This window comes from Canis lupus, chromosome 11, assembly GCF_011100685.1.
Source record: "Canis lupus familiaris isolate Mischka breed German Shepherd chromosome 11, alternate assembly UU_Cfam_GSD_1.0, whole genome shotgun sequence".
Lineage (NCBI taxonomy): Eukaryota > Metazoa > Chordata > Mammalia > Carnivora > Canidae > Canis > Canis lupus.
Window position 1 is genome coordinate 52742541 of NC_049232.1, and position 72089 is coordinate 52814629.

General features: G+C 41.7%; 5 protein-coding genes and 1 pseudogene across 5 annotated transcripts; all 6 read right to left on the reverse strand.

The window, feature by feature from the left end:
* Positions 1-2033: 2033 nt before the first annotated feature.
* OR13C11C (olfactory receptor family 13 subfamily C member 11C) lies at positions 2034-2993 on the reverse strand. The gene is given in 1 exon segment (NM_001388872.1): positions 2034-2993. A coding segment is annotated over 1 exon segment (960 nt).
* Positions 2994-19650: 16657 nt separating this feature from the next.
* LOC119876770 (olfactory receptor 2S2-like) lies at positions 19651-20610 on the reverse strand. The gene has a single exon (XM_038551634.1). It carries the CDS (start codon positions 20608-20610, stop codon positions 19651-19653), a length of 960 nt encoding a protein of 319 aa, XP_038407562.1.
* Positions 20611-37507: 16897 nt separating this feature from the next.
* Positions 37508-37890, reverse strand: cOR2S3P (cOR2S3P olfactory receptor family 2 subfamily S pseudogene; annotated as a pseudogene).
* A 1791-nt stretch (positions 37891-39681) lies between these two features.
* OR13C11B (olfactory receptor family 13 subfamily C member 11B) lies at positions 39682-40641 on the reverse strand. The gene is given in 1 exon segment (NM_001388917.1): positions 39682-40641. A coding segment is annotated over 1 exon segment (960 nt).
* An 11307-nt stretch (positions 40642-51948) lies between these two features.
* On the reverse strand, positions 51949-52908 carry OR13C7F (olfactory receptor family 13 subfamily C member 7F). Its single transcript, NM_001388527.1, has one exon. The coding sequence runs from the start codon at positions 52906-52908 to the stop codon at positions 51949-51951; it is 960 nt and encodes a 319-aa protein (NP_001375456.1).
* Positions 52909-60869: 7961 nt separating this feature from the next.
* On the reverse strand, positions 60870-61829 carry LOC481603 (olfactory receptor 13C7). Its single transcript, XM_038551635.1, has one exon. It carries the CDS (start codon positions 61827-61829, stop codon positions 60870-60872), a length of 960 nt encoding a protein of 319 aa, XP_038407563.1.
* Between the last annotated feature and the right edge of the window lie 10260 nt (positions 61830-72089).

Here is a 72089-nt window from a genome sequence, read left to right on the forward strand (position 1 = left end):
TACCAGTCTGATCTCAGTTATTCTGGGGAAATAGAGTTAGCAGCATCATTATTGTTCCCAAGTGTTTTCAGAATTATCATGAATTCTTGCCATTGTTGATGATGCTCTAGAAACAGTTCTGCACCTGACAGTTGGATAAAGTTGGGTGATTTTTGGCACAGGAGGAAGGAGTGGGGCTGTTTGTGCTTGAGGGGATTCAGGGGACTAGAAGAACCAGAAGAACTATCTTCATATATTAGAAGGAAAGAGATTGGGTGCATCTCATGTAAAGACACTAAGCCCACTCTTCACTAAGAGTGAAGGTAGAAGCTAAGAGGGTATAGTTAAGCATACTGAAGAGGAAATTGCTAGGGCTGAATGAAAAAGTTAGAATCTAGAAGTACTGAATTCTTTGTCATTGGAGGTTCCAAACACATGCCTGTTGACTACAATCAGGGACATTGGAAAGGAACTGCATGCCATAGGGTTGAACAAGAAAACCCCCTGAAGCCTCTTCAGGGCATGGCTCCACTAAGGGTCTGAAGTTTGCTTAAATGGCCGCTAGATGTCATTTGTGTATTTGCAATGGCAAGATTATTCTCTACTGGTGCAAGTGGAAATCAGGAACAGAATGAACAGAAGGATATGAAATGTTATTAACAAAATATGTATCCTTACGCAACTCGGTTTTAGTAAGTATAAGAAAATGTAAATATCATTTGAAGCAGAAACTTCCCACTGCCAACGTCTAGTCTCAAAATTGGATCAACTTTCTAAATTCTCTTTTTAAATAAGTCTGCCATATTCAAAGAATTTCCTCGAAGTTGCTGTCAAAATGTTGCTTTTTAACTGCTACCATCTTTGAAATCCTCATTCATCTTGGGTGTGTATCGTCTAGCTAGGGACCATGTCTTGTTCTTATCCACACGGCACACAGGACTGTGCAGCATTCAAGATACAACAACTACTACTATCTTCTAGTTCCATTGTGCTTAACATTTACAAGGCACTTATCTATAATTTCCTATCGAATTCATGCGAAATCTAGGGGTTAGGTGTTAAAGTATGAAGAAATAGACTGGGAAAGTTTAAACAACCCTCCCAAGGTCATAGGTATGAAAATGCTTTCCAACTTTTATCCTGCTGAGCTATGGATGCTCAGAAAATGCTACAGAGTTTACGTGTCTTGGACATTCACAGTGTACTGTAGCATACTGAACACTTTAGAAGTCCTGGTACAAAGAAACGTGTCAAAGTCCTGGAACAAAGAAAGGTGTCAAATGTTAGCTCCCCCAACCCAAGGTCTTCAAATATATTTAGCTGCTGTCTGTCTCTCCATCTGTCGTATCTATACCATCTTTCTTTTATTCAGAATATGGGTGAAAATCGAACTGAATACTAGCATTCTACTGGAAATTGCTGTATGTGATGAATAGCAAATTCAAACTCTATACTCCTTCTTACATTTGATTAATTAGCAGTGTTTCATGATATGAGGTACCTTGAGAAAAAATAGCTTCAATGTTCTCATACCTAAAAAGAAATTCAGTAAATCAGAATAGATTGTTCCCACCCAAAAGCTCTCTATGTGGAGAACTTGTCTTTGTCTCTTCTTAGAAATTCAGGCAATTTGAGTATCATAAAAAAAAGGTCCAAAATGAAAATTCTCACTTCCTCCTTGTTGCTCTGACTCTCCTGGGGAATCCAAGAGGAATGGCAACATTGCTGGGAGAGCCCTCTCTCCTCCAACTGTGTTGCTTAGACACAGTACAGGTCATTCGACTCACTCTAATGGTTCCAGTCTGCTCGGTTTTAATATGTGTTCAGAGTGTCTTTGTATATGCAATTAGAGCTTCAATGTCTGGCATGTGTTGAAACTCTCAGATAAATGGCTAAAACTCAGAAGATACATCTGAGAAGTTAATCATTCCCTGTAAATGGACTGAAGGGCAAGCAACCATTCTGGATAACTTGACTTGTCTTTTGAATGGCAGCTGTAATGCTCAAAAGTCCTCTGTCCCATAGGGTGAGAACCACAGTGGAGCCCTTCTACATCACCTGGTGAAGTACTTCTGAGACATCAGGTTCCTCACAGCAGACTTCACGTCCTTGTTCCTGAGGCTATAGATGATGGGGTTGAGCATGGGGGTCACCACTCCATAAAAGAGAGGAATGAGCTTATCTGAAAGGTCCTCTTTGTTTTGTCCCAGGGAATCCTTAGATTTGGGCTTTCTATACATGAAAAATAAGGTCCCGTAGAAGATGACCACCACAGTGAAGTGGGCAGAGCAGGTGGAGAAAGCCTTTCTCCTCCCCTCAGCTGAGGGGATCCTCAGGATGGTAGCAATGATGAACACATAAGAGATAGAGATGAACAGAACTGGGACCCCCAGCAAGATCACATTGGCCACCCGCATGCTGATGACATTGATGGAGATGTCAACACAGGCCAATCTCAGGACAGCCAGGATCTCACAGGCAAGGTGATTGATGACATTGTTTCCACAGAAAGGCAACTGAATTGTCAAGGATGTGTGTACCACAGAAGCAGTACCACCAATAGCCCAGGAGCTGACAGCCATGGGCACATAGGCAGCCTTGCTCATGACCACAGGGTACCTCAGCGGGTTACAGATGGCCACATAGCGATCAAATGCCATCATGCCCAGAAGCACACACTCTGTGGCTCCCATGGTAAAAGAGAGAAACATCTGCACAGCACAGGCTGAGAAGGAGATGATTTTCCTGGGGGTCAGGAAGCCATCCAGGACTAGAGGGACTGAGGAGGTTGTGTAGCAGATGTCCAGGAAGGAGAGGTTCCCCAGGAAGAAGTACATGGGTGTGTGCAGGCGGGAGTCAAGGATGGTCACCAGGATGAGGACCCCGTTGCCCAGCAGGATCACCAGGTACATCAGGAGGATGAGCACAAAAAACATTTTCTCCAACCCTGGGTGGTCTGAGAGTCCCAGGATAATGAACCCCGCCACAGGGGAGGACCAGTTGGCTTTTTCCATGTGTTCCCCCTTCTGTCTTCACCAAAGCACAAAAGCAGCATTTGAGGCTTTCTTGTGAAGCGTCTCAGGCATCTAGTAAGCCGTCAAGTCCCAGCTACGTAGTAGGAGAGCGTACGCGTATAAGAGATAAAAGAGATAATAGGTAGGTGTGCTTACCCCTCAGATGAGAGAAGGTCCAGGCTGGAACAGAGTTTAGCAATATTGTACGCAGCTGTTTGCGAGGGAGTTTTTCTCTCATTGCCTGTAAAAGCAACTGAGGCCCAGAGGGGGAAGTGATCTGCCCAAGTTTGAGTAAAGTGGTAATATACAGAGGACCTGAGTTCAGCAGAGCTAATCCCCAGTCAGAAGGGACTTTTCCTCTGCTTTATGGTGAGCATTAGAAAATGCTATAAATTACTTCTTTTTGATATACATGCATAGATATTTCATGTAATCTCAGCTTTCTTATATTCTCGGGTACGAGAATCCCCAAGCTGATCTAATTCTTACAACTACCAAGGTTTCGAGCCTTTTTAACATCGATTCCATTTGGAAGGAACTTGTTTAAAAGTGTACATCTAAATCCAGCCAGGATAAAGCCGAGGTAAACGTTCAGCCACATGAGGATGACTTCTTGACTCTGCCCACCCTCCGCAACACAGACGTGACCATTGTCAGTACTGAGATCTGCCTGTTTTAATACACATTAATGGCAATATGTGGGGATGTGCCCTCATGGGGAAGAGCTTTATGAAGTCCACGGAAGCAGTAACCCGGGCGAGTGACCCACACTATGGGATGAGAGCCATGAGCTTACTGACCAGTTAACTCCATTCTTTTTTTTTTTTTTTTTTTGGATTAACTCCATTCTTAATGACCACGCTGGCGACAGTTATCACATAGCAGGATATATGGCATTCACTTCTAATCCCACCTCATTAGACTATTGGTGAAATTCTAAACTAACGGTGACTAAGGAATGTTTTCCTTTGTCCCCTCATGTTTATACTTTATTCTTGGGTAATGTCTGACTCTGCCTCCATTGTGGTGTTTCATGCAAGCAGCTAGCTTACAGGAAGACTTGTATGCTTTTGTGTAGAGGATTTCCCGTCTCTCAGCTACAGTTGCTCAGATTCTGTATTCAGAAACCCCACTTGTAATATGTCTATAGCTCTTTCTTAATGGGGGTGGTGTATGAATATGAAAAATAGTGAAAGGGAATAAAGGGGAAAGGAGAGAAAATGAATAGGAAATATCAGAGAGGGAGACAGAACATGAGAAACTCCTAACTCTGGGAAATGAACAAGGGGTGGTGGAAGGGGAGGTGGGCGGGGTGTGGGGGTGACTGGGTGACAGGCACTGAGGGGGGCACTTGATGGGATGAGCACTGGGTGTTATTCTATATGTTGGAAAATTGAACTCCAATAAAAAAAATTAATTGAGGTGGTGTGTGTGCCTGCGTGCTGTGAGTGTGGGTGCACGTGTGTGTGTGTGTGTGTGTGTGTGTGTGTGGGTGGAGAGTAGAAGTTAAGTGGTTAATATTAATGACCATCTAATCTGCACCACTTCTTTGCAAAGCTCCACAGAGAAGATGTTATCATTCAAGTTTTATGGGTAAAAGTAACCAAAGCTCAGAGGAGCCAAAGATTCGGTTCTTAAGTTTGAGTGACAGAGCTGGGGCTGGATCCCAGGCGCCAAACCTGGGTTCTTTCCACCAAATAGCTACACAGATATTTAAGAGAGTCTGTCTCTCCAATTCAGCCCTGTGTATTCTCTGATCTGTCTCATTGTCCACACGCTCTTGCTTCAGTCATGGTAGGACTTTATGTCAGATATATTCTCAGGCAGAGTAGCTCATGCCCTGAACCTAGACTTTGTCAGCCTCGGCACTAGTGACATTTGGGGCTGGGGAATTCTTTGCCGTGTGGGCTGTCCTGTGCATCATAGGATGTTTAGCACCATCCCTGACCTCTGCCCACCTGTTGCCAGTAGCACCTGCTCCTTGAGATGTAACAAGTAGAAATGTCTCCACACATTGCCAAATGTTTCTGGGAGGAGAAGGAGGTACCAATCGTGCCCGGCAGAGGAGCACCGATCTAAATGAGGAAGGGTTGCCCCCATTATGCAACCATGGGTTTCATTGTGTTTTCCATGCAAGCCTAGGACCTTGCCCCATTCCTCATTCAGCACGTGAGGGTGCTCCCGAGTGCTCAGTGCAGGCCCATTGTGGGTGCTTCACCATGAAATTCTGCCCCAGCCTGTCTCCCATTCCTCCCAGTGGCTCTCCCAGCCCCAGAAAAGGAAAAGTCAATGCCACAAGCAGGATTCAAGAGTGACTAGGATATGCTGTGGTTGGAGACCAGGGACGGTGGTTCTGTGAGAGAGGCCATCCTGTCCACTCTTTCAGACAGAACTGTGTACACAGAAGCTGATTCCCATGGACAATGTGCTGTGGACATGAGCGATGCACAAGATTTGACCCATGTGAGAGCTGCTGCCATGGAAGTCCTTCATGCCTGCCATGCTGAATGAAAGCTGGTTCAATTGGAATGAACTGGATGGCTAGGAAGATCTTGCACACTGAGCCCAGGGCTGTGGGGCCTGCCCCTGTCTGTGACATGGATATCTGTGTAGCTTGAGCCAGTCGTAGGCCTCAGTTTGCCCCTGTGCATCGTGAATGGGCTGAACAGGTGCTTCCCAGGGCCTCCAAACTCTGTCGTGAGCTGTCCAGCACTGTCCTCACCAGACAGGGAGCAGACTTTGATGAAGGAGACAGCCCACTCTTTTCGATGTGTGGCACGCCCATGTGTGTGTGTGTGTGTGTGTGTGTGTGTGTGTGTTTGTGTGTGTCTGTGAAGGAGAGCTCTGAGTACTTGGTTTCCCCTCAAGACATGGCCAGTTGGAAATAATGCTGTGCCAGGCTTTGGAGGAGATTCAGGATGGAAGAGAACAAAGAGCTCTGACACCTACAGCCCCAGGTGGCCATGTGTCAGCCTGTGAGAGCCAGGAAAGGAAGGGAAGTCTTTACCTTTGTGGCTGCATCCTACAGGTATGACACCTCAGCTTGTCCCAGGGACAGAGCCTTGCTTGTGGGCTGGTCACTACTGATCTCTGGAGTTAGCAGGCAGCTGAGAAGAGGACAGGAACACAAGGTGGTCCAGAGCCCCATGCACACGTACAGCCTCTCTGGAGCAGTTTGCATAGGAAACAGAATACATGAAAGGCCCACGGAACTCAGGAACTCCAGCTTTGGGAAGAAATTCCAAAGGATCAATGAGAGCAGTAGGCCAGTATCTCTCAATAAAGGCATTCATCACAGCCATATTTATGAATGAATATGGGAAACAAAATACCTACTAATAAATGGCTGACGATGCCATTTCATATAATGAAATATTAGACTTTAAGTTATGTTTATAATTGTATACCGTTACACTACAATAAAGGAGGAAGAATACTTGTGTACACACTCTTATACTCAAATTAGATGGTCTTGACTGAGCCACCCAGACACCCCAATATTATCAAATTATCTAATACAATGGGCAAAAATTACTTTGTGTTCAGGGGGGGAGATTCTCAGTATAGTAATTTCTCATTAGAAGCATTTTGCTTGGGATGCCTGGGTAGCTCAGCGGTTGGGTGTATGCCTTTGGCTCAGGGTGAGTACCCAGTTCAAGGATCGAGTCCCACATCAGGCTCCCTGATGGGGAGGAGCCTGCTTCTCTCTCTGTCTATGTCTCTGCCTCTCTGTGTCTTTCATGAGTAAATAAATAAAATCTTAAAAAAAAAAAAAAGAAGCATTTTGCTTGGCAAAGGTTCGGTTCCTGCCCTGCCAACACCTCCAACTGTGGTTTGCAGCCGAAGATGGCCTTTCTGACATATGGTCACAAGGTCAATAGCAGGCTCAGCTATATCACGATGCCTAGGTCACTCACCTCACTTCAGCTCATCGTGTGGCCATTTTCTCATCTTGTTTCTTCAAAGAAGAAGGGAGGGTGCAGTACAATAAGATACTTAGGGAGTCACATGCACATAACTGTCATTACAGTATATTGTCATAACTCATCTATATATTGGTTGTTGATCTCTCACTGTGTCAGATTTAGATATTAAACTTGATCCTAGGTATGTATGTATAGGAAGAAACAGGATACACAGAGTTCAGGATTCTCTGTGGTTTCAGGCATCTATTGGGAGTCTTGGACTGTTTCCCCCATGAAAGAGGGGTAGGAAGAAAGTGAGGGAAATAGAACTAGCCACAGACTGGGAGTCACAGACAATGATAGGTCCCAACTTGCTGTCTGCTCACCCTCTGACCCTGAGCAAGGCTCAGTCTTCTGGGAAATCTCAGCAAGAAATCAGGCTGCTTTCCTCCCAAGGGTCTGGGCTCCTCCCAGGGAGGATGGAACAGCAGTGTCAGGGCAGGGGCTTGGTCACTAGTGAGCTCTGTAGAGCATGAGGGACTGCTTGGGTTTACCTTAGCTGTTCCTCTCTGCTCCAGCAAGCTGCTCACGGTCAGTTGCAGCTGGAAGGTTCTTGGAGCAGAGGCAGGGTGAGGAGGCAAGTCTATCTTTGGAAAATGCTCTTCAGAAGTCATGGCCACCATCCCTGTCCCCACCACAGCCCAGAGCTCCCTACCTGCATCCTGCTTGCAGCCACTTCTCTGGGTCTTCTGATACCGGACACAATTCTCAGCTTCTCACTGTGCCCTGGGCCAGGCCCCGGATGCCACAGAAAGACCCCGGACACTCCCCTGCTGGACTTCCTTTGCCCCTGAGATCCTCTTTCTTCTTCTCTGCTGACATCCTTGTGGGAACTTTAGCCTCTGCTGCTGTTTCCTTCGCATCCTTCCTCCTAGCTGTGCAGGCTGACTAGGTGCCTCAGCTACAGACTCTTCCTGGACAGGACCTGTCATCCTGATCTGAAGCCCAGCGATCCCAAGGGTACCTTTTCCCCAGCAGTGAAAGGATTCCCCAAGCAGCAGCTGTGATCTCTTACAGGGACTCTGTTAGTCCCAGAAGCAATCTAAAGTTTGGAATGTCAAACGTGCATAGGGTACAGGCCTTAAGCATACCTGGGGCCTCCAATTAAAGGTAACAACTGGGACACAGTCAACTGGGAGAAGGTCAACTGGAGAAGAGCATACAGCAGATGCCACTGTCTTCTGAGCTTTCCCTTTGGTCCCAGACCAGCCAGTGCTCCATTCAGAGACAAAATACATTGTCCCATGTGAGTCCTAGGCATCCAGAACGGGGAGACAGGAGAAATATCTAACTACAGCAGCAGCAGAATTGACTATGTTCATTGAGGCCCTCCCATGTGCCTGTCACTGGGACAAACACTTTGTAACCATTAATTTAACATTTTCTCTACTTCCTCACCAGTATATGTTATTTCTTGTCTTTTTTAATGTAGGCATTCTGACCATTGTGAGGTGCAGAATGTCATATCCAGAAAAACGTTGTTGAGGCCAATGTGCAAGAATTTGTTGCCTATGTTGTCTTTTAGGAGTTTTATGGTCGAGTCTTTCCTTTCAATCTTTAATCCATTTTTATTTCACTTTTGTGTATGATATAAAAATTAGTCCAATTTCATTCTTTTGCATATAGCTCTCCAGCTTTCTCCACACCATTTATTGAAGAGACTATCTTTTCCAGATTGGTTTATTCAAATTCAATTAACTAACATATAATGAATGTATTATTGGTTTCAAAAGTAGAGGTCAGTGATCCATCAGTCTTTTATAACACCCTGTGTTCATTATATCACATGCCCTCCTTAATGTCCATCACCCAGGTACCCCGTCTCCACACCTCTCTCCCCTGCACCGACCCTTAGTTTGTTTTCTATGATTAAGAGTCTCTTATGGTTTGTCTCCCTCTCTGATTTTGTCCTGTTTCATTTTTTCTTCTCTTCCCCTATGATCCTCTGTCTTGTTTCTTAAATTCCACCTGTAAGTGAGATCATATGATACTTGTCTTTCTCTGATTAACTTATTTTGATTAGTATGATATCCTCTAGTCCCATCCGCATTGCTGAAAATGGTAAGATTTCATTTTTCGATGGCCAATTAGTATTCCGCTGTATATACATACCACTTTCTTTATCCATTATTTGTTGATGGACATCTGTGCTGTTTCCATAGTTTGGCTATTGTGGATATTGTTGCTATGAACAGCGGGTATAGTTGCTCCTTTGGATTGCTACATTTGATTCTTTGAGGTAAATCCCTAGTAGTGCATATGCTGGGTCATAGAGTAGCCCTAGTTTTAACTTTCTGAGGAACCTCCATATTGTTTTCCAAAGTAGCAGCACCAGTTTGTCTTCTGGCCAAAATGAGATAGTTCCGTTTGCTCTGCCTCTCGCCAACCTCTGTTGTTTCCTGAATTGTTAATTTAGCCATTCTGACTGCAGTGAGGGGGTATCTCATTAGGGTTTTGATCTCTATTTGCCAGATGCCGAGTGATGTGGAGCATTTTCTCATGTGTCCGTTGGCCATTTGTATGTCTGCTTTGGAGAAATATCTGTTCCTGTCTTCTACTCGTTTCTTGACTGGATTGTTTGTTTTTTGGGTGTTGAGTTTGGTAAATTCTTTGTAGACCTTAGATACTAGCCCGTTATCTGATAAGACATTGACAAACATCATCTCCCCCCAGTGGCAGGTTGTCTTTTGGTTTTGTTTACTGTTTCCTTTGCTGAGCAAAAGCTTTTTATCTTGATGAAGTCCTAGTAGTTCATTTTTGCCTTTGTTTCCCTTGCCTTTGGAGACGTGTCTAGCAAGAAGTAGCTCTACTGAGGTCAAAAGGTTGCTGGCCTTGTTCTTTTCTAGAAATCTGGCCATCTCTAGCCACATCTATCTATGGAACAAGTTTTGTTTGGCCCTCGTAATACTTATCTTGATACGATTAAAGAATTTGGGGAGGACAGTAGCTCAACTCCACAAGCACCAGAGGTAAGCAGTAAACCTGGAGCTGGGACAGCTATTCTTCATCCCCTCCCCCACTCCTACATTTCTTCCTGGCAGCAGTTGTCTGGGGTCCAGGAAGATTACCTGTTGGAAGAGGCAGTCAGCTCCTGCATCACACCTGGTCCTTTCCCTCAGTCCAGCATCTGAAATGTTCTGATTCAACATGTTTGGGTGATTACATTCTTGACTTGTTGTGATCATCTGTGATGTTGATTTGGTCGTGCTAGTAAAAGCTTTCAATGGATACTGTAATATCTTGAAGATTTTAGGGATCATCCTAACTTGAGGTAAATGGTCACTAGTTGTAATGAGGTGGAAAATGATGAACACATACGCAGAGCCCTGAAAGCCTCCTTTGGACAGTGGTCTGTTCTAGACAATTTGGATACCGCAAAAACACGGGCTGAGTTGAAGGCTGGTTTTCTTTGCTTCTGAGACCTTTAGGCCAGGGAGCTCTCATGTTTGCCTCCAAGCTCTGAGTTTGGACCTTCCTTCCCTAGTAACAGAAGGGGCCTGCTCTAAGGTTGGGAAAGTGGATGGAGCATGGCTCATGCCAACCTATTGGCAAGAGGGAAGAAAGGCTTTGAATGAGGGTATTTGGGTGGAGGGTAGTTAAATGTCCTGAGGCTTACTTTCAGGGCTTTTCCTTCTTCAAATTGAACATATCTTATTATTTCTCCTGTTGCTGTATGATCATTATAAGTGGGTAATATTCCTATAGGTCTCTTATAGTTCTTTATATATTTTCCCCTAGGTCGTGTAAAGTGTTTTGTGACTGCTGTGAATTATATAAAATCACTCTAGTGTACTTTCTTACTACTTCTTGTAGTTTTGGCATTCGATTAAAACTTTTTCTAGTCAAACAACATTTGTGAATAGTTTTCTTCTTTTTCTTCATCTCAATATTTATTTTCTTTATCTTCCTGATCTCAATTATTATCTGGACTCTGCAGATGTCATAGACATTGTAAGCGGGTGTCCTAATCCAAGTTGTAGGCATGCTGCTTGCTGATGTTCTGATAGTTTATTGCAAGTCAATGATGGCTTCCTCTATTTACGTCTGCCTCTTTATTATTTTTGTATATTTTTTATTGGAGTTCGATTTTCCAACATATTTACGCAGTCCTTATCCCGTCAAGTGCCCCCCTCAGTCCACATCACCCAGTCACCCCATCCGCCTGCCCTCTTCCCCTTCCACTACCGCTTGTTCATTTCCCAGAGTTAGTAGTCTCTTATATTTTGTCACCCTCTCTGATATTTCCCACGTATTTTCTCTCCTTTTCCCTATCATCCCTTTCACTTTTTTTATATTCCCCAAATTAATGAAACCATATAATGTTTGTCCTTCTCCAATTGACTTACTTCACTCTGCATAATACCTTCCAGTTCAATCCACATTGAAGCAAATGGTGGGTATTCATCATTTCTAAGGTTGAGTAATATTCCATTGTACATATAGACCACATCTTCTTTATCCATTCTTCTTTCAGTGGACACTGATTCTCCTTCCACAGTTTGGCTATTGTGGACATTGCTGCTATTAACATTTAGCGCAGGTGTCTTGGCCTTTCACTGCATCTGTATCTTTGGGGTAAATGCCCAGCATTGCAATTGTTGGGTCGTAGGGCAGCTGTATTTTTAACTCTTTGAGGTACCTCCATACAGTTTTCCAGAGTGGCTGTCCAAGTTCACATTCCCACCAACAGAGCAAGAGGGTTCCCCTTTTTCCACATCCTCTCCATGTTTGTTGTTTCCTGTCTTGTTAATTTTCACCATTCTGACTGGTGTGAGGTGGTATCTCATTGTGGTTTTGATTTGTATTTTCCTGATGGCAAGTGATGTGGAGCATTTCCTCATGTGTTTGTTGGCCATGTGTATGTCTTCTTTGGTGAATTTTCTGTTCATGTCATTTGCACATTTCATGATTGGATTGTTTGTTTCTTTGCTGTTGAGTTTAATAAATCTTTATAGATCTTGGATACTAGCCATTTATCTGATATGTCATTTGCAAATTCTCCCATTCTGTAGGTTGTCTTTGGTTTTGTTGACTGTTTCTTGTGCTGTGCAGAACCTTTTATCTTGATTACGTCCAATAATTCATTTTTGCTTTTGTGTCCCTTGCCTTCATAGATGTATCTTGTAAGAAGTTGCTGTGGCCAAGTTTAAAAAGGGTGTGGCCTGTGTTCTCCTCTAGGATTCTGATGGATTCTTGTCTCACATTTAGGTCTTTCATCCATTTTGAGTGTATCTTTGTGTATGGTGTAAGAGAATGGTCTAGTTTCATTCTTCTGCACGTGGCTGTCCTATTATCCCAGCACCATTTATTGAAGAGACTGTCCTTTTTCCAGTGGATAGTCTTTCCTGCTTTGTCGAAGATTACTTGACCATACAGTTGAGGGCCCATTTCTGGGTTCTCTATTCTGTACCATTGATTTATATGTCTGTTTTTATGCCAGTGCCACACTGGCTTGTTCACAGCTTTGCAGTGCAACTTGAGATCCGGCATTGTGATGCCCCCGGCTCTGGTTTTCTTTTTCATTATTCCCCTGGCTCTTTGGGGTCTTTTCTGATTCCACACAAATCTTAAGATGATTTGTTCCAACTCTCAGATGAAAGTCCATGGTATTTTGATAGGGATAGCACTGAATGTGTAAATTGCCCTGGGTAGCATAGACATTTTCACAATATTAATTCTTCCAATTCATGATCATGGAATGTTTTTCCATCTCTTTGTGTCTTCCTCAATTTCTTTAGAAGTGTTCTGTAGTTTTTAGGGTATAGATCCCTTACCTCTTTGGTTAGGTTTATTCCTAGGTTCTTATCTTATGCTTTTGGGTGCAGTTGTAAATGAGATTGACTCCTTAATTTCACTTTCTTCAGTCTCATTGTTAGTGTATAGAAATGCCACTGATTTCTGGTCATTGATTTTGTATCCTGCCACATGGCCGAATTCCTGTATGAGTTCTCGCAATCTTGGTGTGGAGTCTTTTGGATTTTCTATGTACAGTATCATGTCATCTGCAGAGAGGGAGAGTTTGACTTCTTCTTTGCCAATTTGAATGCCTTTTATTTCTTTTTGTTGTCTGATTGCTGAGGCTACGACTTCTTGTACTATGTTGAATAGCAGTAGTTAGAGAATCCCTGTCGTGTTCCCGTTCTTAGGGGAAAGGTTCTCGGTTTCCCCATTAGGAATGATATTTGCTGTGGGCCTTTCGTAGATGGCTTCTAAGATGCTGAGGAATGTTCCCTCTATCTCTACACTCTGAAGAATTTTGATCATGAACGGATGCTGTATTTTGTCACATGCTTTCTCTGTGTCTATTGAGATGATCATATGGTTCTTGTTCTTTCTATTGTTGATGTGATCTATCATGTTGATTGTTTTACGAGTGTTGAACCAACCTTGCATCCCGGGGATAATTCTCACTTGGTCATGGTGAATAATCTTCTTACTGTACTGTTGGATCCTATTGTCTAGTATCTTGAGAATTTTTATATCTGTGTTCATCAGGCATATTGGTCTATAATTCTCCTTTTTGGTGGGGTCTTTGACTGGTTTTGGAATTAAGGTGATGCTGGCCTCATAAAATGAGTTTGGAAGTATTCCATCCCTTTCTATCTTTCCGAACAGCTTTGGTAGAATAGGTATTGTTTCTTCTTTAAACGTTTGATAGAATTCCCCTGGGAAACCATCTGCCTTGGACTTTTGTGTCTTGGGATGTTTTTGATGACTGCTTCAATTTCCTCCCTGGTTATTGGCCTGTTCAGGTGTTCTATTTCTTCCTGTTCCAGATTTGGTAATTTGTGGTTTTCCAGAAATGCGTCCATTTCTTCTAGATTGCCTAATTTATTGGTGTATAGCTGCTCATAATATGTTTTTAATATAGTTTGTATTTCCTTAGTATTGGTTGTGATCTCTCCTTTTGTATTCATGATTTTATTAATTGGAATCTTTTTCTTCTTTTTAACAAAGCTGGCTAATGGTTTATCTATCTTATTAATTCTTTCAAAGAGCCAACTCTTGGTTTTGTTGATCTGTTCTACAGTTCTTCTGGTCTTTATTTCATTGAGTTCTGCTCGATTTATTAATTCTCTTCTTCTGCCTGGTGTAGGTTTTATTTCCTGTTCTTTCTCCAGTTCCTTTAGGTGCGAGGTGAGCTTGTGTATTTGATTTTTTTCCGATTTTTTGAGGGATGCTGGTATTGCAATGTATTTCCCTCTTAGGACTGCTTTTGCTGTACCCCAAAGATTTTGAATGGTTGTATCTTCATTTTCATTACTTTCCATGAATCTTTTTAATTCTTCTCTAATTTTCTGGTTGACCCATTCATCTTAGAGCAGGATGCTCTTTAACATTCACGTGTTTTGAGTTTTTTCATAATTTCTTCTTGTAATTGAGTTCTAGTTTCAAATAATTGTGGTCTGAAAATATGCAGGGGACAATCCCAGTCTTTTGGTATTGGTTGAGACCTGATTTTTGACCCAGTATGTGGTCTTTCTGGAGAAAGTTCCATGTAAACTTAAGAAGAATGTGTATTCAGTTGCGTTCAGATTCAAAGTTCTGTATATATCTGTGAAATCCATCTGGTCCAGTGTACCATTTAAAGCTCTCGTTTCTTTGGTGATGCTGTGCTTAGAAGATCTGTCATTTGCACAAAGAGCCGTGTTGAAGTCTCCTACTACTAGTGTATTATTATCTAAGTATGTCTTTACTTTGGTTATTAATTTTTTGATGTACTTGGCAGCTCCCACATTAGGGGGATAAATATTCATGATTGCTAGGTCTTCTTGTTGGATAGACCCTTTAAGTATGACATAGTGTCCCTCTTCATCTCTTACTACAGTCTTTGGGATAAATTTTAATTTATCTGATATGAGGATTGCTACCTCAGTTTTCTTTTGAGGACCATTTGAATGGTCAATGGTTCTCCAACCTTTCATTTTCAGGCTGGAGGTGTCCTTAGGTCTAAAATGAGTCTCTTGTAGATAGCAAATAGATGGGTCTTGCTTTTTTATCCAGTCCGAAACCCTGCATCTTTACTATTGAAAGATATGAATTTAGTGTCATCATAATACCTATTCAGTCCCTGTTTTGTGCATTATTTCTTTGGGCTTCTTCCTTCTTTTACAGGGTCCCTCTTAATGTTTCTTGCAGAGCTGGTTTGGTGGTCACATATTCTTTCAGTGTCTGCCTATCTTGGAAGCTCTTTAGCTCTCCTGTTCTGAATGAGAGCCATGCTGGATATAGTATTCTCGGCTGCATGTTCTTCTCATTTAGTACCCTGAATCTCTGTGGAGAGGTCTGCTCCACATATTTCTCCCCATATAAGTTAGGGATCTCTTGTCTCGCTCTTTTAAGGATTTTCTCTTTATCTTTGGAATTTGCAAGTTTCACTATTAAATGTCCAGGTGTTGAATGGTATTTATTGATTTTGGGGCGGACATTTCTATCTCCTGGATCTGAATGCCTGTTTCCCTCCCCAAATTAGGGAAGTTCTCAGCTATGATTTGGTCAAATATACTTTCTGGCCCTCTGGCCCTCTCAGCGCTCTCTGGAACACCAATTATATGTAGATTTTTCCTTCTGAGGCTATGATTTATTTCCCTTAACCTTTCCTCGTGGTCTTTTAATTGTCTTTCTCTTTTTTCCCCAGTTTCCTTCCTTGCCATCAACTTGTCTTCTATGTCACTCACTCTTTCTTCCACCTCATTAACCTTTGTCATTAGGACCTCCAGTTTGGATTGCATCTCATTTAACTGATTTTTAATTTTGGCCTGATTAGATCTAAATTATGCAGTCATGAAGTCTTGAATCCTTATGCTTTTTTCCAGAGCCACCAGTAGCTTTATAATTGTGCTTCTGAATTGCCTTTCTGACTTCGAATTGTAATCCAAATTATGTAACTCTGTGGCAAAGAGTACAGTTTCTGATTCTTTCTTTCTTTTTTTAAAAAAGATTTTGTTTACTCATGAGAGACAGAGAGAGAGAGAGAGAAAGTGGCAGAGACACAGGCAGAGGGAGAAGTAGGCTCTATGCAGGGAGCCCAACGTGGGCTCGATCCCAGGTCTGCAGGATCAGGCCCTGGGCTGAAGGCAGGTGCTAAACCGCTGAGCCCCCCGGGTTGCCCTAATTCTTTCTTTTGGTATTGTGGTGAATTCCTTCCTTCTAGTCATTTTGTTCAGTCCAGAGTAGCTCTATGAGTGGACTGAGTAAAGAATATCAATCACAGCCTAAGTAAATTTCACCCTAGGTGATTCTTGTTAGAACTGAAAACCATTCTCTCTGTAGTGTTTCATCTTTTCTCTCTTTAAACCTCAGGTCAAATTCGTAGGTGTTCAGGATGGTTTGAAAGTTATCTAGCTAAGTTGGTGGGGTCAGGTGAGTTGAGGACCTGTAGGCCTCCACCATCTTGCCCTGCCTCCAAGTCTGCTACTTTAAAAATGTCAGAAATCAATGTTAACTTATCAAGTAACTTCTCCATATTTGTAGTATCACTTTTTCTTTTTGAATCTATTACAAAAATGTTTGCAATATATCTCCTAATTTTTCTGAAGTTAGAAACCTTGAAGCTCTTTAAGAACCTGGATAATGTGTATCATGGATTTAATACACAATTATTTAAATCTACTCAGGTTCAGTAATGATTTTTAATCTGATTAACTTGTGTTTTTTAAATATATATATTTATTTGAGAGAGAGGGAGAGAAAGAGAGAGAGAAAGAGAGAGAGGATGGAGGAGCAGAGAGAGGGAGAATCTTAAGCAGACTCCCTGCTGATTGTAGAGCTCCATTCAGAGCTGGATCTCACCATCTGAAGTTCATAACCTGGGGTAAAATCAAGAGTGGGATGCTTAATTCACTGGGTCACCCAGGTGCACCTGATCAACTCCCTTTGTTCATTCATCATCCTCTAATTCTTATGAAAAGTCTTTATCCTATACTAGTCTACTGGTATTTTCTCTCAAAATTTCAATGAGTATACTAAGACTTTTGTTATTTCGGTATCAATGCAACGAATTATACCCATAAGATTCTCCTTCCCACCACGTTATTCATAAGATGAGACCTACAATGGGTTGTAACTACACTTATCTTTCTTCATTTCTATAATAAAGACCTCTAGAATTGTAACTGGAGTCACAGCATTGCTTTATTGTTACTGTTTACCACGATGCATTTCCTCACCATTCCTTCATATATTTGTCTTGGCACATCTGGTATCAATCGTTTATTCAACTTTATTTGTCTTACATTTGATCATTCTCCACTGTGTCTTACGTATCTGTGGCATTCCTTCTATTATTTATTTGTAACTGTTTCTTGTGTGAACTTTATAAATAAAATTTCTTTTTGAGAAAGAGATTATAGGGATATGTGCTATCTGTGTTTGCATGTGCCAACAATGTCTTTTTAACTCTCATATTTGTTTACTGGTCAGGGCATGCAGAATTTGAGACTCACGGCCCCTTTCCCCAGAACTCTGAAACTCTTTTTGCACTGGCATCTACATTTAGGGTGGCAGAGCAGGAGGCCAATGGCAGCCAGATTCTTGTTCCTTTTTGGGAAATATACTTTTCTTCTGTGGAAAAGTCTATAGAATTATTTTGGCATATATGAAAATCACAACTTATCCTTGGATCGACTGTACATAGGTAAATCATTAGCCATAAATCTTACCTGGTGATTGATAAACCTTTTACGAATAAAATATGTAAAATTTCTGTTCAGCAAAATGTTTTTCTCCTCCTTAATTATTTTCTGTCTTTCATCTGTTCTGTTTTCTTCTCATGAATAAAATTATGGAATGCCTGGTCTACCTTTTATGTCTCTGACATGTTCTCAAATAACCGAATTTTCTTCCTCTTTCTTTTTTTTTTTCCTTTCTAGTCTCAGGAGCCAGAAGAACTATCTTCATATTCCAGAAGGAGAGAGATTGGATGCATCTCATGTAGAAGCACTGAATCTAATTAGGAGTGATGGTACAAGTTACTGGAGAGTATGATTAAGCTTACTGTGGAGGAAATTGCTAGGACTGAATGAAAAAGTTAGAATACAGAAGTATTGAATACTTTGTCATTGCAGGTGTCCAAACAAATGCCTGTTGACTACAATCAGGGACATTGGAAAGGAACTGCATGCCATAGGGTTGAACAAGAAAACCCCCTGAAGCCTCATCAGTGCATGGCTCCACTAAGGGTCTGAAGTTTGTTTAAATGGCCGCTAGATGTCATTTGTGTATTTGCAATGGCAAGTTATTCTCTACTGGTGCAAAGTAGAAATCAGGAACAGAATGAACAGAAGGATGTGAAATGTTATTAACAAAATATGTATCCTTACGCAACTCGGTTTTAGTAAATATAAGAAAATGTAAATATCACTTGAAGCAGAAACTTCCCACTACCAACATCTAGTCTCAAAATTGGATCAACTTTCTAAATTCTCTTTTTAAATAAGTCTGCCATATTCAAAGAATTACCTCGAATTTGCTGTCAAAATGTTGCTTTTCAACTGCTACCATCTTTGAAATTCTCATTCATCTTGGGTGTCTATCGTCTAGCTAGGAACCATGTCTTGCTCCTTTCCACACGGCACACAGGACTGTGCAGCATTCAAGATACAACAACTACTACTATCTTCTAGATCCATTGTGCTTAACATTTACAAGGCACTTATCTATAATTTCCTATCCAGTTCATGTGAAATCTAGGGGTAAGGTATTAAAGTATGAAGAAATAGTCTGGGAAAGTTTAAACAACCCTCCCAAGGTCATAGGTATGAAAATGCTTCCAACTTTTTCCTATTGAGATATGGATGCTCAGAAAATGCTATAGAGTTTACGTGTCTTGGACATTCACAGAGTACTGCAGCACACTAAAGACTGAGAAGTACTGGTACAAATAAACATGTCAAAGTCCTAAAACAAAGAAAGGTGTCAAATGTTACACCCCTCACCCGCAAAGTCTTCAAACATATTTAGCGTCTGTCTGTCCATCTATCGTATCTATACCATCTTTCTTTTTTTTTCAGAATATGGGTGAAAATCGAACTGAATACTAGCATTCTACTGGGAATTGCTGTATGTGATGAATAGCAAATTCAAACTCTATACTCCTTCTTACATTTGATTAATTAGCAGTGTTTCATGATGTGAAGTACCTTGAGAAAAAATAGCCTCAATGTTCTCATGCCTAAAAAGAAATTCAGTAAATCAGAATAGATCGTTCCCACCCAAAAGCTCTCTATGTGGAGATCTTGTCTTTGTCTCTTCTTAGAACTCCAGGCAATTTGAGTGTCATAAAAAAAGGTCCAAAATGAAAATTCTCACTTCCTCCTTGTTGCTCTGACTCTCCTGGGGAATCCAAGAGGAATGGCAACATTGCTGGGAGAGCCCTCTCTCCTCCAACTGTGTTGCTTAGACACAGTACAGGTCATTCGACTCACTCTAATGGTTCCAGTCTGCTCGGTTTTAATATGTGTTCAGAGTGTCTTTGTATATGCAATTAGAGCTTCAATGTCTGGCATGTGTTGAAACTCTCAGATAAATGGCTAAAACTCAGAAGATACATCTGAAAAGTTAATCATTCCCTGTAAATGGACTGAAGGGCAAGCAACCATTCTGGATAACTTGACTTGTCTTTTGAATGGCAGCTGTAATGCTCAAAAGTCCTCTGTCCCATAGGGTGAGAACCACAGTGGAGCCCTTCTACATCACCTGGTGAAGCACTTCTGAGACATCAGGTTCCTCACAGCAGACTTCACGTCCTTGTTCCTGAGGCTATAGATGATGGGGTTGAGCATGGGGGTCACCACTCCATAAAAGAGAGGAATGAGCTTATCTGAAAGGTCCTCTTTGTTTTGTCCCAGGGAATCCTTAGATTTGGGCTTTCTATACATGAAAAATAAGGTCCCGTAGAAGATGACCACCACAGTGAAGTGGGCAGAGCAGGTGGAGAAAGCCTTTCTCCTCCCCTCAGCTGAGGGGATCCTCAGGATGGTAGCAATGATGAACACATAAGAGATAGAGATAAAGAGTACTGGGACCCCCAGGAAGATCACATTTGTCACTCCCATGCTGATGACATTGATGGAGATGTCAACACAGGCCAATCTCAGGACAGCCAGGATCTCACAGGCAAGGTGATTGATGACATTGTTTCCACAGAAAGGCAACTGAATTGTCAAGGATGTGTGTACCACAGAAGCAGTACCACCAATAGCCCAGGAGCTGACAGCCATGGGCACATAGGCAGCCTTGCTCATGACCACAGGGTACCTCAGCGGGTTACAGATGGCCACATAGCGATCAAATGCCATCATGCCCAGAAGCACACACTCTGTGGCTCCCATGGTAAAAGAGAGAAACATCTGCACAGCACAGGCTGAGAAGGAGATGATTTTCCTGGGGGTCAGGAAGCCATCCAGGACTAGAGGGACTGAGGAGGTTGTGTAGCAGATGTCCAGGAAGGAGAGGTTCCCCAGGAAGAAGTACATGGGTGTGTGCAGGCGGGAGTCAAGGATGGTCACCAGGATGAGGACCCCGTTGCCCAGCAGGATCATCAGGTACATCAGGAGGATGAGCACAAAAAATATTTTCTCCAACCCTGGGTGGTCTGAGAGTCCCAGGATAATGAACCCCGCCACAGGGGAGGACCAGTTGGCTTTTTCCATGTGTTCCCCCTTCTGTCTTCACCAAAGCACAAAAGCAGCATTTGAGGCTTTCTTGTGAAGCGTCTCAGGCATCTAGTAAGCCGTCAAGTCCCAGCTACGTAGTAGGAGAGCGTACGCGTATAAGAGATAAAAGAGATAATAGGTAGGTGTGCTTACCCCTCAGATGAGAGAAGGTCCAGGCTGGAACAGAGTTTAGCAATATTGTACGCAGCTGTTTGCGAGGGAGTTTTTCTCTCATTGCCTGTAAAAGCAACTGAGGCCCAGAGGGGGAAGTGATCTGCCCAAGTTTGAGTAAAGTGGTAATATACAGAGGACCTGAGTTCAGCAGAGCTAATCCCCAGTCAGAAGGGACTTTTCCTCTGCTTTATGGTGAGCATTAGAAAATGCTATAAATTACTTCTTTTTGATATACATGCATAGATATTTCATGTAATCTCAGCTTTCTTATATTCTCGGGTACGAGAATCCCCAAGCTGATCTAATTCTTACAACTACCAAGGTTTCGAGCCTTTTTAACATCGATTCCATTTGGAAGGAACTTGTTTAAAAGTGTACATCTAAATCCAGCCAGGATAAAGCCGAGGTAAACGTTCAGCCACATGAGGATGACTTCTTGACTCTGCCCACCCTCCGCAACACAGACGTGACCATTGTCAGTACTGAGATCTGCCTGTTTTAATACACATTAATGGCAATATGTGGGGATGTGCCCTCATGGGGAAGAGCTTTATGAAGTCCACGGAAGCAGTAACCCGGGCGAGTGACCCACACTATGGGATGAGAGCCATGAGCTTACTGACCAGTTAACTCCATTCTTAATGACCACGCTGGCGACAGTTATCACATAGCAGGATATATGGCATTCACTTCTAATCCCACCTCATTAGACTATTGGTGAAATTCTAAACTAACGGTGACTAAGGAATGTTTTCCTTTGTCCCCTCATGTTTATACTTTATTCTTGGGTAATGTCTGACTCTGCCTCCATTGTGGTGTTTCATGCAAGCAGCTAGCTTACAGGAAGACTTGTATGCTTTTGTGTAGAGGATTTCCCGTCTCTCAGCTACAGTTGCCCAGATTCTGTATTCAGAAACCCCACTTGTAATATGTCTATAGCTCTTTCTTAATGGGGGTGGTGTATGAATATAAAAGATAGTGAAAGGGAATAAAGGGGAAAGGAGGGAAAATGAATAGGAAATATCAGAGAGGGAGACAGAACATGAGAAACTCCTAACTCTGGGAAATGAACAAGGGGTGGTGGAAGGGGAGGTGGGCGGGGTGTGGGGGTGACTGGGTGACAGGCACTGAGGGGGGCACTTGATGGGATGAGCACTGGGTGTTATTCTATATGTTGGAAAATTGAACTCCAATAAAAAAATTAATTGAGGTGGTGTGTGTGCCTGCGTGCTGTGAGTGTGGGTGCACATGTGTGTGTGTATGTGTGTGTGTATGTAGGAGTGGGTGGAGGGTAGAAGAGAAGTGGTTAATCTTTATGACCATATATTTTGTGCCACTTCTTTGCAACATTCCACAGAGAAGATGTTATCTCTCAAGTTTTATGGGTAAAAGTAACCAAAGCTCAGAGGAGCCAAAGATTCGGTTCTTAAGTTTGAGTGACAGAGCTGGGGCTGGATCCCAGGCGCCAAACCTGGGTTCTTTCCACCAAATAGCTACACAGATATTTAAGAGAGTCTGTCTCTCCAATTCAACCCTGTGTATTCTCTGATCTGTCTCATTGTCCACACGCTCTTGCTTCAGTCATGGTAGGACTTTATGTCAGGTATATTCTCAGGCAGAGTAGCTCATGCCCTGAACCTAGACTTTGTCAGCCTCGGCACTAGTGACATTTGGGGCTGGGGAATTCTTTGCCGTGTGGGCTGTCCGGTGCATCATAGGATGTTTAGCACCATCCCTGACCTCTGCCCACCTGTTGCCAGTAGCACCTGCTCCTTGAGATGTAACAATTAGAAATGTCTCCAAACATTGCCAAATGTTTCTGGGAGGAGAAGGAGGTACCAATCGTGCCGGCAGAGGAGCACCGATCTAAATGAGGAAGGGTTGCCCCCATTATGCAACCATGGGTTTCATTGTGTTTTCCATGCAAGCCTAGGACCCTGCCCCATCCCTAATTCAGCACGTGAGGGTGCTCCCGAGTGCTAAGTGCAGGCCCATTCTGGGTGCTTCACCATGAAATTCTGCCCCAGCCTGTCTCCCATTCCTCCCAGTGGCTCTCCCAGCCCCAGAAAAGGAAAAGTGAACATTGCAGTCAGTCAGTGCCACAAGCAGGATTCAAGAGTGACTAGGATATGCTGTGGTTGGAGACCAGGGACGGTGGTTCTGTGAGAGAGGCCATCCTGTCCACTCTTTCAGACAGAACTGTGTACACAGAAGCTGATTCCCATGGACAATGTGCTGTGGACATGAGCGATGCACAAGATTTGACCCGTGTGAGAGCTGCTGCCATGGAAGTCCTTCATGCCTGCCATGCTGAATGAAAGCTGGTTTAATTGGAATGAACTGGATGGCTAGGAAGATCTTGCACACTGAGCCCAGGGCTGTGGGGCCTGCCCCTGTCTGTGACATGGATATCTGTGTAGCTTGAGCCAGTCCTAGGCCTCAGTTTGCCCCTGTGCATTGTGAATGGGCTGAACAAGTGCTTCCCAGGGCATCCCAACTCTGTCGTGAGCTGTCCAGCACTGTCCTCACCAGACAGGGAGCAGACTTTGATGAAGGAGACAGCCCACTCTTTTCGATGTGTGCCACGCCCGTGTGTGTGTGTGTGTGTGTGTGTGTGTGTGTGTGTTTGTGTGTGTCTGTGAAGGAGAGCTCTGAGTACTTGGTTTCCCCTCAAGACATGCCCAGCAGGAAATTATGGTGTGCCAGGCTTTGGAGGAGATTCAGGATGGAAGAGAACAAAGAGCTCTGACACCTACAGCCCCAGGTGGCCATGTGTCAGCCTGTGAGAGCCAGGAAAGGAAGGGAAGTCTTTACCTTTGTGGCTGCATCCTACAGGTATGACACCTCAGCTTGTCCCAGGGACAGAGCCTTGCTTGTGGGCTGGTCACTACTGATCTCTGGAGTTAGCAGGCAGCTGAGAAGAGGACAGGAACACAAGGTGGTCCAGAGCCCCATGCACACGTACAGCCTCTCTGGAGCAGTTTGCATAGGAAACAGAATACATGAAAGGCCCACGGAACTCAGGAACTCCAGCTTTGGGAAGAAATTCCAAAGGATCAATGAGAGCAGAAGGCCAGTATCTCTCAATAAAGGCATTCATCACAGCCATATTTATGAATGAATATGGGAAACAAAATACCTACTAATAAATGGCTGACGATGCCATTTCATATAATGAAATATTAGACTTTAAGTTATGTTTATAATTGTATACCGTTACACTACAATAAAGGAGGAAGAATACTTGTGTACACACTCTTATACTCAAATTAGATGGTCTTGACTGAGCCACCCAGACACCCCAATATTATCAAATTATCTAATACAATGGGCAAAAATTACTTTGTGTTCAGGGGGGAGATTCTCAGTATAGTAATTTCTCATTAGAAGCATTTTGCTTGGGATGCCTGGGTAGCTCAGCGGTTGGGTGTATGCCTTTGGCTCAGGGTGAGTACCCAGTTCAAGGATCGAGTCCCACATCAGGCTCCCTGATGGGGAGGAGCCTGCTTCTCTCTCTGTCTATGTCTCTGCCTCTCTGTGTCTTTCATGAGTAAATAAATAAAATCTTAAAAAAAAAAAAGAAGCATTTTGCTTGGCAAAGGTTCGGTTCCTGCCCTGCCAACACCTCCAACTGTGGTTTGCAGCCGAAGATGGCCTTTCTGACATATGGTCACAAGGTCAATAGCAGGCTCAGCTATATCACGATGCCTAGGTCACTCACCTCACTTCAGCTCATCGTGTGGCCATTTTCTCATCTTGTTTCTTCAAAGAAGAAGGGAGGGTGCAGTACAATAAGATACTTAGGGAGTCACATGCACATAACTGTCATTACAGTATATTGTCATAACTCATCTATATATTGGTTGTTGATCTCTCACTGTGTCAGATTTAGATATTAAACTTGATCCTAGGTATGTATGTATAGGAAGAAACAGGATACACAGAATTCAGGATTCTCTGTGGTTTCAGGCATCTATTGGGAGTCTTGGACTGTTTCCCCCATGAAAGAGGGGTAGGAAGAAAGTGAGGGAAATAGAACTAGCCACAGACTGGGAGTCACAGACAATGATAGGTCCCAACTTGCTGTCTGCTCACCCTCTGACCCTGAGCAAGGCTCAGTCTTCTGGGAAATCTCAGCAAGAAATCAGGCTGCTTTCCTCCCAAGGGTCTGGGCTCCTCCCAGGGAGGATGGAACAGCAGTGTCAGGGCAGGGGCTTGGTCACTAGTGAGCTCTGTAGAGCATGAGGGACTGCTTGGGTTTACCTTAGCTGTTCCTCTCTGCTCCAGCAAGCTGCTCACGGTCAGTTGCAGCTGGAAGGTTCTTGGAGCAGAGGCAGGGTGAGGAGGCAAGTCTATCTTTGGAAAATGCTCTTCAGAAGTCATGGCCACCATCCCTGTCCCCACCACAGCCCAGAGCTCCCTACCTGCATCCTGCTTGCAGCCACTTCTCTGGGTCTTCTGATACCGGACACAATTCTCAGCTTCTCACTGTGCCCTGGGCCAGGCCCCGGATGCCACAGAAAGACCCCGGACACTCCCCTGCTGGACTTCCTTTGCCCCTGAGATCCTCTTTCTTCTTCTCTGCTGACATCCTTGTGGGAACTTTAGCCTCTGCTGCTGTTTCCTTCGCATCCTTCCTCCTAGCTGTGCAGGCTGACTAGGTGCCTCAGCTACAGACTCTTCCTGGACAGGACCTGTCATCCTGATCTGAAGCCCAGCGATCCCAAGGGTACCTTTTCCCCAGCAGCGAAAGGATTCCCCAAGCAGCAGCTGTGATCTCTTACAGGGACTCTGTTAGTCCCAGAAGCAATCTAAAGTTTGGAATGTCAAACGTGCATAGGGTACAGGCCTTAAGCATACCTGGGGCCTCCAATTAAAGGTAACAACTGGGACACAGTCAACTGGGAGAAGGTCAACTGGAGAAGAGCATACAGCAGATGCCACTGTCTTCTGAGCTTTCCCTTTGGTCCCAGACCAGCCAGTGCTCCATTCAGAGACAAAATACATTGTCCCATGTGAGTCCTAGGCATCCAGAACGGGGAGACAGGAGAAATATCTAACTACAGCAGCAGCAGAATTGACTATGTTCATTGAGGCCCTCCCATGTGCCTGTCACTGGGACAAACACTTTGTAACCATTAATTTAACATTTTCTCTACTTCCTCACCAGTATATGTTATTTCTTGTCTTTTTTAATGTAGGCATTCTGACCATTGTGAGGTGCAGAATGTCATATCCAGAAAAACGTTGTTGAGGCCAATGTGCAAGAATTTGTTGCCTATGTTGTCTTTTAGGAGTTTTATGGTCGAGTCTTTCCTTTCAATCTTTAATCCATTTTTATTTCACTTTTGTGTATGATATAAAAATTAGTCCAATTTCATTCTTTTGCATATAGCTCTCCAGCTTTCTCCACACCATTTATTGAAGAGACTATCTTTTCCAGATTGGTTTATTCAAATTCAATTAACTAACATATAATGAATGTATTATTGGTTTCAAAAGTAGAGGTCAGTGATCCATCAGTCTTTTATAACACCCTGTGTTCATTATATCACATGCCCTCCTTAATGTCCATCACCCAGGTACCCCGTCTCCACACCTCTCTCCCCTGCACCGACCCTCAGTTTGTTTTCTATGATTAAGAGTCTCTTATGGTTTGTCTCCCTCTCTGATTTTGTCCTGTTTCATTTTTTCTTCTCTTCCCCTATGATCCTCTGTCTTGTTTCTTAAATTCCACCTGTAAGTGAGATCATATGATACTTGTCTTTCTCTGATTAACTTATTTTGATTAGTATGATATCCTCTAGTCCCATCTGCATTGCTGAAAATGGTAAGATTTCATTTTTCGATGGCCAATTAGTATTCCGCTGTATATACATACCACTTTCTTTATCCATTATTTGTTGATGGACATCTGTGCTGTTTCCATAGTTTGGCTATTGTGGATATTGTTGCTATGAACAGCGGGTATAGTTGCTCCTTTGGATTACTACATTTGATTCTTTGAGGTAAATCCCTAGTAGTGCATTTGCTGGGTCATAGAGTAGCCCTAGTTTTAACTTTTTGAGGAACCTCCATATTGTTTTCCAAAGTAGCTGCACCAGTTTGTCTTCTGGCCAAAATGAGATAGTTCCGTTTGCTCTGCCTCTCGCCAACCTCTGTTGTTTCCTGAATTGTTAATTTAGCCATTCTGACTGCAGTGAGGGGGTATCTCATTAGGGTTTTGATCTCTATTTGCCAGATGCCGGGTGATGTGGAGCATTTTCTCATGTGTCCGTTGGCCATTTGTATGTCTGCTTTGGAGAAATATCTGTTCCTGTCTTCTACTCGTTTCTTGACTGGATTGTTTGTTTTTTGGGTGTTGAGTTTGGTAAATTCTTTGTAGACCTTAGATACTGCCCGTTATCTGATAAGACATTGACAAACATCATCTCCCCCCAGTGGCAGGTTGTCTTTTGGTTTTGTTTACTGTTTCCTTTGCTGAGCAAAAGCTTTTTATCTTGATGAAGTCCTAGTAGTTCATTTTTGCCTTTGTTTCCCTTGCCTTTGGAGACGTGTCTGCAAGAAGTAGCTCTACTGAGGTCAAAAGGTTGCTGGCCTTGTTCTTTTCTAGAAATCTGGCCATCTCTAGCCACATCTATCTATGGAACAAGTTTTGTTTGGCCCTCGTAATGCTTATCTTGATACGATTAAAGAATTTGGGGAGGGCAGTCAGCTCAACTCCACAAGCACCAGAGGTAAGCAGTGAACCTGGAGCTGGGACAGCTATTCTTCATCCCCTCCCCCACTCCTACATTTCTTCCTGGCAGCAGTTGTCTGGGGTCCAAGAAGATTACCTGTTGGAAGAGGCAGTCAGCTCCTGCATCACACCTGGTCCTTTCCCTCAGTCCAGCATCTGAAATGTTCTGATTCAACATGTTTGGGTGATTACTTTCTTGACTTGTTGTGATCATCTGTGATGTTGATTTGGTCGTGCTAGTAAAAGCTTTCAATGGATACTGTAATATCTTGAAGATTTTAGGGATCATCCTAACCTGAGGTAAATGGTCACTAGTTGTAATGAGGTGGAAAATGATCAACACATACGCAGAGCTCTGAAAGCCTCCTTTGGACAGTGGTCTGTTCTAGACAATTTGGATACCGCAAAAACACGGGCTGAGTTGAAGGCTGGTTTTCTTTGCTTCTGAGACCTTTAGGTCAGGGAGCCCTCATGTTTGCCTCCAAGCTCTGAGTTTGGACCTTCCTTCCCTAGTAACAGAAGGGGCCTGCTCTAAGGTTGGGAAAGTGGATGGAGCATGGCTCATGCCAACCTATTGGCAAGAGGGAAGAAAGGCTTTGAATGAGGGTATTTGGGTGGAGGGTAGTTAAATGTCCTGAGGCTTACTTTCAGGGCTTTTCCTTCTTCAAATTGAACATATCTTATTATTTCTCCTGTTGCTGTATGATCATTATAAGTGGGTAATATTCCTATAGGTCTCTTATAGTTCTTTATATATTTTCCCCTAGGTCGTGTAAAGTGTTTTGTGACTGCTGTGAATTATATAAAATCACTCTAGTGTACTTTCTTACTACTTCTTGTAGTTTTGGCATTCGATTAAAACTTTTTCTAGTCAAACAACATTTGTGAATAGTTTTCTTCTTTTTCTTCATCTCAATATTTATTTTCTTTATCTTCCTGATCTCAATTATTATCTGGACTCTGCAGATGTCATAGACATTGTAAGCGGGTGTCCTAATCCAAGTTGTAGGCATGCTGCTTGCTGATGTTCTGATAGTTTATTGCAAGTCAATGATGGCTTCCTCTATTTACGTCTGCCTCTTTATTATTTTTGTATATTTTTTATTGGAGTTCGATTTTCCAACATATTTACGCAGTCCTTATCCCGTCAAGTGCCCCCCTCAGTCCACATCACCCAGTCACCCCATCCGCCTGCCCTCTTCCCCTTCCACTACCGCTTGTTCATTTCCCAGAGTTAGTAGTCTCTTATATTTTGTCACCCTCTCTGATATTTCCCACGTATTTTCTCTCCTTTTCCCTATCATCCCTTTCACTTTTTTTATATTCCCCAAATTAATGAAACCATATAATGTTTGTCCTTCTCCAATTGACTTACTTCACTCTGCATAATACCTTCCAGTTCAATCCACATTGAAGCAAATGGTGGGTATTCATCATTTCTAAGGTTGAGTAATATTCCATTGTACATATAGACCACATCTTCTTTATCCATTCTTCTTTCAGTGGACACTGATTCTCCTTCCACAGTTTGGCTATTGTGGACATTGCTGCTATTAACATTTAGCGCAGGTGTCTTGGCCTTTCACTGCATCTGTATCTTTGGGGTAAATGCCCAGCATTGCAATTGTTGGGTCGTAGGGCAGCTGTATTTTTAACTCTTTGAGGTACCTCCATACAGTTTTCCAGAGTGGCTGTCCAAGTTCACATTCCCACCAACAGAGCAAGAGGGTTCCCCTTTTTCCACATCCTCTCCATGTTTGTTGTTTCCTGTCTTGTTAATTTTCACCATTCTGACTGGTGTGAGGTGGTATCTCATTGTGGTTTTGATTTGTATTTTCCTGATGGCAAGTGATGTGGAGCATTTCCTCATGTGTTTGTTGGCCATGTGTATGTCTTCTTTGGTGAATTTTCTGTTCATGTCATTTGCACATTTCATGATTGGATTGTTTGTTTCTTTGCTGTTGAGTTTAATAAATCTTTATAGATCTTGGATACTAGCCATTTATCTGATATGTCATTTGCAAATTCTCCCATTCTGTAGGTTGTCTTTGGTTTTGTTGACTGTTTCTTGTGCTGTGCAGAACCTTTTATCTTGATTACGTCCAATAATTCATTTTTGCTTTTGTGTCCCTTGCCTTCATAGATGTATCTTGTAAGAAGTTGCTGTGGCCAAGTTTAAAAAGGGTGTGGCCTGTGTTCTCCTCTAGGATTCTGATGGATTCTTGTCTCACATTTAGGTCTTTCATCCATTTTGAGTGTATCTTTGTGTATGGTGTAAGAGAATGGTCTAGTTTCATTCTTCTGCACGTGGCTGTCCTATTATCCCAGCACCATTTATTGAAGAGACTGTCCTTTTTCCAGTGGATAGTCTTTCCTGCTTTGTCGAAGATTACTTGACCATACAGTTGAGGGCCCATTTCTGGGTTCTCTATTCTGTACCATTGATTTATATGTCTGTTTTTATGCCAGTGCCACACTGGCTTGTTCACAGCTTTGCAGTGCAACTTGAGATCCGGCATTGTGATGCCCCCGGCTCTGGTTTTCTTTTTCATTATTCCCCTGGCTCTTTGGGGTCTTTTCTGATTCCACACAAATCTTAAGATGATTTGTTCCAACTCTCAGATGAAAGTCCATGGTATTTTGATAGGGATAGCACTGAATGTGTAAATTGCCCTGGGTAGCATAGACATTTTCACAATATTAATTCTTCCAATTCATGATCATGGAATGTTTTTCCATCTCTTTGTGTCTTCCTCAAATCTTTTGAAGTGTTCTGTAGTTTTTAGGGTATAGATCCCTTACCTCTTTGGTTAGGTTTATTCCTAGGTATCTTATCTTATGCTTTTGGGTGCAGTTGTAAATGAGATTGACTCCTTAATTTCACTTTCTTCAGTCTCATTGTTAGTGTATAGAAATGCCACTGATTTCTGGGCATTGATTTTGTATCCTGCCACATGGCCGAATTCCTGTATGAGTTCTCGCAATCTTGGTGTGGAGTCTTTTGGATTTTCTATGTACAGTATCATGTCATCTGTGAAGAGGGAGAGCTTGACTTCTTCTTTGCCAATTTGAATGCCTTTTATTTCTTTTTGTTGTCTGATTGCTGAGGCTACGACTTCTTGTACTATGTTGAATAGCAGTAGTTAGAGAATCCCTGTCGTGTTCCCGATCTTAGGGGAAAGGTTCTCGGTTTCCCCATTAGGAATGATATTTGCTGTGGGCTTTTCGTAGATGGCTTCTAAGATGCTGAGGAATGTTCCCTCTATCTCTACACTCTGAAGAATTTTGATCATGAACGGATGCTGTATTTTGTCACATGCTTTCTCTGTGTCTATTGAGATGATCATATGGTTCTTGTTCTTTCTATTGTTGATGTGATCTATCATGTTGATTGTTTTATGAGTGTTGAACCAACCTTGCATCCCGGGGATAATTCTCACTTGGTCATGGTGAATAATCTTCTTACTGTACTGTTGGATCCTATTGTCTAGTACCTTGCTGAAAAATTTTGCATCTGTGTTCATCAGGGATATTGGTCTATAATTCTCCTTTTTGGTGGGGTCTTTGACTGGTTTTGGAATTAAGGTGATGCTGGCCTCATAAAATGAGTTTGGAAGTATTCCATCCCTTTCTATCTTTCCGAACAGCTTTAGTAGAATAGGTATGGTTTCTTCTTTAAACGTTTGATAGAATTCCCCTGGGAAGCCATCTGCCTTGGACTTTTGTGTCTTGGGAGGTTTTTGATGACTGCTTCAATTTCCTCCCTGGTTATTGGCCTGTTCAGGTGTTCTATTTCTTCCTGTTCCAGATTTGGTAATTTATGGTTTTCCAGAAATGCATCCATTTCTCCTAGATTGCCTAATTTATCAGCGTATAACTGCTCATAATATGTTTTTATTTTTATTTTTTTATTTTTATTTTTTTAAATTTTTTATTTATTTATGATAGTCACACACAGAGAGAGAGAGAGGCAGAGACATAGGCAGAGGGAGAAGCAGGCTCCATGCACCGGGAGCCCTACGTGGGATTCGATCCCGGGTCTCCAGGATCACGCCCTGGGCCAAAGGCAGGCGCCAAACCGCTGCACCACCCAGGGATCCCTCATAATATGTTTTTAATATCGTTTGTATTTCCTTGGTATTGGTTGTGATCTCTCCTTTTTAATTCATGATTTTATTAATTTGAGTCTTTTTCTTTTCTTTTCAATAAGGCTGGCTAATGGTTTATTTACCTTATTAATTCTATCAAAGAACCAACTCTTGGTTTTGTTGACCTGTTCTACAGTTCTTCTGGTCTCTATTTTATTGAGTTCTGCTCGAATCTTTATTAACTCTCTTCTTCTGCTTGGTGTAGGTTTTATTTCCTGTTCTTTCTCCAGTTCCTTTAGGTGCGAGGTGAGCTTGTGTATTTGAGTATTTTCCAAATTTTTGAGGGATGCTGGTATTGCAATGTATTTCCCTCTTAGGACTGCTTTTGCTGTACCCCAAAGATTTTGAATGGTTGTATCTTCATTTTCATTACTTTCCATGAATCTTTTTAATTCTTCTCTAATTTTCTGGTTGACCCATTCATCTTAGAGCAGGATGCTCTTTAACATTCACGTGTTTTGAGTTTTTTCATAATTTCTTCTTGTAATTGAGTTCTAGTTTCAAATAATTGTGGTCTGAAAATATGCAGGGGACAATCCCAGTCTTTTGGTATTGGTTGAGACCTGATTTTTGACCCAGTATGTGGTCTTTCTGGAGAAAGTTCCATGTAAACTTAAGAAGAATGTGTATTCAGTTGCGTTCAGATTCAAAGTTCTGTATATATCTGTGAAATCCATCTGGTCCAGTGTACCATTTAAAGCTCTCGTTTCTTTGGTGATGCTGTGCTTAGAAGATCTGTCATTTGCACAAAGAGCCGTGTTGAAGTCTCCTACTACTAGTGTATTATTATCTAAGTATGTCTTTACTTTGGTTATTAATTTTTTGATGTACTTGGCAGCTCCCACATTAGGGGGATAAATATTCATGATTGCTAGGTCTTCTTGTTGGATAGACCCTTTAAGTATGACATAGTGTCCCTCTTCATCTCTTACTACAGTCTTTGGGATAAATTTTAATTTATCTGATATGAGGATTGCTACCTCAGTTTTCTTTTGAGGACCATTTGAATGGTCAATGGTTCTCCAACCTTTCATTTTCAGGCTGGAGGTGTCCTTAGGTCTAAAATGAGTCTCTTGTAGATAGCAAATAGATGGGTCTTGCTTTTTTATCCAGTCCGAAACCCTGCATCTTTACTATTGAAAGATATGAATTTAGTGTCATCATAATACCTATTCAGTCCCTGTTTTGTGCATTATTTCTTTGGGCTTCTTCCTTCTTTTACAGGGTCCCTCTTAATGTTTCTTGCAGAGCTGGTTTGGTGGTCACATATTCTTTCAGTGTCTGCCTATCTTGGAAGCTCTTTAGCTCTCCTGTTCTGAATGAGAGCCATGCTGGATATAGTATTCTCGGCTGCATGTTCTTCTCATTTAGTACCCTGAATCTCTGTGGAGAGGTCTGCTGTTAATCTAATATTTCTCCCCATATAAGTTAGGGATCTCTTGTCTCACTCTTTTAAGGATTTTCTCTTTATCTTTGGAATTTGCAAGTTTCACTATTAAATGTCCAGGTGTTGAATGGTATTTATTGATTTTGGGGCGGACATTTCTATCTCCTGGATCTGAATGCCTGTTTCCCTCCCCAAATTAGGGAAGTTCTCAGCTATGATTTGGTCAAATATACTTTCTGGCCCTCTGGCCCTCTCAGCGCTCTCTGGAACACCAATTATATGTAGATTTTTCCTTCTGAGGCTATGATTTATTTCCCTTAACCTTCCCTCGTGGTCTTTTAATTGTCTTTCTCTTTTTTCCCCAGTTTCCTTCCTTGCCATCAACTTGTCTTCTATGTCACTCACTCTTTCTTCCACCTCATTAACCTTTGTCATTAGGACCTCCAGTTTGGATTGCATCTCATTTATTTGATTTTTAATTTCGGCCTGATTAGATCTAAATTCTGCAGTCATGAAGTCTCTTGAATCCTTTATGTTTTTTTCCAGAGCCACCAGTAGCTTTATAATTGTGCTTCTGAATTGGCTTTCTGACATCGAATTGTAATCCAAATTCTGTAACTCTGTAGCAAAGAGTACTGTTTCTGATTCTTTCTTTTGTGGTGAATTCCTTCCTTGTAGTCATTTTGCTCAGTGTCTGTATGAGTGGACTGAGTCAAGAATATCAATCACGACCTAAGTAAACTTCACTCTAGATGATTCTTGTTAGAAGTGAAAACCATTCTCTCTGTAATGTTCCAGCTGTTCTCTCTTTAAATCTCAGGTCAAATTGCTAGGTGTTCAGGATGGTTTGAAAGTTATCTCGCTAAGTTGGTGGGGCCAGGTGAGTTGAGGACCCGTAGGCCTCCACCATCTTGCCCTGCCTCCAAGTCTACTACTTTAAAACAGTCAAAAATCAATGTTAAATTATCAAGTGACTTTTCAATATTTGTTATTGGGGTCACTTTTTCTTTTTAAATCTATTACTAAAATGTTTGCAATATATTTCCTAATCTTTCCTAAAGTTAGAAACCTTGAAGCTCTTTAAGAAATTGGATAATGTGAAAAAAAAGAAATTGGATAATGTGTATCATGGATTTAATACACAATTATTTAAATCTACTCAGGTTCAGTAATGATTTTTAATCTGATTAACTTGTGTTTTTTTTAAATATATTTATTTGAGAGAGAGAGAGAAAGAGAGAGAGAGAGGGAATGGAGGGGCAGAGAGAGGGAGAATCATAAGTAGACTCCCTACTGAGTGTAGAGCTCCATTCAGAGCTGGATCTCACCATTTGAAGTTCACAACCTGAGCCAAAACCATGGGTGGGATGCTTAACTCACTGGGCCACCCAGGCACACCTGATCATCTCTCTTTGTTCATTCATTATCCTCTAATTCTTATGAAAAGTCTTTATCCTATACTAGTCTACTGGTATTTTTCTCTCAAAATTTCAATAAGCATACTAAGACTTTTGTTATTTCAGTATCAATGCAATGAATTATACCCATAAGATTCCCCTTCCCACCATGTTATTCATAAGATGAGACCTATAACGGGTTGTAACTGACTTATCTTTCTTAATTTCTAGGCTTAATAAAGTCATCTAGAATTGTAACTGGAGTCACAGCATTGCTTTATTGTTGCTGTTTACCTCGATGTATTTTCTCATCATTCCTTCATATATTTGTTTTGCACAACTGCTATCAAGTGTTTATTCAACTTTATTTGTCTTACGCATTTGATCATTCTCCACTGTGTCTTACATACCATATCTCTGGCATTCCTTCTATTATATATTTGTAACTGTTTGTTGTGTGAACTGTATGAATAATTTTTTTCGAAAGAGATTATAGGATATGCGTTGTCTGTGTTTGCATGTGCCAACAATGTCTTTTTAACTCTCATATTTGTGTAATGGTCAGGGCGTGTAGAATTCGAGACTCATGGCTCCTTTCCCTCAGAATTCCATAAACCTTGTTGCACTGGCATCTACATTTAGGGTGGCAGAGCAGCAAGCCAATGGAAGCCAGCCAGATTCTTGTTCCTTTTGGTAAATATGCTTTTCTTCTGTGGAAAAGTCTATAGAATTAGTTTGGCATATGTGCAAATCACAACTTATCCTTGGATTGATCGTACATAGGTACATCATTTGCTATAATTCTTACCTGGTGATCAATAAACCTTTTATGAATAAAATATGCAAAATTTCTGTTCAGCAAAATGTTTTTCTCCTCCTTAATTATTTTTTGTCTTTCATATGTTTTGTTTTCTTCTCATGAATAAAATTATGGATTCCCCCTGGTCTACCTTTTATGTCTCTGACATGTTCTCAAATAACCGAATTTTCCCCCTCTCTCATTTTTTCCCCTTTTAAATCCAAGAGGTAAACTTTAGTTCTTTTTAATTAAAAAGTTCATTTTAAGCATTGTTGTATCTACTTTTAAAGACTTCGGTTGAATTTTATTTGATCACCAATTGGATTTTTCCCATAAGACAAGTTTTTACCTCCTAGTCACCTTTTCTCCTAGCTTCTCTTCAGTAGACTGCTTCTGTTTTCTTGATTCAATAGCCTCCTGATTTCCACAGAGAATACCACTGAGACTTTTCTTCACTGTCTCACCATTTTCCTGCAATAACTCTTTTCCAGCAAAGGCTGTTTGTTTTGATGGTACTTTATTTCCTCCCTACTTGGTTAATAGTTCATGTCAGTCCTCAGAGGCTTTCTACTCTGCTCATTCTTTTAGCTGGACTTCTAGATTGCTATCTATTGGGAGCTGACATGGAATTCCTCACCAGACATGGGAGCAATTGTTAGATGTCTGCTGGTGAACATCGCCTTCTTCTCCCTCTGACTGCCCTGTACGGTTGGGCATTCTTAGCTTGAAAACACCTGATGGTCACCACTTGGCTGCACGTTTGGTCAAGCCACATCAGGTCAAGATAATTCATCTGATTCTCCTAAATACATCTCCATTTCCATATCACTCTGCTGACCTGTGGGAGACCACTGATCTCTAGGGACAGAAGCCAGGAAAAGGGGGATAAAAGGCCTGGACCTTTGACCCTTGCATCAGTTTTGCCACAAGCTACTAACCTCTCTGTTCCAAAGCTGTGAATGATTTTCTGATGGGGACCATGATTAAGGACAGGAGAAGAGGTTAATAATGGAGGCATAGGAAGGGAACAATTCAAGCGGCAGTTTTAGGAATTAATATGAAAATAAGGAGAAAGAAACAATGAGGATAAAGATAAAAATATTACTGTTTTTTAAGATGTTGTAGGACATGTTAAAAGTACCATGAATGCAGGGCCCATCCAAATATGTTCAAAGAAAAAGGCCAAGGAGCAATGGAATTACAGACCTATACAATAGAGTTTTGTAAGTTAAAAATAAAACTTGAAGAGTCATTTTTCCTGGCGATCAATTAGTTCAGTATGCATCCCAGAGATAGACAGCTATGAGGCTTGACCATGGTATATACTTTTGTAGAAGTGCCTATAGAATGAGAGAGCTATGTCCCATCAAATGCTTCCTATTCACATAAAACTCTCTGTGTAGGGATCCCTGGGTGGCGCAGCAGTTTGGCGCCTGCCTTTGGCCCAGGGCGCGATCCTGGAGACCCGGGATCGAATCCCATACCAGGCTCCCGGTGCATGGAGCCTGCTTCTCCCTCTGCCTGTGTCTCTGCCTCTCTCTCTCTGTGACTATCATAAGTAAATAAAAAAAAAAAAACTCTCTGTGTAATCAGAGTGCCTATGTACCTTAGATGAAACTGGACTTTTAGCTTATCCTCTGAGTGCCTCAGGTGAGAGAAACTAGGGAATAGAGATCTATCAGGAGCCCTCCACCATCACTGGATAAAGTGTTTGTGAAGTACTAGGTTCCTCACAGCAGCCTTCACGTCCTTGTTCCTCAGGCTGTAGATGATGGGGTTGAGCATGGGGGTCACCACCCCACAGAAGAGGTAGGTGAGCTTGTCTGAAATCTCCTGCTTGTCTGCCCCCTGAGGATCCTTGGATTTGGGCTTCCCATACATGAAGAGGATTGTTCCATAGAAGACGACCACTATAGTGAGGTGGGCAGAGCAGGTGGAGAAGGCCTTTATCCTCCCTTCAGCTGAGGGGATCCTCAGGATGGTAGCAATGATGAACATATAAGAGACAAAAATAAATAGAACTGGAATGCCTAGGAAGATTACATGGGCTACTGCCATACCGATCACATTGATGAGATGTCCGCACAGGACAAAATCAGCACAGCCAGGATCTCACAGATAAAGGGATTGATGATATAGTCATGGAAGGCCTTCTCATTGCTCAGGATGTTTGCACCATGGGAGTCATGCACCCAGCCTTCCAGAAACTGGCAGACATGAGGACATACACAGTCTTGCTTTGAACACAATGTACCTAGGAGGTTACAGAGCCACATAGTGATCAAATGCCACCATGCTCAGTAGCATAATCTCTGTGGCTCCCTTGGCAAAGGAGAGAAACATCTGCACAGCAGACGTGGAGAAGGGGAATGGCTTTCCTGGGAGTTACGAAGCTGTCAAGAATGAGGGAGACTGAGATGCCCAAGAATGTGGGTTCCCAGTGAAGAAGTCATGAACATCTCCTGGTGGGAGGTAGACAGGGTCACCAGGATGCATACCCCATTGCCCTCTGGATCACTAGATACATTAGGAGGATGAGCACAAAGAACATTGGCATCGGAGGAAGGACTGGGCTATTTGGGCTGGATCCTTTCAAGTTCTTCTGGTCTTGGGACCCAAAGAACTATCTTCATATTCCAGAAGGAAAGAGATTGGATGCATCTCAAGTAGAAGCACTGAATCCAATTAGGGGTGATGGTAGAAGTAACTGGAGGGTATAGTTAAGCATACTGTGGAGGAAATTACTAGGGCTGAATGAAAAAGTTAGAAAACAGAAGGATTGAATTCTTTGTCATTGGAGGTGTCCTAACAAATGTCTGTTGACTACAATCAGGAACATTGGAGAGGAACTGCATGCCATAGGATTGAATAAGAAAACCCCCTGAAGCCTCTTCAGTGCATGGCTCCACTAAGGGTCTGAAGTTTGCTTAAATGGCCGCTAGATGTCATTTGTGTATTTGCAATGGCAAGTTATTCTCTACTGGTGCAAAGTAGAAATCAGGAACAGGATGAACAGAAGGATATGAAATATTATTAACAAAATATGTATCCTTACGGAACTCGGTTTTAGTAAGTATAAGAAAATGTAAATATCACTTGAAGCAGAAACTTCCCATTACCAACATCTAGTCTCAAAATTGGATCAACTTTCTAAATTCTCTTTTTAAATAAGTCTACCATTTTCAAAGAATTTCCTCGAAGTTGCTGTCAAAATGTTGCTTTTCAACTGCTACCATCTTTGAAATTCTCATTCATCTTGGGTGTCTATCATCTAGCTAGGGACCATGTGTTGCTCCTTTCCACACGGCACACAGGACTGTGCAGCATTCAAGATACAACTACTACTACTATCTTCTAGTTCCATTGTGCTTAACATTTACAAGGCACTTATCTATAATTTCCTATCGAATTCATGTGAAATCTAGAAGTAAGGTGTTAAAGTATGAAGAAATAGACTGGGAAAGTTTAAACAACCCTCCCAAGGTCATAGGTATGAAAATGCTTTCCAACTTTTATCCTGCTGAGCTATGGATGCTCAGAAAATGCTATAGAGTTTACGTGTCTTGGACATTCACAGTGTACTGTAGCATACTAAACACTAGATAAGTCCTGGTACAAAGAAACGTGTCAAAGTCCTGGAACAAAGAAAGGTGTCAAATGTTAGCTCCCCCAACCCAAGGTCTTCCAATATATTTAGCTGCTGTCTGTCTCTCCATCTGTCGTATCTATACCATATTTCTTTTTTTCAGAATACAGGTGAAAATCTAACTGAATACTAGCATTCTACTGGGAATTGCTGTATGTGATGAATAGCAAATTCAAACTCTATACTCCTTCTTACATTTATTAGCAGTGTTTCGTGATGTGAAGTACCTTGAGAAAAAATAGCCTCATGTTCTCATACCTAAAAAGAAATTCAGTAAATCAGAATAGATTGTTCCCACCCAAAAGCTCTCTATGTGGAGAACTTGTCTTTGTCTCTTCTTAGAACTTCAGGCAATTTGAGTGTCATAAAAAAAAGGTCCAAAATGAAAATTCTCACTTCCTCCTTGTTGCTCTGACTCTCCTGGGGAATCCAAGAGGAATGGCAATGTTTCTGGGAGATCCCTCGATCTCCCAACTGTGTTGCTTAGACACAGTACAGGTCATTCAACTCACTCTAATGGTTCCAGTCTCCTCAGTTTTACTATGTGTTCAGAATGTCTTTGTATATAAATTAGACCTTCATTGTCTGGCATGAGTTGAAACTCTCAGATATATGGCTAAGAATCAGAAGATGCATCTGAGAAGTTAATCATTCCCTGAAAATCGACTGAAGGGCAAGCAACCATTCTGGATAACTTGACTTGTCTTTTGAATGGCAGCTGTAATGCTCAAAAGTCCTCTGTCCCATAGGGTGAGAACCACAGTGGAGCCCTTCTACATCACCTGGTGAAGCATTTCTGTGACATCAGGTTCCACACAGCAGACTTCACGTCCTTGTTCCTGAGGCTATAGATGATGGGGTTGAGCATGGGGGTCACCACTCCATAAAAGAGGGGAATGAGCTTGTCTGAAAGGTCCTCTTTATTGTCTTCCAGCGAATCCTTAGATTTGGGCTTTCTATACATGAAAAATAAGGTCCCGTAGAAGATGACCACCACAGTGAAGTGGGCAGAGCAGGTGGAGAAAGCCTTTCTCCTCCCCTCAGCTGAGGGGATCCTCAGGATGGTAGCAATGATGAACACATAAGAGATAGAGATAAAGAGTACTGGGACCCCCAGGAAGATCACATTTGTCACTCCCATGCTGATGACATTGATGGAGATGTCAACACAGGCCAATCTCAGGACAGCCAGGATCTCACAGGCAAGGTGATTGATGACATTGTTTCCACAGAAAGGCAACTGAATTGTCAAGGATGTGTGTACCACAGAAGCAGTACCACCAATAGCCCAGGAGCTGACAGCCATGGGCACATAGGCAGCCTTGCTCATGACCACAGGGTACCTCAGCGGGTTACAGATGGCCACATAGCGATCAAATGCCATCATGCCCAGAAGCACACACTCTGTACCTGCCATAGCAAATGAGAAGAACATCTGCACAGCACAGGCTGAGAAGGAGATGGTTTTCCTGGGGGTCAGGAAGCCATCCAGGACTAGAGGGACTGAGGAGGTTGTGTAGCAGATGTCCAGGAAGGAGAGGTTCCCCAGGAAGAAATACATGGGTGTGTGCAGGCGGGAGTCAAGGATGGTCACCAGGATGAGGACCCCGTTGCCCAGCAGGATCATCAGGTACATCAGGAGGATGAGCACAAAAAATATTTTCTCCAACCCTGGGTGGTCTGAGAGTCCCAGGATAATGAACCCCGCCACAGGGGAGGACCAGTTGGCTTTTTCCATGTGTTCCCCCTTCTGTCTTCACCAAAGCACAAAAGCAGCATTTGAGGCTTTCTTGTGAAGCGTCTCAGGCATCTAGTAAGCCGTCAAGTCCCAGCTACGTAGTAGGAGAGCGTACGCGTATAAGAGATAAAAGAGATAATAGGTAGGTGTGCTTACCCCTCAGATGAGAGAAGGTCCAGGCTGGAACAGAGTTTAGCAATATTGTACGCAGCTGTTTGCGAGGGAGTTTTTCTCTCATTGCCTGTAAAAGCAACTGAGGCCCAGAGGGGGAAGTGATCTGCCCAAGTTTGAGTAAAGTGGTAATATACAGAGGACCTGAGTTCAGCAGAGCTAATCCCCAGTCAGAAGGGACTTTTCCTCTGCTTTATGGTGAGCATTAGAAAATGCTATAAATTACATCTTTTTTATATACATGCATAGATATTTCATGTAATCTCAGCTTTCCTATGTTCTCGGGTACAAGAATCCCCAAGCTGATCTAATTCTTACAACTACCAAGGTTTCGAGCCTTTTTAACATCGATTCCATTTGGAAGGAACTTGTTTAAAAGTGTACATCTAAATCCAGCCAGGATAAAGCCGAGGTAAACGTTCAGCCACATGAGGATGACTTCTTGACTCTGCCCACCCTCCGCAACACAGACGTGACCATTGTCAGTACTGAGATCTGCCTGTTTTAATACACATTAATGGCAATATGTGGGGATGTGCCCTCATGGGGAAGAGCTTTATGAAGTCCACGGAAGCAGTAACCCGGGCGAGTGACCCACACTATGGGATGAGAGCCATGAGCTTACTGACCAGTTAACTCCATTCTTAATGACCACGCTGGCGACAGTTATCACATAGCAGGATATATGGCATTCACTTCTAATCCCACCTCATTAGACTATTGGTGAAATTCTAAACTAACGGTGACTAAGGAATGTTTTCCTTTGTCCCCTCATGTTTATACTTTATTCTTGGGTAATGTCTGACTCTGCCTCCATTGTGGTGTTTCATGCAAGCAGCTAGCTTACAGGAAGACTTGTATGCTTTTGTGTAGAGGATTTCCCGTCTCTCAGCTACAGTTGCCCAGACTCTGTATTCAGAAACCCCACTTGTAATATGTCTATAGCTCTTTCTTAATGGGGGTGGTGTATGAATATAAAAGATAGTGAAAGGGAATAAAGGGGAAAGGAGAGAAAATGAGTAGGAAATATCAGAGAGGGAGACAGAACATGAGAAACTCCTAACTCTGGGAAATGAACAAGGGGTGGTGGAAGGGGAGGTGGGCGGGGTGTGGGGGTGACTGGGTGACAGGCACTGAGGGGGGCACTTGATGGGATGAGCACTGGGTGTTATTCTATATGTTGGAAAATTGAACTCCAATAAAAAAAATTGAGGTGGTGTGTGTGCCTGCGTCCTGTAAGTGTGGGTGCACATGTGTGTGTGTATGTGTGTGTGAATGTTTGAGTGGGTGGAGGGTAGAAGAGAAGTGGTTAATCTTTATGACCATATATTTTGTGCCACTTCTTTGCAACATTCCACAGAGAAGATGTTATCTCTCAAGTTTTATGGGTAAAAGTAACCAAAGCTCAGAAGAGCCAAAGATTCGGTTCTTAAGTTTGAGTGACAGAGCTGGGGCTGGATCCCAGGCGCCAAACCTGGGTTCTTTCCACCAAATAGCTACACAGATACTTAAGAGAGTCTGTCTCTCCAATTCAGCCCTGTGTATTCTCTGATCTGTCTCATTGTCCACACGCTCTTGCTTCAGTCATGGTAGGACTTTATGTCAGATATATTCTCAGGCAGAGTAGCTCATGCCCTGAACCTAGACTTTGTCAGCCTCGGCACTAGTGACATTTGGGGCTGGGGAATTCTTTGCCGTGTGGGCTGTCCGGTGCATCATAGGATGTTTAGCACCATCCCTGACCTCTGCCCACCTGTTGCCAGTAGCACCTGCTCCTTGAGATGTAACAATTAGAAATGTCTCCACACATTGCCAAATGTTCTGGGAGGAGAAGGAGGTACCAATCGTGCCTGGCAGAGGAGCACCGATCTAAATGAGGAAGGGTTGCCCCCATTATGCAACCATGGGTTTCATTGTGTTTTCCATGCAAGCCTAGGACCCTGCCCCATCCCTAATTCAGCACGTGAGGGTGCTCCCGAGTGCTCAGTGCAGGCCCATTGTGGGTGCTTCACCATGAAATTCTGCCCCAGCCTGTCTCCCATTCCTCCCAGTGGCTCTCCCAGCCCCAGAAAAGGAAAAGTCAATGCCACAAGCAGGATTCAAGAGTGACTAGGATATGCTGTGGTTGGAGACCAGGGACGGTGGTTCTGTGAGAGAGGCCATCCTGTCCACTCTTTCAGACAGAACTGTGTACACAGAAGCTGATTCCCATGGACAATGTGCTGTGGACATGAGCGATGCACAAGATTTGACCCATGTGAGAGCTGCTGCCATGGAAGTCCTTCATGCCTGCCATGCTGAATGAAAGCTGGTTCAATTGGAATGAACTGGATGGCTAGGAAGATCTTGCACACTGAGCCCAGGGCTGTGGGGCCTGCCCCTGTCTGTGACATGGATATCTGTGTAGCTTGAGCCAGTCCTGGCCTCAGTTTGCCCCTGTGCATTGTGAATGGGCTGAACAAGTGCTTCCCAGGGCATCCCAACTCTGTCGTGAGCTGTCCAGCACTGTCCTCACCAGACAGGGAGCAGACTTTGATGAAGGAGACAGCCCACTCTCTTCAATGTGTGGCACGCCCGTGTGTGTGTGTGTGTGTGTGTGTGTTTGTGTGTGTCTGTGAAGGAGAGCTCTGAGTACTTGGTTTCCCCTCAAGACATGGCCAGTTGGAAATAATGCTGTGCCAGGCTTTGGAGGAGATTCAGGATGGAAGAGAACAAAGAGCTCTGACACCTACAGCCCCAGGTGGCCATGTGTCAGCCTGTGAGAGCCAGGAAAGGAAGGGAAGTCTTTACCTTTGTGGCTGCATCTTACAGGTATGACACCTCAGCTTGTCCCAGGGACAGAGCCTTGCTTGTGGGCTGGTCACTACTGATCTCTGGAGTTAGCAGGCAGCTGAGAAGAGGATGGGAACACAAGGTGGTCCAGAGCCCCATGCACACGTACAGCCTCTCTGGAGCAGTTTGCATAGGAAACAGAATACATGAAAGGCCCACGGAACTCAGGAACTCCAGCTTTGGGAAGAAATTCCAAAGGATCAATGAGAGCAGAAGGCCAGTATCTCTCAATAAAGGCATTCATCACAGCCATATTTATGAATGAATATGGGAAACAAAATACCTACTAATAAATGGCTGACGATGCCATTTCATATAATGAAATATTAGACTTTAAGTTATGTTTATAATTGTATACCGTTACACTACAATAAAGGAGGAAGAATACTTGTGTACACACTCTTATACTCAAATTAGATGGTCTTGACTGAGCCACCCAGACACCCCAATATTATCAAATTATCTAATACAATGGGCAAAAATTACTTTGTGTTCAGGGGGGAGATTCTCAGTATAGTAATTTCTCATTAGAAGCATTTTGCTTGGGATGCCTGGGTAGCTCAGCGGTTGGGTGTATGCCTTTGGCTCAGGGTGAGTACCCAGTTCAAGGATCGAGTCCCACATCAGGCTCCCTGATGGGGAGGAGCCTGCTTCTCTCTCTGTCTATGTCTCTGCCTCTCTGTGTCTTTCATGAGTAAATAAATAAAATCTTAAAAAAAAAAAAAAAAGAAAAGCATTTTGCTTGGCAAAGTTTCGGTTCCTGCCCTGCCAACACCTCCAACTGTGGTTTGCAGCCGAAGATGGCCTTTCTGACATATGGTCACAAGGTCAATAGCAGGCTCAGCTATATCACGATGCCTAGGTCACTCACCTCACTTCAGCTCATCGTGTGGCCATTTTCTCATCTTGTTTCTTCAAAGAAGAAGGGAGGGTGCAGTACAATAAGATACTTAGGGAGTCACATGCACATAACTGTCATTACAGTATATTGTCATAACTCATCTATATATTGGTTGTTGATCTCTCACTGTGTCAGATTTAGAAATTAAACTTGATCCTAGGTATGTATGTATAGGAAGAAACAGGATACACAGAGTTCAGGATTCTCTGTGGTTTCAGGCATCTATTGGGAGTCTTGGACTGTTTCCCCCATGAAAGAGGGGTAGGAAGAAAGTGAGGGAAATAGAACTAGCCACAGACTGGGAGTCACAGACAATGATAGGTCCCAACTTGCTGTCTGCTCACCCTCTGACCCTGAGCAAGGCTCAGTCTTCTGGGAAATCTCAGCAAGAAATCAGGCTGCTTTCCTCCCAAGGGTCTGGGCTCCTCCCAGGGAGGATGGAACAGCAGTGTCAGGGCAGGGCTTGGTCACTAGTGAGCTCTGTAGAGCATGAGGGACTGCTTGGGTTTACCTTAGCTGTTCCTCTCTGCTCCAGCAAGCTGCTCACGGTCAGTTGCAGCTGGAAGGTTCTTGGAGCAGAGGCAGGGTGAGGAGGCAAGTCTATCTTTGGAAAATGCTCTTCAGAAGTCATGGCCACCATCCCTGTCCCCACCACAGCCCAGAGCTCCCTACCTGCATCCTGCTTGCAGCCACTTCTCTGGGTCTTCTGATACCGGACACAATTCTCAGCTTCTCACTGTGCCCTGGGCCAGGCCCCGGATGCCACAGAAAGACCCCGGACACTCCCCTGCTGGACTTCCTTTGCCCCTGAGATCCTCTTTCTTCTTCTCTGCTGACATCCTTGTGGGAACTTTAGCCTCTGCTGCTGTTTCCTTCGCATCCTTCCTCCTAGCTGTGCAGGCTGACTAGGTGCCTCAGCTACAGACTCTTCCTGGACAGGACCTGTCATCCTGATCTGAAGCCCAGCGATCCCAAGGGTACCTTTTCCCCAGCAGTGAAAGGATTCCCCAAGCAGCAGCTGTGATCTCTTACAGGGACTCTGTTAGTCCCAGAAGCAATCTAAAGTTTGGAATGTCAAACGTGCATAGGGTACAGGCCTTAAGCATACCTGGGGCCTCCAATTAAAGGTAACAACTGGGACACAGTCAACTGGGAGAAGGTCAACTGGAGAAGAGCATACAGCAGATGCCACTGTCTTCTGAGCTTTCCCTTTGGTCCCAGACCAGCCAGTGCTCCATTCAGAGACAAAATACATTGTCCCATGTGAGTCCTAGGCATCCAGAACGGGGAGACAGGAGAAATATCTAACTACAGCAGCAGCAGAATTGACTATGTTCATTGAGGCCCTCCCATGTGCCTGTCACTGGGACAAACACTTTGTAACCATTAATTTAACATTTTCTCTACTTCCTCACCAGTATATGTTATTTCTTGTCTTTTTTAATGTAGGCATTCTGACCATTGTGAGGTGCAGAATGTCATATCCAGAAAAACGTTGTTGAGGCCAATGTGCAAGAATTTGTTGCCTATGTTGTCTTTTAGGAGTTTTATGGTCGAGTCTTTCCTTTCAATCTTTAATCCATTTTTATTTCACTTTTGTGTATGATATAAAAATTAGTCCAATTTCATTCTTTTGCATATAGCTCTCCAGCTTTCTCCACACCATTTATTGAAGAGACTATCTTTTCCAGATTGGTTTATTCAAATTCAGTTAACTAACATATAATGAATGTATTATTGGTTTCAAAAGTAGAGGTCAGTGATCCATCAGTCTTTTATAACACCCTGTGTTCATTATATCACATGCCCTCCTTAATGTCCATCACCCAGGTACCCCGTCTCCACACCTCTCTCCCCTGCACCGACCCTCAGTTTGTTTTCTATGATTAAGAGTCTCTTATGGTTTGTCTCCCTCTCTGATTTTGTCCTGTTTCATTTTTTCTTCCCTTCCCCTATGATCCTCTGTCTTGTTACTTAAATTCCACCTGTAAGTGAGATCATATGATAATTGTCTTTCTCTGATTAACTTATTTTGATTAGTATGATATCCTCTAGTCCCATCCCCATTGCTGAAAATGGTAAGATTTCATTTTTCGATGGCCAATTAGTATTCCACTGTATATACAAACCACTTTCTTTATCCATTATTTGTTGATGGACATCTGTGCTGTTTCCATAGTTTGGCTATTGTGGATATTGTTGCTATGAACAGCGGGTATAGTTGCTCCTTTGGATTACTACATTTGATTCTTTGAGGTAAATCCCTAGTAGTGCATTTGTTGGGTCATAAAGTAGCCCTAGTTTTAACTTTTTGAGGAAGCTCCATATTGTTTTCTTTTTTTTAAAATAAATTTATTTTTTATTGGTATTGAATTTGCCAACATATAAAATAACACCCAGGGCTCATCCCATCAAGTGTCCACATCAGTGCCTGTCACCCAGTCACCCCCAACCCCCGCCCACCTCCCCTTCCACCACCCCTAGTTCGTTTCCCAGAGTTAGGACTCTTTCATGTTCTGTCTCCCTTTCTGATATTTCCCACTCATTTTTTCTTCTTTCCCCTTTATTCCCTTTCACTATTTTTTATGTTCCCCAAATGAATGAGACCATATAATGTTTGTCCTTCTCCGATTGACTTATTTCACTCTGATGTTTAGAGCAGCAATGTACAAAATATCCATATTGCTTTTCAAAGTAGCTGCACTAGTTTATCCTCTGGCCAACAGTGAGATAGTTCCGTTTGCTCTGCATCCTCGCTAACCTCTGTTGTTTCTGCATTGTTAATTTAGCCATTCTGACTGCTGTGATGGGGTATCTCATTAGTGTTTTGATCTGTATTTGCTAGATGCGGAGTGATGTGGAGCATTTTCTTATGTGTCCGTTGGCCATTTGTATGTCTTCTTTGGAGAAATGTCTGTTCCTGTCTTCTACTCGTTTCTTGACTGGATTGTTTGTTTTTTGGATGTTGAGTTTGGTAAATTCTTTGTAGACCTTAGATACTAGCCCGTTTTCTGATAAGACATTGACAGACATCATCTCTAGTGCTCAGGTTGTCTTTTGGTTTTGTTTACTGTTTCCTTGCTGAGCAAAAGCTTTTTATCTTGATGAAGTCCTAGTAGTTCATTTTTGCCTTTGTTTCCCTTGCCTTTGGAGACGTGTCTAGCAAGAAGTAGCTCTACTGAGGTCAAAAGGTTACTGGCCTTGTTCTTTTCTAGAAATCTGGCCATCTCTAGCCACATCTATCTATGGAACAAGTTTTGTTTGGCCCTCGTAATGCTTATCTTGATACGATTAAAGAATTTGGGGAGGACAGTCAGCTCAACTCCACAAGCACCAGAGGTAAGCAGTGAACCTGGAGCTGGGACAGCTATTCTTCATCCCCTCCCCAACTCCTACATTTCTTCCTGACAGCAGTTGCCTGGGGTCCAGGAAGATTACCTGTTTGAAGAGTCAGGCAGCTCCTGCATCACACCTGGTCCTTTCCCTCAGTCCAGCATCTGAAATGCTCTGATTCAACATATTTGGGTGAGTACATTCTTGACATGTGATCATCTGTGATGTTTGATTTGGTGGTGCTAGTAAAAGCTTTCAATGGATATTGTAATCTCTTGAAGATTTTAGGTATCATCCTAACCTGCAGTAAATGGTCACTAGTTGTAATGAGGTGGAAAATGATCAGCACATACGCAGAGCCCTGAAAGCCTCCTTTGGACAGTGGTCTGTTCTAGACAATTTGGATATCGCAAAAACACGGGCTGAGTTGAAGGCTGGTTTTCTTTGCTTCTGAGACCTTTAGGTCAGGGAGCTCTCATGTTTGCCTCCAAGCTCTGAGCTTGGACCTTCCTTCCCTAGTAACAGAATGGGCCTGCTCTAGGGATGGGAAAGTGGATGGAGCATGGCTCATGCCAACCTATTGGCAAGAGGGAAGAAAGCTTTTGAATGAGGGTACTTGGGTGGAGGGTAGTTAAATGTCCTGAGGCTTACTTTCAGGGCTTTTCCTTCTTCAAATTGAACATATCTTATTATTTCTCCTGTTGTTGTATGATCATTATAAGTGAGTAATATTCATATAGGTCTCTTATAGTTCTTTATATATTTTCCCCTAGGTCGTGTAAAGTGTTTGTGAATTATATAAAACCACTCTAGTGTACTTTCTTACTACTTCTTGTAGTTTTGGCATTCGATTAAAATTGTTTCTAGTCAAACAACATTTGTGAATTGTTTTCTTTTTTTCTTCATCTCAATATTTATTTTCTTTATCTTCCTGATCTCAATTATTAGCTAGACTCTGCAGATGTCATAAACATTGTAAGTGGGTGTCCTAATCCAAGTTGTAGGCATGCTGCTTGCTGATGTTCTGATAGTTTATTGCATGTCAAGGATGACTTCCTCTATTTAAGTCTGCTACTTTAAAAAAGTCAGAAATGGAGGTAATTATCAAGTGACATCTCAATATTTGTTATTGAGATCACTGATGCGGGACTCGATCCCGGGACTCCAGGATCATGCCGGGGGCCGAAGGCAGGCGCTAAACCACTGAGCCACCCAGGGAACCTCCACCGTTTCTTTTTGAATCTATTACTAAAATGATTGCAATAGATCTCCTAATCTTTCCTAAAGTTAGAAACCTTTAAGCCCTTTAAGAAACTGGGTAATGTGTATCATGGATTTAATACACAATTATTTAAATCTACTCAAGTTCAGTAATGACTTTTTCATTTGATAATTGTTTTTTAAATAAATAAATATATATATTTATTTATTTGAGAGAGCAAGTGAGTAGAGGGGCTGAGGAAAGAGAATCTTAAGCAGACTCCCTGCTGAGTGTAGAGCTCCATTCAGAGCTAGATCTCACTATCTCAAGTTCACAACCTGAGCCAAAACCAAGAGTGGGATGTTTAACTGACTGGACCACCCAGGCACACCTGGTCAACTCTCTTTGTTCATTTACCATCATTTAATTCTTACCAAAACTCTTCATCCTACACTAGTCTACTGGTATTTTCTCTCAAAATTTCAATAAGCATACTACGACTTTTGTTATTTCAGTATCAGTGCAATGAATTATACTCATAAGATTCCCCTTCCCACCACATTTTTCATGAGACCTATGGGTTGTAACTGTACTTCTCTTTCTTAATTTCTCAGCTTAATAAAGTCATCTAGATGTAACTGGGGTCACAGCATTGCTTCTTTTTAAAAGTTTTTATTTATTTATTTATTCCTAAGAGACACATAGAGAGAGGCAGAGACATAGGCAGAGGGAGAAGCAGGCTCCCTGTGGCATCATGACCTGAGTCGAAGGCAGACACTCAAGCACTGAGTCACCCAGGCATCCCACAGCATTGCTTTGTTGTTACTGTTTATCTCGATACATTTTCTAATTGTTCCTTTATATATTTGTTTTTGTATGTTTGGTATCAAGCATGCATTAGACTTTATTGATCTTAAGCATTTGATCATTCTCCACTGTGTCTTACATACCATATCTGTGGCATTCCTTCTATTATTTATTTGTAACTGTTTGTTATGTGAAATTTATAAATAAAATTTCTTTTTGAGAAAGAGATTATAGGGATATGTATTGTCTGTGCATGTGCCAACAATGTCTTTTTAACTCTCATATTTGTGTAATGGTCAGAGCGTGCAGAATTGAACACTCACAGTCCTTTTCCCTCAGAACTCTGTTCCACTGACATTTCATTTAGGTGCCAGAGCAGGAGGCTAATGGCAGCCAGATTCTTGTTCCTTTTTGGGAAATATGCTTTTCTTCTGTGGAAGAGTCTATAAAATTATTTTGGCATATGTGAGAATCACAACTTATCCTTGGATCGACTGTACATACGTATGTCTTTTGCTACCATTCTTAAATGGCAACCAGTGAACTTTTTATGAATAAAATATGCAAAATTTCTATTCAGCAAAATGTTTTTCTCCTCCTTAATTATTTTTTGCTGTTCATCTGTTCTGTTTTTTTCTCATGAATAAAATTAGAGTTCCCCAGGTCTACATTTTATGTCTCTGACATGTTCTCAAATAACCGAATTTTCTCCCTCTCTTTCTCTCTCTCTCTCTCTTTTTTTTTTTCCCTTTAAGTCCAGGAGGTAAACTTTAGTTCTTTTAATTAAAAAGTTCATTTTAAGCATTGTTGTATCTACTTTTAAAGACTTCTGTTGAATTTTATTTGATCATCAATGTGGACTTTTCCCATAAGACAAGTTTTTACCTCCTAGTCACCTTTTCTCCTAGCTTCTCTTCAGTAGACTGCTTCTGTTTTCTTGATTCAATAGCCTCCCGATTTCCACAGAGAATACCACTGAGACTTTTCTTCACTGTCTCACCATTTTCCTGCAATAACTCTTTTCCAGCAAAGGCTGTTTGTTTTGATGGTACTTTATTTCCTCCCTACTGGGTTAATAGTTCATGTCAGCTCTGAGACTTTCTATTCTGCTCGTTCTTTTAGTTGGACTTCTAGATTGCTACCTATTGGGAGCTGACTTGGAATTCCTCACCAGACATGGGAGCAATTGTTAGATATCTGCTGGTGGATATCACCTTCTTCTCCCTCTCACTGCTCTGTACAGTTGGATATTCTTAGCTAGAAAAGCACCTGATGGTCACCACTTGGCTGCACATTGGTCAAGCCACATCAGGACAAGATAATTCATCTGATTCTCCTAAATACATCTCTGTTTCCACATTACTCTGATGACCTATGGGAGGCCACTGATCTCTAGGGACAGAAGCCAGGGATGAATAACATCTTCAAAAAGAGGAAAGAAAGAAGTCCTGAGTGTTTGACACTTGCATCAGTTTTGCCACAAGCTACTAACCTCTCTGTTCTAAAGGTGTGAATGATTTTCTGATGGGGACCATGATTAAGGACAGAAGAGGTTAGTTATGGAGGCATAGGAAGAGAACAATTCAAGCAACAGTTTTAGGAATTAATATGAAAATAAGGAGAAAGAAACAATGAGGATAAAGATAAAAATATTACTGTTTTTAAAGATGTTGTAGGACATGTTAAAGGTACCATGAATGCAGGGCCCATCCAAATATGTTCAAAGAAAAAGACCAAGGAGCAATGGAATTATAGATCTATACAATAGAGTTTTTGTAAGTTTAAAATAAAACTTGAAGAGTCATTTTTCCTGGCGATCAATTAGTTCAGTATGCATCCCAGAGATAGACAGCTATGAGGCTTGACCAATGGTATATACTTTTGTAGAAGTGCCTATAGAACGGGAGAGCTTTGTCCCATCAAATACTTCCTATTCACATAAAACTCTCTGTGTAATCAGAGTGCCCATGTACCTTAGATGAAACTGGCCCTTTAGCATATTCTCTGAGCCCCTCAGGTGAGAGAAACTAGGGAATAGAGATCTATCAGGAGCCTTCCACCATCACTGGATAAAGTGTTTGTGAAGTACCAGATTCCTCACAGCAGCCTTCACGTCCTTGTTCCTCAGGCTGTAGATGATGGGGTTGAGCATGGGGGTCACTACCCCATAAAAGAGGGAGGTGAGCTTGTCAGAAATGTCCTGCTTGTCTGCCCCCTGAGGATCCTTGGATTTGGGCTTCCCATACATAAAGAGGATTGTTCCATAGAAGATGACCACTACAGTGAGGTGGGCAGAGCAGGTGGAGAAGGCCTTTTTCCTCCCCTCAGCTGAGGGGATCCTCAGGATGGTAGCAATGATGAACACATAAGAGACAGAAATAAATAGAACTGGAATGCCAAGGAAGATCACATTAGCCACTGCCATACTGATCACATTGATGGAAATATCAGCACAGGCCAACTTTAGGACTGCCAGGATCTCACAGGTGAAGTGGTTGATGATGTTGTCCCCACAGAAAGGCAGTCGCATCGCTAAGGATGTTTGCACCGTGGCAGTCATGCTTCCAGCTGCCCAGGAGCTGGCAGCCATGGGCACATAGGCAGCCTTGCTCATGACCACAGGGTACCTAAGTGGGTTACAGATGGCCACATAGCGATCAAATGCCATCATGCCCAGTAGCACACACTCTGTGGCTCCCATGGCAAAGGAGAGAAACATCTGCACAGCACAGGCTGAGAAGGGTATGGTTTTGCTGGGGGTCAGGAAGCTGTCAAGAATAAGGGGGACTGAGGAGGTTGTGTAGCAGATGTCCAGGAAGGAGAGGTTCCCCAGGAAGAAGTACATGGGTGTGTGCAGGCGGGAGTCAAGGATGGTCACCAGGATGAGGACCCCGTTGCCCAGCAGGATCACCAGGTACATCAAGAGGATGAGCACAAAGAACATTTTCTCCAGCTTCGGGTGGGCTGAGAGGCCCAGGAGGATGAACCCCATCACAGGAGAAGTCCAATTGAACCTGTCCATGATATATCTTCCCTGTCACCTACAGGAACTCAGAAAGCCAACTTCCTGATCTCTGATACCTAAAGTGGGCAGAAAGCCACTGAGGAAACTTGTCTTGCTGAACAGCTGAAGAACAGCCCTGGAAGTCTGGGAGACTCTTCACATTGTTCTAAGTAAATGCAGAGAAATTGGTTAAAATCTACTTTGTGATATTTGGCTCCCATAGAGGTGTTTGAGATTTCACAAAATTGGATTTAATTTTCCTAATTTCATTTCAGATTAACATCACACATTTACCTTGGCTTATACCATGTGTGGCTGATTCATTTTAATCAATTTTGTGAGAATTATTACACTCCATTTGTATGAATTTTTATTCTTTTGAGGCATAAGACTAGGAGAGATAACTGATCTTCATTCTCACTTCCTATCATTCCCCTCTCCAAATAATTTTGGTTACGACTTCTCTTCTCTTTTATAGTTCTCTCTCATAGTCCCCAGGCCTTTGGGATATTCATTCATTCACTCATTCATTCTTCACACATTCCAAACTACTTGGAGCACTTACCAAAAGAATTGGCTTTCACCAATCACTCAAGGTATGGGAATTATCAAGTCTCTTTTCCTTTCTGGGCCTTTGTTTCCTCAATACTCACTTTGGAATGGATTATATTTAGAGATATTCTATCCAGGAACTAAATGATCTCAATGAATTTCTCCTTCTTGGACTTTCTATCCTACCAGTAAGATAACCTTCTCTCTTTCCTTCCAGTTGACCCCATGCCATGGAGTCACAAGGAATGAAGCTAGGAATTGGGCTGGGCCCACAGAGTTTACACATCCTTTTACAAGCTCTCTCTTACCTTTTCTGTAAATAGGGCAGTGAAGAAAACCACTTATCTGAGGTCCGGGAATAGTTCAGAGGCTGAAATTAGCCAATCTTCTTATCTGAAAGTAGCAGCCAGAGGAGTTAGCCCCTAAAATGGATGAGATCTAAGTTTACTGGTGTTTGTTCTGTGTTTGGGTAAAATCCACAAAGGACCATGCATTGCCTATATGAGCCAGTTAAATTCCACTCTGCTATTGGGATTATTCTAGTCCCTGAAGTGATTTGAAGTTTTGAAAGTGAAGTGACAAAGTTTAGAAACTTTATCCATCTGGGATTATGTCCCTAAGATCCAATTATTTTGAAGTCCCTCCAGAAATACGTTCTTCCCTCTCCCTCCCATTATACCCATCCTGTTGAGCTTTTAGAAAACGTTAGAGAAGAAGGGTCACTCTGTTCCTGTCAGAATTAACATAAACCCCCGGTCAATGAGAACTCTCATTAGAGTCCACAATAGGTCTAGGAGAGTGTGAAACCCACTGCACAGGACAGATCCTTATAGCTCAGTATCTCTGGCATTTTCAAAATCAGAAGGTTGGGATTGGAAAGAAGCATTTGACCTTGAAAGTTCCTTCTTGTCTGTGCCCCAACATATAGATTCTGAGCTCTTACCATAGACCAGGCCTTTATAGGGCATTCTAGCTCTTGCCATGAGAGTTTCACAGGTATAGCAGCAGTGGGCTTGAAAAAGGCCAGTTGATTGCAGAAGTGATGTCCTGTTGCTTGAAGTCTTTCTTATGCTATTGTGTTTTATCCATTGTTTTATCCTTTCCAGAGAATAAATTTTTGCGGGGATAGCTGAGGGACAGTTAGCCAATGTCATGGGTTGAGTGAAGGCTGTGGGACTGTTTCTTATACATTTTCTGCCTAATCCTCCTTCTTTCAGCAGCACCCATTCACCCCTGGACCTAGATGGACCTGGCATGGGCTGCTCGCTCGGTGCTGCAGATCTGGTTGTAGCACAGCACTGTCTCTGTCTCTGGTTCAGGATTTGGTTCTGCCAGATTTGTTGTGGAAATGACCACTAGTCCATCCACTACCCAGACTTCAAAATGTTATCACTCTGATGTCCCCCTTCTTCTTACTTTTGTGGTTTGTCATTAAAAAAAAAATGAACCAAACCAAACCAACCAAACAAAAAAACCTTAACTGTAGTTTTTGTGTGTTTCAGGAGGGAGCAAAACTAGGTGCATGTGTTCAGTCCTGTTCTGTGCAGTTTCTACCATCCTCTATTATTTTCTTATTTATGTTAGTCATTATTTCTTGTCTATTTCCATCCATTTAAATGCAAGTTTCATAGAGGCAGGGACTTTTTTCTACATTTTTTACAAATGTATCCTAAGTATAAAAACTGGGCCTGGGGGCAACCCTGGTGGCTCAGCGGTTTAGTGCCGCCTTCAGTCCAGGATGTGATCCTGGAGACCTGGGATGGAGTCCCATGCTTCTCCCTCTGCCTCTCTCTCTGTGTGTGTCTCTCATGAATAAATAAATAAAATCTTTATAAAAATGTTTATTTTATAAACATTTTATAATATATATATAGCATACTGGTACCATAGAACATTTATGCATTTTATAAATAAATAACCAGACATTCTAAACTGTGAGGAAGCATGGTTTTAAAACTTAGGGGACGGGATCCCTGGGTGGCGCAGCGGTTTGGCGCCTGCCTTTGGCCCAGGGCACGATCCTGGAGACCCGGGATCGAATCCCACATCGGGCTCCCGGTGCATGGAGCCTGCTTCTCCCTCTGCCTGTGTCTCTGCCTCTCTCTCTCTCTCTGTGACTATCATAAATAAATAAAAATTTAAAAAAAAATTTAAAACTTAGGGGACCATTGACCCTGGATACCTAGCTTCTGGCTATGGCTCCACCCTTTCAGTTATGTAACAAACTCTCTTTTCTAAGTGGCTCTTAAATACTGGCAACATCTATCTTGAACAGGACAGGCTTGTAGAATTCAGGACTTTTTGCCCTATTCAAAGAGGATCTGCCATCTTACTTGTCTGTACCATGTACCTTTCTTTGTTAGAGGCCATTCATGGCCAACAGAGGTAGGGTAGGTGACTGCTCCTGTTTTGGAAAGTCACCTCTGAGGCTTTGAGATGCTTTTAGGGTCCACTTTGGAGTATCTCTCTCTTTCTGCCTTGAGTTTCTTCTGTAACTCTTCCACTGCCTGTCACCCCTCAGTACTCCACTCATGGTCTTCTGTGGAAAGCTCAGGAAAAAGTGGGAGGGACCACACTATTGCCTTAGCTGTTAAGATTGGCTCCAATACTTCCAGACATGCAGGAATCGGGACACACATCACCATCTCAGTGACAACTTGACTCACTTCTGCTCTTTACAGGGACTGTGTCCACATTAGCTCTTGACATCTTATTTTGTTGGTGTAAGTTTGTTGCTGGGTGGACTGGGGATACCTCAGGCTCTGAGGCCTTGACACAGCCCATCCAAAAGATATTGCTGGGGGCTCTTGACTCATCACTTGAAAGAATTCAAGCACAGACACAACACAGCAGATGAGCAGTACAAATAGGAGAGTTTATTAAGTCTCATTATTCACTTTCTAGATGTGAGAGATTGAGCTCCAGGGAGTGCTGTACCCACTAGGGTTTGGATTTCTACCTTTAATCAACAGTTTTTAACAAAGGGGTGGAATATTCATTACTCCAAGGATGGAAATTTCTTCAAAGCAGGTAATCTCTTTCAGGAATGTGGTTTATGTGCCTTTTCTTCCTTACTTGGTCAGGTGTTTTCTGTCATGACACCCTTAGAGAGATTTGGTCAGCCATCTTGGGCCTGGCTGGTTTAATCTGGTTTCCTGTGGTTTTATTTTGGAATGCTGCCAGGACAGGTCTCTGACTTTTCTTTTGCTTGCTTCCCGGCATCCTGTTAGAACCTAACTAACTGCCTCTAACAACATTAAGCCCTTTCCATACTTTCCTGGAACGAGATTGTACATGGGAGGAGATAACCTTAATCAATGAGGTTAAGTAAAAATTCTATAGAAATTGTAGGTATGAATTTTACATACATATAAATTTTTTATATTTACATATATTTCTTCTTTCCACTGAAAGGCCTAGAAACTATGATAAACTCAATAGCACCCTTGACACCCAGATTGTGGTTTCTAAATACCATTTCCCAATAAAGAAAATAAGAATTCCTTATAGAAAATGATTATTTTGGGAAGAAATTGTGAATGTTGAGATACCAGAAAGCAAGGAAGCCATCAAAGATGCTAGGGTCATGTCAGAAGACCTCAGGAGCCATTAGCTCATAACTGCACTAAAACAAAAACCTCTCAAGTACCTAGACCTAATCATCAATTTATAGGAAATACAGGGACAGACACTACAGAATTTTAATCAGCAGATTGTAGTAATGTAATTTTGTAACAGATAAGAGATACATATTTGTTCATTCAGATGATCAAGATATATTTCTCATATACATTTGGTCTTTGTCAAAGATTCCTGATTCACAGCAACCAAAATCCTTGGAATTTCCTGAATAAGAGCAATGGAAGCACCTTTATTATAATGTTTGGTCTTTAGTCCTCAGTTTTGAGAAACACTTCCGGGCCATTAAAGTAAAATGGTATCTTATTATTCATTTTAGGCCCCAGTCAACAACACCTGGGTTTACGTTAATAAGGTGACTTTTGGAAAGCAAATAAGAATGGAGGCTGGTTGCCAGGGGAACCAACCTTGAACAGGGTGCTAGAACTTTTAGTCCCACCACCTCCATCTTCACCCTCCCCAGTTTCTAGAGCTGGAAAAGAAACTGGAGGTTGAAACAACCACTAATAGCCAATGATTTAATCAATTATGCCTATGTATTGAATCTTCAAAAAAAACCAAAAGGTTGGGGTTCAGAGAACCTCCAGGTTGGTGAACAGTGAACATGGGGGAGAGTGGAGAGGGCATGGAAGCTATGTATCCTTTCCCATACCTTGCCCTATGCATCTCTTCCATCGGGCTATACTTGAATAACATCCTTTTATAATAAACTAGTGGTCTAGGAAGTAAAACATTTCTCTGAGTTCTGGGAGCTGCTCTAGCAAATTAAAAGGAAATTAAGGAGGGGAGGAAAAAGGAGGGGAATGGTAGAGGAGAGAGGGAACTAGAGAGTAAAATACACTAATCATAATGTACAGTTTTATTTGGATTTTAGCTCAGATAAAAAATTGAAATAATTACAACATTTATAAGACATTTTGGAGAAATATAAAATGCTCAATAATTGATGATATCAAGAAATTAGCATGAGTTTGACAATGGTAATTTATATTTTACAAGAGTATCAATCATTTTTAGAGGTAAATACAGAAATATTTAAGGATGATATGCTATGACTATCCAGGATTTGTTTCAAAATAATTCAGGAGAGGGAGAAATAATCCTTGGAGGTATAAATGAACAATATTGGTCATGAATTGTTGGATCTGGGACATGTATACCTAAGGTTTCATTTTATTATCTTCTCTATTGGATTTAAATTTTTCCATAAAATGAAAGAGAAAGAAATTCTCCATGTCTTAGGTCATGTATTGTATGCTTCTCTGAGCATTTGATTTGTCATTTCTCTGCAGACCAGCTTTCTTTTTCTTGCAAGGCACGTGGTCACATTAGTCCTGCGTTTATGTGGTGTCTTAGCCCAAGAGCCCTATGCCAACTAACAAGAGTTTCTATATCCACATTCATATTCCTTGGAGAGAAAATATGATAAGCTCTGTTTTGGTCAATAGTCCAATCATCTGTCCCCAGGGGAAGGGGCATGACTGTCCTTACAACAGATGCTAAGGAGGAACATCTAGCATGGATCAGAACTTTCTAGTTAGTTTGCCACAAGGTCCAGATATGCCAAGCTTAGAGATACCCTGAGGTCATTAAGCAGGACATGTTGTGACCTTAGCCCCCAGGTGAATTGCCTTCACCACGAGTAGACCCGTCTACCTATCCCAGGGTGCTATACAAAACCCATTATTTTCTATGTGGTTCATGGCAAAAAAAAAAAAAAAATGAGAATGGGAAATACTAAACTAAGGAGATGGGCAGGGTGGGGGTGGTAGGCGGATTTCAGAGAAGTTAACTACAGTATAAAACAAACTTCAAGGTAAATTGATAAGAGGCGGTGGCATCTAACCAATGTCTGGTTTCAAAGCTTCTGATGCCAGCATAACTATTCTGTATGATTTTTGTCAGGATTGCCAGTGTCCATGGATGCTGAAAAGAGAATATATGCATTACGTGAATGATGGAGTTTGCGTGATGTTACAGTTTGAGTGCCAGGAAGCAGACTCTGGTATAAAGATTAGGGTGCCTAATGTTTATGAGGGAGTGATGTTGGGATCAACACTGGTGGAAGGGAGGATGAGAAAGCAGGATTGGGCAGAGGGAGGAGTTGGCCCATGATGTAGTCTCAACAAAAGCTTCGGTCAACCCCATAAGGAACTTTGGCAGTAGGATTGCCCTTTGGAAGTATCCTGAGTGAGGGAAAGATGTTTATATCTTTTCATGATGAGTCAATCATTGGATATGTATATGCCCCCCTGAGGAAGGGGACACGACCTTGGGTGAGCTAGCTCTCTTCACCTACAAGCACTCTTTAGCTAATTCCTGAAGGAAAGTGACAGCTGAAGGCTCTCTGACAACAGCACTTTCAGCAGCTGAAGGAGTCCTGTAGAAAGATCTGGGTGGAAACTAGTTATGGTTCTCTAAGTCAGAACTAGTAAAATGAAGTATGTTGAAAAGGAATTTTGCTCTGCAAGTAAGTTTCATTTTTAAGTCAGTTCTCGACTTAGAAAGGTTGGAACTGATTCCGGGTGGATGTCATCCTCTGTGTAGTGAGCCAGAAGGATGTAGATGGGTTCTGTGCTCAACAGGGAAAAGCAAATTCATACCACAGGGGGACAGATAATACTGGGTTTGAAATGGTGAGACAGGAACAGCCAGAGAAACTGTTTAAGGGCCCACACAGGCAGTGAGCAGCAACTGTGTTTCTGCCCAATGTGGAAAGGAGAGTTGTGGGGCCACAGGGGGTGGCCAGCCATGTCTCAGGTAGGAGAAGCCCAGGACACCCAAGCAAGGCAAGCAGGGGGCATTTGTTTTCATCAGGAAATTTTAATTCTCAGGAAAAAAAATAGACATCCAGTTACCTCAAGGAAAAAGAGACATTTAGAGTTCATTCCCTCATAGTATCTTTGTCTCTTTTTGTGTGTCCAGTGACTGAAATCCTCACACATTCCACCTCTGGGCCCCTTCTCTTGTGTTCAATAAACTGGCTCTGCTTTTCAGTTTTATCATTCCACTTCTCCTCAGTCAGCCACCTTGCTCCATCTTCTCTTCCCCCATAGGTCTATCCTCTAACTCTCCAGACTATAGGGCCAGGCTATATACTTAAATATATAAGACTTACTGAGTGCAGGAAAATGAAGCTTAAAACTGGATACCAGCTATGAGTGCTCCCAGGCTAAGTTCTTCCACATGCATTTGTAGGATCCGGCTTACTTGCCCTCAAAGGAAATACTCTACATGGAATCTACATGATCCCAACTCCTCTGAGTCTCAGGGGAAGGAAAGTGTCAACTTCATTCTCATCTCCAGTATCAGCTCTGCTGCTAAGAAAAACAACATTGAAAGATGCACCATTTCATCTCCAGTGCAGACAATTTTTTATACTATTATATCATGAAGTTTGCCCCACACTGTCTTCCATGCCTCCTTTGCAGAGAAGGATCTTGTATCTTTATGTAACTCAAAGGAGTACTGAGCAGTTTTTCCCAAAACAATGAAGTAACCGCTCGCAAGGATAAATTCAGATGTGCCTGGAAGGGAACCAGAAAATCACTACTTGTTCTTTTCAGCAGCAACCATTTCATCCCCTCAAGTCCCACCCTGTCAGGTTTTAGGTTTCATAATTTTTAGAACTTGGGTCCCATAATAGCTAAAGCTCTCCATTATGTATGTAATTTTATTTTCTGGTAATCATTCTTCACATATCTCTTCTTTGGGGGACACATTATTCTAAGATTCATTGGCACAAGAGCCAAAAGCACAGATCCTCAGGGATATGTGTCCTCCAGACATCACTGGGTAAAGCATTTTTGAGCCACCAGGTTCCTCACAGCAGCCTTCACGTCCTTGTTCCTCAGGCTGTAGATGATGGGGTTGAGCATGGGGGTCACCACCCCATAGAAGAGGGAGGTAAGCTTGTCTGAAACATCCTGCTTGTCTGCCCCCAGGGGGTCCTTGGATTTGGGCTTCCCGTACATGAAGAGAATAGTCCCATAGAAGATGACCACGACTGCAAGGTGGGCAGAGCAGGTGGAGAAGGCCTTTTTTCTTCCCTCAGCTGAGGGGATCCTTAGGATGGTGGTGAGGATGAAGATATAGGAGACAAAGATGAACAGAACTGGGACCCCCAGGAAAATCACATTTGTCACCCCCATACTGATCACATTGATGGAGATGTCAGCACAAGCTAACTTTAGAATAGCCAGGATCTCACAGGTAAAGTGGTTAATGATATTGTTCCCACAGAAGGGAAGTTTCATTGCAAGGGATGTTTGAACCATAGAGGCAGCACTTCCAGCTGCCCAGGAGCTGGCAGCCATGGGCACATAGGCAGCCTTGCTCATGACCACAGGGTACCTCAGCGGGTTACAGATGGCCACATAGCGATCAAATGCCATCATGCCCAGAAGCACACACTCTGTGGCTCCCATGGCAAAGGAGAGAAACATCTGCATGGCACAGGCTGAGAAGGGTATGGTTTTCCTGGGGGTCAGGAAGCTGTCAAGAATGAGGGGAACTGAAGAGGTTGTGTAGCAGATGTCCAGGAAGGAGAGGTTCCCCAAGAAGAAGTACATGGGTGTGTGCAGGTGGGAGACAGACACAGTCACCAGGATGAGGACCCCGTTGCCCAGCAGGATCACCAGGTACATCAAGAGGATGAGCACAAAGAACATTTTCTCCAGCTTCGGGTGGGCTGAGAGGCCCAGTAGAATAAACTCTGTCACAGAGACAGTCTGGTTGGAACTTTCCATAGTATGTCTCCTCTTTCAATAGAGGAAAATGCTCTGAGATCCAAACTCAGTATTCTTTGCCTTGCTTAGATCCAGGCCATCTGGTCTGGAGTTCAGTTAGGCTGAGTGATTAGAAAATGGTCTTGAAAGCCCACAGTCTCTCTTTTTTTTTTCCAAGAAAAAGAAGCAATAAAGTCAGAAATTACTTTGGGGCCCTAGGGCATTAAATTTACAGTGTTTAAATGGTGATTCTGATAATTTAATGCATTTGATCAGAGATAAGACATATAACATTCATTATTATGGTTCTATGTCCATATGGCAATTCATCTCATTCAACTTCAATCAGAAAAATGGCTTTAAGTTTGCTTCATGTTCTCCAACTTTGTGCCAGTTAGTAATGAAATGCTTAAATGTGAATGCACACTTTCTTCTCTCAGAAGATCAGTCTCATAGAAAACATACTCCTGTTGTTCCCAAGATCTCCTTTCTCAAGGGCCCCACCAGCTCCAGAGCTTTCCATCCATCCATCCATCCATCCATCCATCCATTAGTGTTTGAACATCCTTCCACTAAAATATTTGTTGATCACCCAATATGTGGGTATGACAGTTCTTATGAGAAACAGGGGTTCCCCTTAGCCCAGACTTAAGTGAGCTCACAACTTAGCAGGAAAGGGAAGCAGAAGGATTCAGGAGAGGCTAGAGTATCTGAAAGGGCATCCGGAGTATTGATGAAAATAGAATCATCAAAGGCTCCTTTGGTGATATAGAATCTAGCTAGGCTTTCAAGGATAAAAAGCGACTGGGCCTCCAGAGATGGAAAGGCAAGTTGTTTGTGTTTGGTGGGAAGAGGTCTCCAAAGTAAATTCATGCTCTGGAAATGCCGGTATGTCCCAAATAGTTTGAATCTGATGTTCCATGTAGATAGAGGCCTGGCTCTGAAAATGTACAATGGATCACAGCTTCTGGAAATCTAGTTCTTAGATAACTAAAACAGTGCTTTTTTTCTTATCATTCTATTGGGTCACCCTTCCTCTGGGTGAGCATCCTTACAGAAATCAATGGACATTAATGGTCCTTGAGCCTTTGACTCGGCTACTAGAGTCTGTTTTTACCCAGACAAATATTCTGTCACTGATATGCTTCCCAAGTAATCTAGTCCAACCATCTCTTCCACTCTAGGTTGTTTTCTGTACCCTACTAATGCATAGTTTTCAGTTTCAGCTTGATATCTTCTAAAAATGAAGAGCTCATTCCATTCCCAAACAGCATATTTGCAAACATTATTTGCAGAGCTCTAGAATATTAGAAAATTTTTCTTCATTTTGAAACAAGCAGACAACTTTCTAAGAATTCATTATTCATATGATGGTAGTCAGCTTCCTTCTGGAACTGCATTGAATCTGTGGAAAGTCATCAGGTCAGAGATTTGAGCTGTATTCTTCTTAACCTTCTACCCTACTATGTAGACTGGTATTTCCTTCCCTCTCTGACATCCTCAGGTTGCCCTATTCTGTATTGGGATTATAAGAGATTAAGGATGTTCAAACTATTTGGGAAAGAGAATTAATTTTTTAGGAAAGAGAACTTTCATTTTCTTAAAAGAAAGAGCAGAGCTGCTCTTGTTGAGGTTGGGAAGGAGGGCTTGGAAAGTCTGGGCTACTCAGCCAGTGAGGATCTTTGGGGCTTTGCAGGCAATTTAAGTGGCCCCCTCTGGAGCCTAACTCTGGGACAACTCCAGCCATTTCCATGGCTACTCTGTGATCCAAGCTCCCTGGAGTTCTACAAGAAGGGGCTCTGAAACCATGGGCCCATCCCATTTCTGAAGGTTATCTCTAAAATTAGATGAGTCCATTAAATGAGACTGAAAAGTTTCATAAGCTTCTTGCCATCTAGGTTTTTCTAATCCAAGAAGAAGGGGTTTGTATTGACTTCAGTCTTTATGATACCATTAAAATTGCTTCATCTCTTCCCTTTTCAAGCCTCAACCCCTTTGATAAATCAAGTCAGAAGCTAGAAATGTTACTGTGCTAAAAAAAAAAATTGAGAATTACTCTGATAAGACCTTTCACTTACCTTTATTGGGAACCTACTGAGAAAGGGTCCCTACCGCTTGGGAATAATGCATAAGCCAGAAATACCAATATTAGTTTGAAACGGTGAGGCTGAAATGTCCACCTCTGATTTGAAGAAGGGGTGAAAAACCAGTTCTTCCCATCTGCCTTGATTCTGTATTTTAGGCAAAATCTCCAAAGGAACAACCAGTACATGCATGCAGAAGACAATTTGAAGTCAGTGCAGTAATTGGGACTGTTGTGTTCCCTGAAGTGATTAAAAGTTTGGAAATGGAATCATACAAAGTAAAAAACTTTTTATACTTCTGGGACAATGTCCCCAGGATCTAATCATGCTGAAAGCACTCTAAGAAGACTTCTTTTCTCTTGCCTTCGTTCCTGCTGGAACTTTCCCCTCTTAGGCCACTGAAGGACATTAAAGGAAGGAAGCATTTCCATGTTCTGCTTGAATTTCTACAAACTTCAAAATGCTTAAAATTCTTGAAAAGAGCAGCTGGAGATATATGAATTATTTATGAACATCCAACATTCAGCAGGAGGCAGGCAAAGTGCTTCTAAGCCAAGTGCTCAAGACATGACTGTGGACAGTTGGGCAGAACTTCCACCTAGAATCTTGAGGAGACTTCAAGGAGCAGGAGATTTCTGACCAAGACTTGGACAATGGAGGTAAATTTACACATGAAGAGATAGGAAAGAGGTGGGGGTAAAGAAAAACCATCTTAGGGCCAGAGCTTGGCAGGTCTTGGGCCTCAGTATTTCTTCCATAGCCTCAACAAGTCATGATGCTGAAAAGCAACATGGAACAGGAACTATAGAACAAAGTCCAGGGAAGACATTCTATGTTGGTGAAATCTGGAATGAGGTTGCAGCCCCTAGGATTCCCTTGGCTGATTCTTGCCTATTGGTATTCATGGCTTTCTATAATTCCCTTCCCTTTAGTGACTTGCTTCTGACCAAAAAGCTACACTGTCTTTCTGAGTTTGATGAAACAAACTGTCACATTGGAGAGGCCTGTGTGGGAAGGAACTGAGGGAAGTCTCTGGCTGACAGGCAGTGTAGAACTGAGGTTCTCAGACCAACTACCCTCAAGTTACATGGTCAATAGCCATGCAAATGAGCTTGGAACTAAAGTTCTCTTATCCCCAGTGAAACCTCCAGAAGACATTCCAGCCCTAGTCAACATCTTGTGAAAGACGTTGAAACAGAAGATCCAGCTAATCTGTGCTCAGATTTTTGACCTACAAAAACTATGAAAAAATACATGTATGCATTTCTAAGCTATTAAGTTTTGGAGTGATTTGTTTTTGTAACAATACATAACTGATTCATGGAGTATGGTTATGAACTGTGAGGAAGAAGCTAAGGGAAAGGAAGAAGTGACACATCCAGGAAAAAGTTGTCCAGTGAATGGCATGCTTCTACTTTCCCAAAAGTGTGTCTCATTGCCAGAAGACATTGGCGATCAGAAAGATTTTCCTCTTTCTGGACCAAAGCTTGCTTATCTCCCTGCAGCTCTACCTGGATCCTTGCATAGCCCTTGGGGGACACACAGGACATGATTGCTTCCTCTTGTGTTATCAGCCTCTCAAAAATAAGAAGACAATAAATCACTGTAGACATGCTCAGTTACCCTGAAGATATGTGAGCCTGAACTAAGTAGAACATACCTTCTACAATAATTTTACAAGTAACCAATAGTAACTCAACAGTAACTCAATAAATATATGATGAAATCATGACTGAAAGCCATCCTGGGAAACCAGTCCCTTGCATGACCACATGGTAGAAGGAAACTTGGACCTTCAAATGACCTGCTTGTGAGAGAGTTTTCACTATTTTTCAGAGCAAAGAAACAGTAACAAATATAATAACAAGCTCCCAATAGAATACACCTGTTGTGTTGAGGCTACTAGAAAGTCCATTAGACAAATTGGTACCTTGCCAATAGCAGTCATTATGACAAGTCCTTACATTGAGGCAGACTGATAGAAAGCTGTTCACTTTTTTTTTTGGTAATATTTACTTACAGTGAAATGAATACATCGTAAGTGTATCATCCAATGAGTTTTGACAGATATGCACACCCATGTAACCCAAATCCACTCAAGTTAGAGAATGTTTCCAACACTGCAATGAATTTTTTATACCCCTTCCCAGTCTGTCCCCAATACCATCCTGCCCAGAGTAATCTCCATTGTTCTGGTATTTTTCACCTTTTTAGAAACATACTAGTAGAATAATGCAGTAAGTATTATTTTATTTAAGTCTTTATTCATAATGATGTTTCTGAGATTTATCCATGTTGTTAAGTGATTTAGTGGTTTGTCCTTTTTTTTTTACTACTGGGTAATATTACATTATATGACCATCCCAGTTTGTTTACCCGTTCTCCTTGTTGAATGGAATCTGGGCTGTTTCCAGTTTGAGCAGTTAAGAATAAAGTCATTATTATCATTCTCATACAATGGGGTACCCTGGGTGGCTCAATCAGTTAAGCATCTGACTCCTGAACTCAGCTCAGGTCTTGATCTCAGGGTTGTGAGTTCGAGTATTGCATTGGGGTCTGTGCTGGGAGTGGAGCAAGTTAAAAACAAATAAACAAACAAAATCCATTCTTATACAAGTCTTTTTTAAAATTGAAATTCAAGTTAGTTAACATATAGCATAGTATTGGTTTCAGGAGTAGAATTTAGAGATTCATCACTTACATATAATACCCAGTGCTCATCCCAATAAGTGCCCATCCCCCCACCCACCTCCCCTTCAGCAACAGTTTGTTCTCTTAACTATAGTCTCTTATGGTTTGCCTCTTTCTGTTTTTATCTTATTTTTCCTTCCCTTCTCCTATGTTCAACTATTTTGTTTCTTAAATTGCACATATGAATGAAATCATGTTATTTGTCTTTCTCTGACAGACTTGTTTCACTTAGTATAATGCATTCTAGTTCCATCCATGTTTTTGCAAATGGCAAAACTTCATTCTTTTTTGATGATTAATATTCTATTGTGTGTGAGTGTGTGTGTGTGTAGGTATGTATATATATATATACATATACCACATATTCTTTAGCCAGTCATCAGTTGATGGACATTTTGGCTCTTCCCCTAGTTTGGCTATTGTTGATAGTGCTGCTATAAACATTGGGGTGCATGTGCCCCTTTGAATCAGCACTTCTGCATCCTTTCATACAAATCTTTTTGTAGACATATTCTTTAACTTCTCTTAGCTAACTACCTGAGAATGGTATTTCTGGGTCATGACATAGACATACATTTAGTTTTATAAGAAAAAGACATATCCTTTGCCAAAGTACACCATTTTACATTCCTGTCAATAATGTACAAGAGTTCTCATTGCATCACATTCTCATCAGTGATATTATCAGTCTTTAAAATTTTTGTCTGCCTAATTGATTGCAGTGGTCTCATTGTGGTTTTTATTTGCATTTTATGGATAACTAATGATATTGAGCACTTTTTTATGTGCTCACTGGTCATTCATATATCTTTGACAATTATCTGTTCAAGTATTTTGTTCATTATCATATTTTATTGTTTTTTTGAATAATGGTTTGTATGAGTCCTTATATATTTTAAATATAAGTCCTTTGTCAGATATGTGTATTGTGACTATTCTCCCAGTATATGTGGGTTCCATATTCATTTTCTTTTTTTTAATATTTTTAAAAAATTTATTCATGAGAGACACAGAGAGAGGCAGAGACATAGGCAGAGGGAGTAGCAGGTTCCTCATGGGGAGCCTGATGTGGGACTTGATCCTAGGACCCTGGGATCATGACCTGAGCTGAAGGCAGACACTCAATTGCTGAGCCACTCAGGTGCCCCATATTCATTTTCTTAATAGTGTCTTCTTCTGAGCAGATGTTTTAAACTTTGATGAATTCCATGATTTTTTTCTTTTTGGTTATTACTTTCCATTTCCTATCAAAGAAATTTTTGCCTACCCCCCTAGTCACAAAGATATTTTTCAAACTTTTATTATAAAAAGCTTTTATAATTTGAGCTTTTATGTTTAGGTCTATGATCCATAGTAAAATAATTTTTTATTTTTTGCCTAGTTGTTCTATCAATTACTGAAAAAAAAAGATATGAAAATCTCCCATTCTGGCTGTGGACCTGTCTATCCCTTTAATTATGTCCATTTTTTGTTTCATATTATCTTGAGGTTTTGTTACTAGGTGAATACATTTATGATCTTTATGTCTTCCTGACTGATACCTTGTCATTATGAACTGTCTCTCTTTATCTCTGATAATACCCTTTCCTTCAAGTCAACCTTATCTGATATTATTATAACCCTCCAGCTAACTGTTTAATTGATATATTTTTCCAACCTTTTACTTTCAACTTTTATGTGTCTTTGTATTTAAAAATGCTTCTTTTAGACAGAATTGAGTTGTCTTGCTTTTTTACCCAGTCTGATAGTCTCTGTATTTTCTTCCATTTTTAAATTAGTTTCAGAGGTAGAATTTAGTGATTCATCAGTTGCAATATAACACCCAATGTTCATTACATCAAGTGCCCTCCTTAATACCCATCACTCAATTATCCCTCCCCCCACTGACCTCCCCTCCAACAACCTTCAGTTTGTTTCCTAGTGTTCAGCATCTCTTAGGGTTTGCCTCCCTCTCAGTTTTCATCTTATTTTATTTTTCCTTCCCTTTCCCTGTGTTCATCTGTTTTGTTTCTTAAATTCCACATACAAATCATGAAATCATATGGTATTTGTCTTTTCTGACTGACCTAATTTCACGTAGCATGATAACTTCTAGTACCATCTGTGTTGTTACAAATAGCAAGACTTCATTCTTTTTGATGGCTGAGTAATACTCCATTATAAATATATATCTATATCTTCTTTATCCATTCATCAGTTGATGGACAGCTGGGCTCTTCTCATATTTTGGCTATTGTAGATGTTGCTTCTATAAACACTAGGGTACATGTGCCCCTTCAAATCACTATGTTTGTATCCTTTGGATAAATATCCAGTAGTGTAATTGCCAAGTCATAGGGTAGCTCTATTTTTAACTTTTTGCAGAACCTCCATACAGTTTTCCAGAGTGGCTGCACCAGTTTGCCTTCTGGCCAACTGGTAAGAGGGTTCCCTTTATCTGCATCCTTGCCAACATTTGTTATTTCTTGAGTTGTTCACTTTAGCCATTCTGACCAGTGTAAAGGAGTATCTCATTGTGGTATTAAATTTTGTATTTCCCTAATACTGATTGATATTGAGCATTTTTTTCTTGTGTCTGTGGCCATTTGTATGTCTTCTTTGGAGAAATTTCTGTTCATGTCTTCTGCCCATTTCTTGACTGGATTTCTCTTCTTTCTTTCTTCTTTCTTTTTCATTTTTTTTATATTGAGTTTGATAAGTTCTTTACAGATTTTAGATACTAGCCTTTTATCTGATAAGACATTTGCAAATATCTTCCCCCATTCTGTAGGTTGCCTTTTAGTTTTGTTGAGTGTTTTCTTTGCTGTGCTAAAGCTTTTTATCTTGATAAAGTCCCAATAGTTCATTTTTGCTTTTGTTTCTCTTGCTTTTGGAGATGTATCTATTAAGAAGTTGCTGTGGCTGAAGTCAAAGAGGTTACTGCCTGTGTGCTTTAGGATTTTTATGGATTCCTGTGTCACATTTAGATCTTTTATCCATTTTGGGTTTATTTTTATTATCCAGTCTGATGGTCTCTGTATTTTATTTTATTTTATTTTATTTTATTTTATTTTATTTTATTTTATTTTTTAAAATATTTATTTATTTATTTATTTATTTATTTATTTATTTATTTATTTATTATAGTCACACACACAGAGAGAGAGAGAGGCAGAGACATAGGCAGAGGGAGAAGCAGCCTCCATGCACCGGGAGCCCGATGTGGGACTCGATCCCGGCTCTCCAGGATCGCGCCCTGGGCCAAAGGCAGGCGCTAAACCGCTGCGCCACCCAGGGATCCCTAATTTATTTTATTTTTCTGTGAAATGCTGTTTTCTATCTCCACAGCTATGTTGTGCTTGCAGTGGAATAACTTCTGGACTGAAATGATAGCACTCTTGAAAGCCAAGCAACCTGATTCCAAATCTCCAAATAATATGGTCTTATTGTTGGATACATAGTAGTCATAGGTTGAGTTTCTTGGTAATAGACATTAGTGGGAAATAGACATTTAGTCCATAGCAGCCCTCATTGTATAAAAGCCCCCCCATCCTCTCCTGATGAGTAGGATCAGTTATATATAATTAGGGTAGTAACTCCTTTCCTTGCCTGCAGGTCTCTTGGCATAAGAAGTTTAACATGACTGAGGGATAACCATAGCTTTAAGTTTAGCAGATATAACAGAATAGAAAGTCCAGAAATTAGTCCTTACATTTATTGTTAATTGCCTTTCAACAAAGGTGCCAAAGGCAATCCACTGGGGTGAAAGATAGTCTTTTCAGCAAGTGGTCTGAAACAATTGGATATTCATATGTAAAAAATAAATAAGACCCTTAGTTCACAACACACAAATAGTTAACTCAAAATGGATCACAGACCTAATGTAAAACTTAATATTCTACAACTTCTAGAAGAAAACATGAGAGAAAATCTGTGACTTTGGGTTAAGTAAAGGTTTCTTAAGTAAGACACCAAAAAATTTTTTAAATTGATTATTGCACTACAAAATTTAAGACTTTTGTTTTTCAAATGATGCAATAAAAATGAAAAGACAAAAAGGACTAAAAATGTTCACAAATTATATATATATATAACATATATCATATATATCATATAATATATATATCATATATATCATATTATATATATATCAAAGGACTTATGTTCAGGTTACATTAAAAACCTGTGCATATAACTAGGGGCCCTGGATGGCTAAGTTGGTTAAGTGCCTGACTCTTGATTTCAGCTCAGCTCATGATCTCAGGGTCTGGGATTGAGCCCTGAATCAGGTTCCATGCTAAGTGGGGAGTCTGCTTGAGGATTCTCTTTCTCCCTCTCCCTCTGCCACTCTTCCTCTCATTCTCTCTCTCTCTCTCTCTCTCAAATAAATAAAAAAAATCTTTTAAAAAATAAAACTCATACATATGACTCAATAATAAAAAGACAGCTCAATTTAAAATATCTTTGTCCAAAAGACATGTGAATGGCTATAAGCACATGAAAAGACTCAACATTAGAAGCTATCAGGGAAATACAAATTAAAACTACGGTGAGATACTACTACACATCCAGTATAAGAGCTACATTGAAAAGACTTTTAACATCAAGTGTTGATAAGGATGTAGAGAAACTCGAAATATCATATGTTGTTTGTTGTGGTCATTTAAAATGATACAGCTGCTTTGGAAAATAGTCTAGCAGTTTCTTAGCGTTAAACACATTTGTACCATACGACCCACCAATTCCAAACAAAGTTGTGTACTTAAGTGTTCAGAGTAGCATTATTTATGATAACCAAAACCTGGAAAAATCCAAATGTCCATCAATGAACACAGTGTGGTAGATTCCATATAATCCTAGTCTATAACAAAAGGGGGGAGACTACTAATATGTGTTATAACTGGATGAGCCTCAAAAACATGCTAAATGAAAGATGCCAGAAACAAAAGACTATATTTGTATGGTTCCACTTATCTAAATTTCTAGAAAAGGCAAATCTTTCTAGAAATGAGTTGATTGGTGGTTACCTGGCGCTAGAGTTGGGGATTGAGTGCAAATGGTCATGAGAGAACTTTTTGAAATGATATAAATGTTCTGAAATCTGTTGGTAGTGATAATTGCACAAGTGTATAGATTTATCAAAAATCATTGAACTGTACCTTACAATGGATGAATTTTATGGTATATAAGTTATACCTCAGTTAAGTGCTACAAATGTTTGATGAGACTCTTTCTGTGTCCCCTGGTGGAAGCAACCCTCCTTTAGGAACTAGGATCCTTAGACTAGCAAAGCCTAGAGTTACAGTGACTGGAAGCACAAATTCCCCTAGTAGGTAACTGCAGGTGATGTAACCAGGGCTATTCTTGCTACCACACTTGATTCCTGGACCATGTATCCTACCTGTTGAGAACACAGAACCATAGAACAGTCATTGATTTAGGGTTTATACTGCATTCTGGAGGGTGGTGCCCCATTCCTGAAGAATATTGTCTCTAAGCTAGTGCCTTAATGTGCTTTGAAAAGGCC

Coding starts and splice junctions, on each gene's coding strand:
- LOC119876770 (XM_038551634.1), bottom strand. CDS start 20,610: ATGGAAAAAGCCAACTGGTCCTCCCCTGTGGCGGGGTTCATTATCCTG.
- OR13C7F (NM_001388527.1), bottom strand. CDS start 52,908: ATGGACAGGTTCAATTGGACTTCTCCTGTGATGGGGTTCATCCTCCTG.
- LOC481603 (XM_038551635.1), bottom strand. CDS start 61,829: ATGGAAAGTTCCAACCAGACTGTCTCTGTGACAGAGTTTATTCTACTG.